Below are 72,089 nucleotides of genomic sequence, written 5' to 3' on the forward strand. Positions count from 1 at the left end.
CTTATATATACTATCATATCATCTGCAAACAGTGATATTTTGACTTCCTCTTTTCCAATTTGTATCCCTTTGATCTCCTTTTGTTGTCGAATTGCTCTGGCTAGGACTTCAAGTACAATGTTGAATAGGTATGGAGAAAGTGGACAGCCTTGTCTAGTCCCTGATTTTAGAGGGATTGCTTCAAGCTTCTCACCATTTACTTTGATGTTGGCTACTGGTTTGCTGTAGATTGCTTTTATCATGTTTAGGTATGGGCCTTGAATTCCTGATCTTTCCAAGACTTTTATCATGAATGGGTGTTGGATCTTGTCAAATGCTTTTTCCGCATCTAAGGAGATGACCATGTGGTTTTTATCTTTGAGTTTGTTTATATACTGGATTACGTTGATGGATTTCCGTATATTGAACCATCCCTGCATCCCTGGGATGAAACCTACTTGGTCAGGATGGATGATTGTTTTGATGTGTTCTTGGATTCGGTTAGCAAGAACTTTATTGAGGATTTTTGCATCAATATTCATAAGGGATATTGGTCTGAAGTTTTCTATCTTTGTTGGGTCTTTTTGTGGTTTAGGTATCAGAGTAATTGTGGCTTCATAGAATGAGTTGGGTAGAGTACCTTCTGTTTCTATTTTGTGGAATAGTTTGTGAAGAACTGGGATTAGATCTTCTTTGAAGGTCTGATAGAACTCTGCACTAAACCCATCTGGTCCTGGGCTTTTTTTAGTTGGGAGACTATTAATGACTGCTTCTATTTCTTTGGGGGATATAGGGCTGTTTAGATCATTAACCTGATCTTGATTCAACTTTGGTACCTGGTATCTGTCTAGGAACTTGTCCATTTCATCCAGGTTCTCCAGTTTTGTTGAGTATAGCCTTTGGTAGAAGGATCTGATGGTGTTTTGGATGTCTTCAGGATCTGTTGTTATGTCTCCTTTTTCATTTCTGATTTTGTTAATTAGGATGCTTTCCCTGTGCCCTCTAGTGAGTCTGGCTAAGGGTTTATCTATCTTGTTGATTTTCTCAAAGAACCAGCTCCTTGATTGGTTGATTCTTTGAATAGTTTTTCTTGTTTCCACTTGGTTGATTTCACCCCTGAGTTTGATTATTTCCTGCCGTCTACTCCTCTTGGGTGAATTTGCTTCCTTTTGTTCTAGTGCTTTTAGGTGTGTTGTCAAGCTGCTAATGTGTGCTCTCTCTAGTTTCCTTTTGGAGGCACTCAGAGCTATGAGTTTTCCTCTTAAAAATGCTTTCATTGCGTCCCATAAGTTTGGGTATGTTGTGGCTTCATTTTCATTGAACTCTAAAAAGTCCTTAATTTCTTTCTTTATTCCTTCCTTGACCAAGGTATCATTGAGAAGAGTGTTGTTCAGTTTCCACGTGAAGGTTGGCTTTCTATTATTTATTTTGTTATTGAAGATCAGCCTTAGTCCATGGTGATCTGATAGGATGCATGGGACAATTTCAATATTTTTATATCTGTTGAGGCCTGTTTTGTGACCAATTATGTGGTCAATTTTGGAGAAGGTACCATGAGGTGCTGAGAAGAAGGTATATCCTTTTGTTTTAGGATAGAATGTTCTGTAGATATCTGCCAGATCCATTTGATTCATAATTTCTCTTAGTTTCACTGTGTCCCTGTTTAGTTTCTGTTTCCATGATCTGTCCATTGGTGAAAGTGGTGTGTTGAAGTCTCCCACTATTATTGTATGAGGTGCAATGTGTGCTTTGAGATTTACTAAAGTTTCTTTAATGAATGTGGCTGCCTTTGTATTTGGAGCATAGATATTCAGGATTGATAGTTCCTCTTGGAGGATTTTACCTTTGATGAGTATGAAGTGTCCCTCCCTGTCTTTTTTAATGACTTTGGGTTGGAAGTCAATCTTATCAGATATTAGAATGGCTACTCCAGCTTGTTTCTTCATGCCATTTGCTTGGAGAATTGTTTTCCAGCCTTTCATTCTGAGGTAGTGTCTATCCTTTTCTCTGAGATGAGTTTCCTGTAAGCAGCAAAATGTTGGGTCTTGTTTGTGTAGCCAGTTTGTTAGTCTATGTCTTTTTATCGGGGAGTTGAGTCCATTGATATTAAGAGATATTAAGGAAAAGAAATTGGTGTTTCCTGTTATTTTTGATGTTAAAGTTGGCATTTTGTTCTTGTGGCTGTCTTCTTTTAGGTTTGTTGAGGGATTACCTTCTTGTTGTTTCTAGGGCGTGGTTCCTGTCCTTGTATTGGTTTTTTTCTGTTATTATCCTTTGAAGGGCTGGATTCGTGGAGAGATAATGTGTGAATTTGGTTTTGTCGTGGAATACTTTGGTTTCTCCATCTATGTTAATTGAGAGTTTGGCTGGGTATAGTAGCCTGGGCTGGAATTTGTGTTCTTTTAGTGTCTGTATAACATCTGTCCAGGATCTTCTGGCTTTCATAGTCTCTGGTGAAAAATCTGGTGTAATTCTGATAGGCTTGCCTTTATATGTTACTTGGCCTTTTTCTCTTACTGCTTTTAGTATTCTATCTTTATTTAGAGCATTTGTTGCTCTGATTATTATGTGTCGGGAGGTATTTCTTTTCTGATCCAGTCTATTTGGAGTTCTGTAGGCTTCTTGTATGTTCATGGGCATCTCTTTCTTTAGATTTGGGAAGTTTTCTTCTATAATTTTGTTGAAGATGTTTGCTGGTCCTTTGAGTTGAAAATCTTCATTCTCATCCACTCCTATTATCCGTAGGTTTGGTCTTCTCATTATGTCCTGTATTTCTTGGATGTTTTGAGTTAGGATCTTTTTGCATTTTCCATTTTCCTTGATTGTTGTGCCGATGTTCTCTATGGAATCTTCTGCACCTGAGATTCTCTCTTCCATCTCTTGTATTCTGTTGCTGATGCTTGCATCTATGGTTCCAGATTTCTTTCCTAGGGTTTCTATCTCCAGTGTTGCCTCATTTTGGGTTTTCTTTATTGTGTCTACTTCCCTTTTTAGGTCTAGTATGGTTTTGTTCATTTCCATCATCTGTTTGGATGTGTTTTCCTGTTTTTCTGTAAGGACTTCTACCTGTTTGATTATGTTATCATGTTTTTCTTTAAGGATTTGTAACTCTTTAGCAGTGTTCTCCTGCAATTCTTTAAGGGATTTTTGTGCTTCCTCTTTATTGTCTTCTTCCTTTTTAGCAGTGTTCTCCTGCATTTCTTTAAGTGTGTTATTAACGTCCTTCTTGAAGTCCTCTATCATCATCAGGAGATATGCTTTTAAATCCGTGTCTAGCTTTTCCGGTGTGTTGGGGTGCCCTGGACTGGGTGAAGTGGGGGTGCTGGGTTCTGATGATGGTGAGTGGTCTTGGTTTCTGTTAGTAAGATTATTACGTTTACCTTTCGCCATCTGGTAATCTCTGGGGTTAGTTGTTATCGTTGTCACTATTTAAAGATTGGAGCAGAAGCTGTGTTCCACTCACCAGCAGTCCCAAAATCCTGCGGCGGGGGTCGTGGGTAGCTGGCGGGTGTCAGGCAACCCTGCGCTCCCGCTACCCTGGCGCTGATCCGGCCGGGTGAGGCCTGTGGCCCTACTCAGGCTGGTTTCTGCTTCCCTAACTAATGCAGTCTCAGGTCCCGCGCAATTGGATTGGAGCAGAAGCTGTGCTCCCCTCACCAGAAGTCTTAAGATCCTGTGGCGGGTGTTGTGGGCAGTTGGCGAGTGTCAGCAGACCCTGCGCCCCAGCTGCTCAGGTGCTTTTCTGACCGGAAGAGGCTTGTGGCCCTGTGTGGGCCGGATTTCTCTCTCCCCAACCAGAGCAGTCTCAGGTCCCGCGTGATTGGACTGGAGCAGAAGCTGTGTTCCACTCACCAGCAGTCCCAAAATCCTGCGGCGGGGGTCGTGGGTAGCTGGCGGGTGTCAGGCAACCCTGCGCTCCCGCTACCCTGGCGCTGATCCGGCCGGGTGAGGCCTGTGGCCCTACTCAGGCCGGTTTCTGCTTCCCTAACTAATGCAGTCTCAGGTCCCGCGCAATTGGATTGGAGCAGAAGCTCTGTTCCACTCACCAGCAGTCCCAAAATCCTGCGGCGGGGGTCGTGGGTAGCTGGCGGGTGTCAGGCAACCCTGCGCTCCCGCTACCCCGGCGCTGATCCAGCCGGATGAGGCCTGTGGTCCTACTCAGGCTGGTTTCTGCTTCCCTAACTAATGCAGTCTCAGGTCCCGCGCAATTGGATTGGAGCAGAAGCTGTGCTCCCCTCACCAGAAGTCTTAAGATCCTGTGGCGGGTGTTGTGGGCAGTTGGCGAGTGTCAGCAGACCCTGCGCCCCAGCTGCTCAGGTGCTTTTCTGACCGGAAGAGGGTTGTGGCCCTGTGTGGGCCGGATTTCTCTCTCCCCAACCAGAGCAGTCTCAGGTCCCGCGTGATTGGACTGGAGCAGAAGCTGTGTTCCACTCACCAGCAGTCCCAAAATCCTGCGGCGGGGGTCGTGGGTAGCTGGCGGGTGTCAGGCAACCCTGCGCTCCCGCTACCCTGGCGCTGATCCGGCCGGGTGAGGCCTGTGGCCCTACTCAGGCCGGTTTCTGCTTCCCTAACTAATGCAGTCTCAGGTCCCGCGCGATTGGATTGGAGCAGAAGCTGTGCTCCCCTCACCAGAAGTCTTAAGATCCTGTCGGGTTTAAAGTTTTTAACCTCTGTTTGTCTGATATTTTGAGGAGCTGGCAAAAAAAAATCAATCAATCAATCAGAGTGCACATTTAAAATAATTAGATTGATAAATATTATGCAAACTTTTATAGGTGGTCTGCACATATATATCATAAGATGACTATGAGACTTTAGATAAAATAGGTGGCATTGTGATAGTGCTAATTGCCACATGATGGAACCTAGCACAAGTTTTGAGCAAGCCTCTGGGCATGCCTCTGGGCGATTATCCTGATTGTGTTCATTGACTTGGGAGATTTGGCCAATAGGGGATGTATCATTCCTTGATGGGAAAACAGGAAAATAAAAGATGTGAGGCAGCACACAGTTATAATTCTTTTCTCCATTAACACAGACCTATATGACCAGCTGCTTCAAATTCCTGGCAATTTGATTTTCTCTATATGAACTATGAGCTAGAATAAACCCTTCCTTTTCAACTGAATTCCTCCAGGTATTTTACCTCAGAAACAGAAAAAGAAAAAGAAATAAAGATAAAGGCCATTTCACAAAAAGAGGAGGAGGGGAACAGAAGAAGAAACTAAAGAAAAATATTAATGGAAATAATTGCAAATGAAAGGGTTCTCTTTCGTAAACAGTATTTTCTTATTTTATTGTCTTTCAGTGATATTTTGCAAAAACTTGGGAAGCTGGTAGGTATTAACATGTCATTTACTAATTTTTAATCTATTTACTGCAGTTTTAAACTATAAAACCAAGAAAGCAGGGTATACTATAACTAGAATAGTTTGTCCCATTGCTAACCTCTTTACTATAGACAATCTTGGTCACACTTCGGCTCCTTACATTTCCTTCTCTGTATATTTATAAAAGGGCATTTTATTTATAAGTATTTTTATACCATTTAAAAGTGTCATCATATACATGTTCTTGCTAGTAAACATTGTCAAATACATGGTTTGTGTATCTGCACAATGTTTCATTGTTCCTATCTCTTATTATGTAGCTTTCCTTTTTCTCCTGTTCCTCATTGTTAGCTATATTTCCCAGAAGCTTGAGATGGTTTCTGTCAGTTCAGCCTACAAATATGTCATGAAGGAAATAAGAGACAAAAACTAAAATGGTCAGATTTAACAGAAGTTCTGGATTGTGTTGCAAAGGCCAGGAAGCTGCCATGTGACTCACACATTTAACCCGCTTAAAACCCTAAAATGGTGGTATGGAGAAAATAGTTTTGAAAAGAAAGATTTTTTGACTTTTATTTTATGTGCATGGGTGTTTTCCCTGTATGTATATCAGCACGCTATGTGCACGAGGTATGCCTGGGGGTCAGAAGCGTCATGGATCCTTTAGAACTGTACTTACTGATGGTTGTGTGCTGTCTATCTGGGTCCTGGGATGCAAATGCATCCTCTGGAGAAGGAGCTAGTGATCTTAAAGGTTAAGCCATCTCTCCAGGGCTGAATGTTTGGTTTTGTTTTGTTTTGTTTTCCTCCAGAGTTTAATATAGATTGACAAACACAACACAGGAAGAACAACAAAAACAACACAAATACAAACAACGAAGAAAGCCAGCAGAAGCAGGAGTGAAAAATTGAAGAGTATGCTACTGTCCAGTCTATACAAAGCATGTTATGAGATATTAACACTGTATTATAAGATGAGCTTTGTGCAGTCATACTGTCAGCATAACAAAAAAAAAATCACGTCATACTTTTCTAAATTTAAGACTTTTGGTTGAATACTGAGGCTTGTGAAACACCTGGGATGGAGAAGGAAGCTAATCACTCTACTGAGTGTAGATGATAATTGAAGCCATTTGATGAAACAGTTTCGGGGAAATCATAGGAAATAAATATAAAATAATCAAAATGAATCTCATTCTTTTTTTTTTAAACTATAAAATAGAGTTTATCTAGAGCATGAGGAGGGGAGTTGAGGGAGTAGAGAAATAGAGAGCAGAAAGAGAGAGAAAGAGACAGAGAGAGAGACATAGAGACAGAGAGAAAAACAGAGAGAGACAGACAGACAGAGACAGAGAGGGTAAGGGGAATGGAAAGAAAGAGAAGAGGGGAATGAAGCAAGAGCAAGAGGAGAAGAGAGCAAGAGAATGAATAGCATTCTATTCTCTCTCTCTCTCTCTCTCTCTGTGTCTGTGTGTGTGCTCAAGCATGTGTGCACGTGCATGTGCGTGCACATACATGCAATCATCTGTGGAGACTACAGTTGAATGGCAGGTGTCTTGGTATAGTGTTCTCAATCTTATTCTCCTGGAGAAGGTATCACAGTGATCTCTGAGTTCATGGTTGGCCTGGCTGCCTGGCTAGTGAGCTTTGGGATACTCCTGTCCCCACTTCCTCCATAGTTCTAAGGTTACAGCTATGGGATACAGTGCCTGCTTGTTACAAAGGTGCTGGTTATCCAAACTCATCCATGCCAAGCATTTTACACTGAGCAGTATGCCCAGGCTAACAAATTTTTCTGTCCTTATTGAGGAAGTGAGAAAAAATATCCAAGAAAATAATACCAACACGGGAGACTAATTTATCAAGAAAACAAGGGTCTTGTGTCTTAGTTACAGTTCTATTGCTGTAAGGAGACACCATGACCAAGGTAACACTTACAAAGGAAAGCATTTAATGTGCTTACAGTTTTAGAGGGTTAGTGTTTGATCAGCATGACTGGAGGCAATATGGTGCTTAAGCAGTAGCTGAGAGCTTTACATTCTGATTTGCAGACTGCAGACAGAGAGACTAGACCTGGTATGGGCTTTGAAATATTAAAGTCAACTCCAAGTGACACATCTCTTCCATAAAAAGCCATACCTCCTAACCTGTTTCACACAATTTCATTATGGGGTGACTAAGTATTCACATATACAGGACTATGGGGACCATTCTCACTCAAACCATCACAACTTCTTCAAAGCATGCTTCTACGTTTTGGTAACAAAATATGAACTTCAGATTTTGAACATCACTCTTTCATAGTTTAATGTTCTTTGTTAGATTCCTATTCAAACATTTGTTTGGCTTTCTAGATCTAGATTGCATTCGGTCTTAGTTTTACACATATGAGTAAATTTTATATTTCAATAAATTCCTGATACTGTCAAATACTCCTTGAATTGGAGTTCTATCATTACAAAAAGGCAATACATAGCAATACATTTTTAACTTTGATCTGTATTGGCAGTTATACTGGTCATTTGTGGAAAATCAAAACAATATATACTATCCACCAACCAAATTATTTTCTCTAGAGACAAAACAGATACCTTAGTAATGCATGAATTTTCTAATTTAAAACGAGATGATGTCAATATAAGTGATGTCCCATGAGGCTGAAATAAGATACCATAAGGGTGGGAAATCAGGGTTGAAGCATTCATTGTCCTTGCAGGGCAAGGCACTGAGTTTGATTCTAACTCCTGATTTTTACAAATATTAATATATCACTCCATTAGTAATTTCTTATATATAAAACATTTATTAATGCCAATGAAAAGGACATGGCTGTAGAGACAGACTGAATTTTTATTACAATTCAAAACCAGAATAAAATGTAAAACAAATTGGCATAGATTATAGAGAATGCTTCAAACTCCCAAGTGTTACTAGTAATTAAAATTATAATAATTTTATTATTATAGGCATATATTTGTAGAAATGCCACATTGGGATAAACATAACCACAAATGAGGTCAAGTAAGCTGTGTCTTTAGAAACTAAGCACAATTTTCTACTGAAAACAGTAGAAAATATGGCAGAGGAATAATTACACATTTATAGAAAGGTATGACACAGGAAATAAGTTATAAATCAGGGAATTTAGGTGTGCTGCCCCCATCTTTCAGTACAGAGAATGCACATACTACAATTAACTCTCTGTTCTTCTCACCTCTTGATCTGGGTAAATTGAAATGCAGAAAGAGTTCCAAAGCCATTGACCGACCTCTAAAGCATTTACTTACAGTAGTTTCTGTAGAAACATTCGGTAGCATTTGGCTCCCCTTACCAGGATGATATTTTATCTACTTGACAGCGCACATAAAGGAAAGCATGACAAGTTTTGTAGCTCCCTGAGTTTGCTTTAAGTTATTTTTAAACTTTTCAGTAAACCATCAATACTGAGAACTTGATAATATTATTCCTAATATGATTAGGGGATAAAGTGGGATTAATAAATCATAAAGATGCCTTGAGTGCTGAAAAAGCTTGATAATATACCCTATTTATTCAGTTATTGTTTCTCTCCTGACATTTTGAAAGTCTGATAAAACAAGCAGCTTTTCCAAATAATCACATTAAAAATCCACTTTAGCATTTGAGTAGATAGAGGCACACACCAAAAAACATCATCTAATATGTCTGAAAACCTTTTATCTAATGTAAAAGATTTACACACTTCAAGAATTTAGGAGGTGTTTTGCATCCTTCTGCTCATTAAACTATTGAAATACATCACAAATCTGAATCATCTGCTCATCATAGTCTAGGAGGAAAACATTGTTATTTTCAATACAGTGTAGAAAGCATTTCATTATGGGGGTTAACCCCCATAATATAATTCTGAGATAGGAACAATATACAATTATTTTAATTTGAAATTGAAACAGAAGTTATTTATCATTTTACTCTTTTTTTCCTCAGTGGTATTCAACGATGCACATGCTAGTATACACTAATTGAAGACTAAACTTACATACTTTTCCAATATTCTCAGTCTAATGATTTCAATTAATGGGTAGCATTGCTATGCAAATTGGAAACTGAGATCAGAAACCTAGGTTAAAGTGACTGTTAAGCATTATTTTTTAACTGTAAAAGATCTCTGAGATAGAGCTACCCAATAAAGTATGTGAACACAGCCTCAATTTTTATCCATTTACCTCACCTAACTCACCTTAACCAATTTAAAGATTATTAGTATCTTAATAAGCTGAATCATTGGGTAACATGCCAGGGAAAGCATTTCAAAGCTCAGAATTTTGCCAATAGCTTAGCATTGCACACCATGGGGCTGTTTATGGCCACTGAGGCTCTGAAGACAACTTTTAAGATACAGGATATGCACGTTGTAGTAGCATACTATGCCTTCCAGCTGCATATGCTCCCACATGAAGACTTCACTCTGATCGTTTGAAGAATCTTTTAAAATCGCCCTACTCTACACAAAGTAATTATTCTACGACTGAACAGATTATAAACACACGGTGGCTTTGCTCATGCTTGGACTGGAGAGATGGCACAACATCTAAGAGCACTTAATGCTCTTTCAGGGGACTAGGGTTTTATTTCTAGAAACTATATGGCAACATACAGGTATCTATAGCACCAATTCCTGGGAATTCACTGAACTCTCCTGACTTCCTCAGGTTCTTGAATACATGCAGTGCCAATATATACACTCAAGGATGCACATGCACACATAAATAAATATTTATAAAAGCTATAGTTAACCAAAACTTTACATGTTTTGTTTAAAATGTTTGACTTCTGTCTATTCATAAAGATAAAGAAGCCCAAGAAGATATGATCATTTCTTTGTTTAATAAATTTTAATAAGATAAAATATAATTGCATTACTTCCACATTCTCATTCTGCCTTCAAATCCATACTATGTAAACTCCTATATATACAACCTTTGAGTTCATTTAGCATAAATTGATTGTGTCTATGATTTCAAAGTTGACTACTTGATATTGTTTAACCAACTGGAGAACCTTCCCTGAAGAAGACTATTTCCCCACTTCAACATTCCTTACTTGCCTGTAGCTCTTTTTCTATCATTGAGACTGTACAACATATCTTCTTCCATATTAGGGAGTCTATCAGCATTTTCCTTCTTCAAGTTCTGTTTAGGCATCCATGTTGATGGTACTTCATGGGTATAACTTCTCTAACATTTCTAGGTAGCTTGCTGTAATCAGATTCTTAAAATGCTATGCTTATTTGGATATCCTAGTGATATTTTTTTCCCTACATGACGAAAGGTAATTGTTCCAGAATTCTATCTGACTTGTTTGAGAGTGTGGTGACTTTTCTTGGGAAGGTGTGAAGAATTATCTATTTAACACAGATTGAAAAAGCATTAACTGGCAGAAGGAAGAAATCTAAGTCCAGTTTGCAGAGGAAGGGAGATGAATTGGTTGATTTATGAGAGTAGTTTCCTAACCAGCATGTCCTCTGTGCCACTAATGGACAATTACACTACTGAAAAGTTCCTCCTGCTTCACGCTCAACTCACAAAAGTTGTACTGCTGAAAAGTCCTTTGTGGGTGGTAAATGTGTACCTACACTACCAAAGTCCTGCCTTTATAAAGTATTTTCTTTATATAACTTCATGGAGAAGAGATAACTCATAGGGATCTAGAGAAGGTCTATAAAGCCCCTGAGAATGTCTCCATACAGGAGTATTACTGGGTCTGACATTATGATTCTCTGATTCGAGGTAGCAATGGTAATAACCAACCCAGAGGAAGCAACTACACAAGCTTCCCCCCTTTTCCCCCTGATTTTCTATCAGCATATAAGCTGTCATTCCACATATTCTCTTACCTCGGCATGAGTGTAATAAGGTAGATGATTTATTTCTGCTTTACCATTGGGCTTCTCTGTGATAGCAACAGTAAAGACTTCAACAGATATAATCCACATTCAGTTAGAAGTTTCTTAGAATTCATGCCACATGTTTATTAGAATTTATTACATGTTTATTTATAAATAGATACATGTTGAATTTTCTACGGCTGTGTAAATCAACAGGCATAAACCACAGTCATGAAATGACAAGTTGATAAGCACATCATATCCATTAAACAGAATAGTAGCAGTGGCCTCCTAAATGGGACCTATGATTCTCCTAACCACAGGGTTTTGCATAGACTTACATAATCAAATTCTCTGTTAGTTATTTTCTCATGACTGTGACAAAGTTCCTAATGAAACAACTTAAGAAATGGGTAAATTGAGTTACAGTTTAAAGCTATATGTATATATTTGTATGAAGGATACTCAGTTTTTAATTCAATTTAGTATAATTTAAATATAATTGCTTGACACTCCAATGATTTTTAGAGAAGATAGTTTAAAATTTTCTCAGAAGATAGAAATAATATTGAAACTACACTGTAAATATGCACAATAAATGCTTTCATAATATATAAATGAAACTTCATACTATAATATAAATCTATATTTATTTTTTCATTGGTTTTGTGTTCTAGAAACTAGTACGTGTCCTCTGTATCACAGAAGACAACTCTATAGTTATACTCTTGTTTCTAATATCCCTATAATTTTCTATCATATATGATATCATGTTTTAACATTTCATAATTCATTTTTCCAGCTATGTTAAATGGTTTTGCTATTTCAATTCAGTGTCTCATCTAATTTTAACCTATTTTTGCTTGGATAATAATTTGCATTATTAATCATTATTTCTTTGGCAAGTCGAGATAATATAATTTTTCTTCCTAAAGAAATTAAAAATCATTTGTAGATTGAAAACTTGCATTCCATTTATTTTTAAAATCATGAGAAAATGCATTTCACTCTCCTTTATTTATTTTACATAAAAATGTTATTTTATTTATTTTAACTATCTTACTTGAGCTACATGAGTTCATCTCTTACTGAATATGTCCCTCTGTTCTGCTTTGGCAAAAATCTGAGAATAATGATGATTGCATTAGCTTATAATGTTCTAATGTTCTGTTTTCAGTAAATGGAAACTTCTCTGTAAATGTTTTAATTAAGCTGTGCTTCCCATTGTTGTCGTGCAGAGCTGGCTCAAGAGAGCCAACTGCTACATTTAGATATTCTGTTTCTGCTGTTGAGTCCACCAACATCTAGAATAATTACTTAGAGTAATCGCTTTAAATCATATTATTAAAATTTGTGCATATTCATTGTTCATCATTAATTCTTAAATATGTTAAGGATATTTACTTTTGGCTCAGCCTTCTGATGTGAAATTTTGTAAGTATTGTGTAACTTTTTTTATGATGATAGTGCTACATATCACTTCTATATCAATATCCAAGTATAACAATCTGATTAGTTTTAAATTGATCACTATTGATTTTGCATCTTAAAAAATGATTGCCATTAAAATTTGGGCTTGATTCACTATATTTTTTATTGCCTAAAATTTATATCCTGGAATGTTGGGGCAAGACGTTAATCCCAGCATTTGGAAGGCAGAGGCAGGAAGATCTCTGAGTTCCAGGCACGCCTGTTCTATAGAATGAGTTCCAGGTCAGCAAGGGCTACACACTGAAAACTTGTCTCAAAAAACATAAAAACCAAAACTACCCTCCCCTAAAAAGCAAACACAGTAGAAGAAGAGGAAGAGGAAGAGGAGGAAGAAGAGGAAGAATAGGAAGTAGTAGAGAAAGTACTAATATACTTTATATTAAAATCAATGTAGTCTACATCTGTAATCACTATACAATGTTTCACATTTTAAACATGAAATACTCTACCCCACTTTGAAAGTTATTTGAAATTTACCAAAGAATTTGCTTATGTCATTGACAATCTATTCAATTCTTTACACAAGACGGCATTATTTCCTGATGTCTTAGCTGTAGGTGTGAAGGAAAAACAAAACAAAACAAAACAACAACAAAACCAAATATATTCATGGTGGATCTGCAGTTAATCACTCAATTCAGTAATTTCTTCTTAATTCATTAGTAACTACAATTATTCATAGTGTGTTTTGTGACTATAGTTTATACCAAATATAATGAAAATCTGACAATAAATTTATGGAAATTATTCATCACACTGATGTTAAACGTTAATCCAAAAGCAAGCTAAATATGTTTTTTTGTTTTTGTTTTGTTTTGTTTTGTTTTTGTTTTTGTTTTTGTTTTTGGTCCATGTCTTTGTGTGAGAAAGAGTCCACGGATAAATGTGTGTATATGAGTATGTGTATATTGGTGATCAGAGGGTCCTTTCTTAAATGTTCTCTGCTCATTTTTAAAGTTTTTCTATTATTAAAAATAGGTATTTTATAGCTTATATCCTGAGTACAATTGTCTCGCCATGCTTACCTCCAATCAGAATTGACAGCCTTTCTGTTTCTCGTTAGAAAGAAAAGAGGCAACGAAAGACAGACCTTTTAATCTAGCAACATGACTGCTCGAACAACATATCACAACCAAAGATGCGATCTGGCCAGAATGCAGACATGTCCTGGATTATGGTATGATACAGACACACGCCTTTAATCCCTAACAGTGAGGAAAAAGCTAGTTTGTAGAAGGAGCAGTCATGTTTGAAAATGACATCTCATTGAGGGACAAACAAAATGATGAATTGGAGAAAGATTTAGCAGAATGAGACACAATGTTTATGGCCATCTCTCACAAGAAGAGAAAAGAAAAAAGAATTGTTTAAAGAACACCAAGAAAGAGACATTCAATTTAATTCATTTCAATTCAGTTCAGTTCAAAACTGTTTAGTTCATGAAGTTTAGAGGCTGTTTTTCTAAGCAGAAGAACTAAGTCTGAAGTTGAGAAAAGACAGTTTGAGTTAGCTTGGAGAGGAGTTTGAGCCAGAACAGATGAGTTGAACCAGCCAGCCAGAGTCCAGAAAGAGCTAGAAAGAGTTTATTCAGCATTAAGGCTGAAATATTTTAGGCCTAGGTTTGCAGATAGATATGGTCAGGGTTTAGCCCAAACAATGTATCCACACAGCATGGGTACAGCTCTCATCTCATCACTTCATCTAAAGAAATAAGAGTGGCATTTACATTCACAGTAATAGTAAAATAAGGTAAAACAAAAATAACCAAACTGGAATAGGACAAAGCAAAACAGAAGCAAAAAGAAGAAAAAGAGCCAAAGAAAACACACAAGAAACATATAGATGCAGCAACACACATCTTAACACACACAAGAATTCCTTAAAAATAAAACACGAGAAGCTATATTATATATGCAAAGGAACCTGTAAGGTAAAAATAACAATGGAAATGAAGCAGACAAGGAAGAAAAATTAGAAGTAAAATTAAAGGAAAATTCAAAAGAATAAAAAAATGCCCTGACTAAATATTATGTGGCAAAGCAACTCCAAAGAAGTCATTCAGTTTGTTTTGTGTTAGCCTATCCTTGAGTGGTTTGTAATCCCAGTGAATATCTGCAGGAGAAAGAGAATTTTTTTTTTTATTTTGAAGTAGTTATCAACTAAAAATAACTTCAGGGTTATGGGTGGTGTTTGTGTCCACTGCTCTTCTAGTTTTAACTTTAGTTGTAAGCTGAACATTTCTTGGCAATGACCTCTTCTGACCCATTCACAAAGATCTTGTTTTTTTGTTTGTTTGTTTGTTTTTTGTTTTTTCATCTCATTCTTTCACAAAGAGCTTGTGTTTTATGGTTCTTATCAGGTATTACTGAGTGACACTATGACTTATGTGATCTTCAAGCTTTAATCTCTTATATAAGCCCGATTATTCCTCTTAAAAATAAATTTAATTCTTCAGAATATCAGTCCTTCTAAAAATTGTACATTTTCATTTTCAGACATTGAAGAATGTTAGAATATTTCTGTAAGTTCTGCTCTCATGTGTCTACTGTATAGAGGAAGAAAAGCAGTGGGGGGCTCTGCAACATTCAGAGGTTGCTGCAAAAGGATATTGTATCCACAACAGGTACACAAACCAAGATCAAGATCCTTCCTGTCTCTAAACCCCAACAGAGAAGGACTTGTAAGTCTGAGAGACTTGATCTTTCCCAGGCGTTCACTAAAAGGCAGGTATCTGGCTGGCAGCTCAGCATGTACCTCTTGCCTTCCTATTCTAAGCACTGTTCAAATTGTAAATGAGACTGGAAAATCCTTTTCTCTGAGGAGTTGTAATGTTAGGGAAATGACAACCTGAAAATCAAGAAGAAACTTTCATTCACTGATGTGTTCTGTAACAGTAAAATAAAAGAAACACAAAAAATGGGTGAAAGGAAAAAGAGGTGTACTTTGACTATGACATCAGGAAAAACAGAGAAGAATAAGAACATTTGAGCAAGATTAATGGATGAATAGTCCACGCAGATGAGGAATTTGGGGAGGAATCCTCCATGTAGTGAAATCCAAGCTAAGAACATTAATCAGAATTACATTTCAACATTATGAGAGGTAGGGAGATATTAGTGTATATAAGGGTAATAAGTGAGTAGTAAGAACTCAAGAACCCAGGAGACAACAGTCAACAATGGAGAAGTCTGGATTGTAGGAATGGAAAGAAGATTACAAGGAAGGGTTAGTGGCAAGAAAGAGACTGAGTAACACAGGGCAGTGAATGCTATAAATAAATTTGAGACATCTTACTGAAGCAATGCTTTGATTTTGTTTTGAATTAAGTCACAATCATCATTGAATTTAAGAGAATATTCTTCACACTTTACCATACAGCCTGCACCTCAAAGATAAGTGGACTTACCCATTATACCTCAGACCTTGGTTCAACAAAAGTCTAATCTCTTTTTGTGTGTTGGTTCAGAACAGCACATGAGCCTTGTGTATGATTAATAGTTTATCAAGGAAACCTTTATGAGTCTTCTACGTGGCAAAAGATATTTCTTCTATCTTAGGATTTATCATGTCTGGAACTGCTCAACACACAAGAACACTGAATGAAGTTGAGCATGATGCTGAAAGAGAATGTAAAGAACTTGTGTCTTTATGGCATCCTTAAGTCACGGAACTAATTAATTATGATCTGCGTGGCATTGGACTTCCTGCAGGATAAATGGATGCTTATGTTATTAACCACTCTGTGCCATGTTCTGTCTGTTATGGAATAGTGAATCTATCCTATTTGACCCAGGAATTCCATGTATATTAGTGACTGATGGCTGAGAGAAATGGAAACTAAGATGCTTTCCTAGAAAAAGTATGCTTGAAAAATAAAAAAAAGAATATTTGCATTTGGAGGTAGAACCATGTCCTCTGCAAAGGGAAAGACAATTGCAGTAAACTTTGTTGTTTTGAATGAAAAATATGCACTCATTATGAGGTCCCAAAACACAATATTGAGTTAGGAATGAAACAGACTTCCCAAAAGAACTGATAATAGTTTTGTAGGGAAAGAAATCTGTTTAAAGTCTTAAAAATACTTTGTAATGAAGTTTGAATAAGGAAATCGAACTGGAAACTTGAACTTAAGGCAAGTGAACAAAGTTGAGAGCCAATGAAATCTCATATTGGAAATTCCCAGCAGGTGCAAACATGACCCAAGATTCATTTACTTAAAAGTATCCAGAGAAAAGATGTGGAAAGTTAACTTTTCTTCTTGTAACATTGGAAAGTATTTTCTAGTTGGCTTAATATTTTTCAACTTACACTTTGATTATGATATGTAGTCTGTCAGTTTTGCAGACCCTTAAGTTGGCAGATAGCAAGAGGGGTAGGAACATGCCACACCTCAAATTGTTCTCCATTCTAAAGAGATAACAGTTTGTTGAAAGTTGTTTAGTGATATGACAAACAAAGGAAATAAAGAAATAAATACTCAAAAACTTATAAAAATCTTCTGAAAGAGCCATATACAAGAAGAAAGAAAATCATTCAGTAGATACCTTGTCTATGTTAAAAAATCTAAAAGTAATTCAGAGGAAACTACTAATTAAATATTTATAAATGTGGCAATTGTTATGTGCTTGCTCATTCATTTTTAGCTTTGAAATGCCAAGAAATGGATGCATGGAATAGCAGTATGAGTTCTTCAGTGGAATTTAAAGTATCTTTTTCCACTCTCTGAAATCGATGTTAAGTAGAAACTCAATATTTCAGTAAAGTAGATATGCTTCTTGTGGAAGCAATGGTAATTTCTTACAGAGGAACACCTAACATTCACACTAAATTCATTTGCTTTGCGACATCTGAAAAGTAAAATAACAAGATATTTCAGAAGTAGAATTATGAGTAATCTTATATAGAAGTGACTCCAAATAGAAGTTGAAAACCTTTTTATTTTACAGATGAGAACCCCCATTTTTTCAAATATTTGAATAATGTGTAGACATGTATGTATTAGGCATTATGTAAGTTATATATATATATATATATATATACATATATATACATATATAGTGTTATATTTAAATTTCATTATACTATTTGGTTTTTTTACATTTCATTAGATTAAAATGATATAATTTTTTCCAGTCTTTTGATTTTTTTTGATACTTTATATGTGTCTTCTATGAAGTTGTTTTCATGGGTACTCATTAGAGACAGTTGGGGAAGTGCTATTGTATTCTCAGAGCTCCTTTTATTAATTATCATGAACTGGATATGGTAAACACTCGGGTTTTTCTGTCATAATTTTGGGTAATAGAAGTCAGAATGAAAAATATCCACAGGGTTAGTTCCTCTTTGTGGATTTTTGAGGAGACTCTTCCTCATCCCTCTCCTAAATTCTGAAGAGGCAGCACTTTGGTCTTTGTCTTCCCAGGATGTCCTGCTTTGTGCATTACCAAGTTCTTTCTCTTTTCATCAGGGCCTCAGTCTTACTTAATTATTACACACTTTAGCACAGTAAGCATGACTTCATCTCATCTTGATCACACTTATAAAGACCTTTCTTGTTCCCAACACAGTTACCGTCAGAAGTACTGGGACTGAGATTTCAGCAAGTTTGTTGAACTACAATTCATCATGGAAAATGCCAATATGCCAATATTCTGATTTCTGGCAGAGTGCTCTTAATTAAATATTAATTTCTTGATACAGTTGATGGTTTCTCATTAGATCCATATGTGCTAGTTTTTTGTTCTTTTTTTTTTTTCTTGTTTACTCTGACAAAACATCTGAGCTAAAAGATAAACTAGCTGGAGACAGAAAGTATGGGAGGCTATATGCTCATTAACTTACTTCATATGTTTCTCTATTCCTCCAACCTGGTCCAGCCTCCTCATAGCAATTCAGAATGAATTCTTCAGGGGAATGATCTGTTGAAGAAGTTAGTATTCTATTCTCCAGTCTGCTTTCAATAGTACCACCAGCTGGAAGCAAACAAATAAGCAAAGAAACAAAATTAACATAGGAACTTTTTTTAGGAGGATGCATGTAGATATAACTGTTTGTGCAAATCCTGACACTGTGAAAATTAAAGATATTCTGTTTATAATGCTTGTATCTAATGCTTAGCGCTTATAATTACCCTACTGAATGTCTATCAACAATCATTGATTAATTGCCAAAATACATAACTTTCTTGTTGATTGTAATCTCTCATACTGGAAAAGTAATAGTAGATGAAGTCCAGGAGACCATTTAGAAATACTAAAATGAATATAATGTGTCTGAGATTGGCAGGAGAATAGACATAGGAAAGAAAAATCGATGTTAATATGTGTAAGAAGATAGACAGTAGGGAATGAATGACCATTGGTGGATCCCAATTGGTCTTCATATACAGAACAAGCAATGCTAAAGTGAATCCCTTGGTATATGAATGTAGATACAATGAGTCCTATGTAGATGGCAGTTAACTGTCAGGTACTCTTTGACCCTTTAGCTCTATCCTGGGATTACTAGTCTACCTTCATTCTTAGAGGTACTTTGCCACGTGTCCCTGGTCCAACTCTTTGCTCTGGGATACACGAACCTTTACACTTGGGTAAGTATCCTGGGACTTAGACCATATATGATACAAACACAACTTTCAATTTAAGGGTTTAGGTACTGTGACTTCATGCCATTTCCGCAGGGCATTTGAGGAAGGCACATATTGTTACCAAGTACTTAATTTCTGAGACTGAGTTTGCCACATTTATCCAAGCAGTTTTGTGGCAGAATGGAGAAGCAAAACTGTACCTTGAAAAGTAAATTATTTTAAATGTAATTTCAGCTATTGCTTTGCAAAATTATAGGACAAAAGTCTTTGAAAAGAAAGCTGCCAAAGAGAACTGCAAGAAAATTATGGGATTTTGTTGTTGTTGTTGTTGCTGTTTATTATTAGTTATTTATGTACCCCAGACACAAGTATTTTAAAATAAGAAGTTTTGTATTTCAGAAAAAATTTTGAGGTACATCCCCCCACAGACACAAACACACAAAGGGGCTAACTTCAAATCACAGTTTTCCTGTTGAGCTTTTGGATGTTTATTCAAGGAACTATTTTCAAAGTCACTGTGAAGAGACTTTCATCCATGGGAGCTGTAAAATTATAAGAGGACTTCAGAAGGTAAAATGATATTTAAATAGAGAAAATTAGCATCCCAGAGATATTCTAAATCTGACATGTAGTAATCTGCATTCAAATAGAGGATTAAAGTAGCCCTGCTGAGACTATCTGATGTAGACTGGATGGGCATCTGGATAAATAAAGTATATTTTGAGGCATGGTAATTTCGGTCCTTTCAGTTTGTCAGAGATTAATGACTATAGGCATTTGGTGGGAATCTTTTATTCTAACTTCTTTTATTGTGAACTCTTGACTAGAACTGCTTATATTTTAATGCTAATGAAACCTGCAATTTTTTTTTTTGCTCTATATTTGAAAACACCATAGCTCAGGAAAAATATGCACTGTTATCCATTCACGTATAATTATGGCAGTGAAATGAGAAATTTAACATGTAGTACATAAAGTATCTATACAGTGTAATATCAGCTTTAGGTATAGCAGAAAAACTTCAGGCTATGATTTTTATGGTATGTTTACTTCTGTTAATCATTATATATTGAAATATTCACTAGAATATTTTATTAATGAACTGCTTTGTTTTCATTTTCCACTTTTTATACATTTCTAGTATCTTCTGTCTTTCACAATTTATCATTTTTTTTGTTGCTGAAGTTTTAAGGCGAAGACTCTAGATTCAGTGTTATTAACAGTAAGTGATTTAGGCCACATTCTTCAATATAGACATTAAAGAGTCTGTAGGGCAGTGGCTGTGGGGGAATATAGGGAGTGGGAGAAAACCCATGTCCTGCCAGAGTTCAGGAGCTCTGGGTGGATGGATGCGGGAGCACTGCCACATGTTTCTACATGGCCCCGGGTGGGTGTCTGTCTATGGGAAGCCATGGATATCATCCCGTCAGGGGGTGGACAAGGGGCAGTCTGAGGTCTCTGGGCCTCACGAAGGCCAGTGACAACAGATTCTTAGTCTCGGGCATCCCGGACGCTGCTGGATGCTGCGGAAGAGCTGAGAACAAAATGGGGGCCCTGGGGGTGGACCAGTCATCCGCAGGGCCAAAGGGAGGAGAGGGCAGGGGGAAAGGGGGCACTGGGTGGTTCCCAAGTGGGAGAGAGTCTTTGGTCCTGTCTGTGTCTAGAGCACAGGAAGGCCTTCCAGTGGGAGGTTAGACTCAGCTCTTTAGGAGAAAGCCTATCCCATCATTCAAGTACAGTGGGCCTTGATGAGCAGAGATGGTCTGTGGATTTAGAGCATTATTGTAGAAATGCAGAGAGAAAGAGAGAAGGTAGAAAGAGAGAGGCCAGTCATGGCCACATGGAGAGAAGGGGGAGAAGGGGGGATATAAGGAGGGCTAGATGAGAATAAGAAAGGTGAGAGCTTAAAAGAGCAACGAGGGACCAAGCAACTCCTTTTATAGTGGGCTAGGCTATCTTGTTGCCAGGCAACATACCAGGCTATAGTCAAGTAACTGTTGGGGTGGAGTCTGGCCAATATGACAGGAGCTTGGGACTTTATCTGTGTGACTGATAGTCATAGAATTATGGAGTTGGGTGCTCTGTGGTGTCAGGCACCTATCTCTGGGAATGTGGCTCACTGTTCGGTCCCTTGTAGAATTTTCTATTGGGACTCTACTGGGTCTCCAGAGCAAGCCTCATTCAACCAAAACAGGCTGCCTTTCACAGCCCCACAAGAGTCTAGCAGTGGTGATAGGTTAAAACAAAACAAAGAAAGGATTTTAATCAATGTTGTCCCATTGGGAAGGCCAGTGGTTCCATGTCTGAATTCTGATCGCTGGCATGATCTCTGTGTTCAGATGTAGGAAGAATTGCACCAGGAGGGAATGCATGAGTTGCAGTCTTGGCCATTATCTCACTTTGGGTTGTCGTAGGCAGTCATCAGAAGTCTAATCTGTTCTTAGGACAATAGTGTTCCTATGAGGGGAATGCTCCTGTATCATGGCATTTGGGACAAAGCACTGAAAAACAACAACAACAACAACAAAAACCAAACCAAACCAACCAAACAAACAAACAAAAAAAAAAACACCCAAAAACCAAAAAACCAAAAAAACAACAGTTTATTTCGGGACCCATTCTGTAAGGTATAGCTAGGAAGCTTTCATGTTTACTGGGCTCTGTGACACCCAAGCTTCTTTCTTATTTTAAATTTCCCTTTTTAATTCTTATATACTGTCTTAAATTATATTGATTTCATTAATTAATTTTTTAACCTTTTCTATCTTGTTCTAAAAACTGTCAGGCCCAAAGACCTGATCTGGCCACAGACATAATTTTGGGTTGATTTTTGTATTTTGTATAACGTTAATTCACTCTATTCCTTATCCTTATCCAATGGTCACTTGCAATATGTTGTTGCACTGAATTTCTATTGGATATTTAATCTCTCTGCTACTCCATTATTTTTTTCCCTGAGAATCACTTCATTCTTAAATTATCCTCTACTTTCTAATCCCATGATAAACAAGTCAGGGAGTCCGTATAGTGGTAATTGGAAGGGAAAGGGTAAAAGAACATCTTACTCAACTGTGGATGATTCTTCCCTTACGGTGGTTCAACTTAACACAATTTTGAACACTTAAAGCAATATTTACTTAGTATAAAGCAAAGGGAAACTGAAAGTTTCTTTCCCTAAGCATGCAATATACAATGGACCTACAGCTCCATTGGCCATTTAATCATAGGGTGACCAGTAGAGATTTGACAGTATATCCTGGTACTAAGCTGTGAGTTACAGTAGGTCAGATGCATTCATTACACTTTGTACTTAATAATAATACTTATAGTAGGCTTGTACAAATTCACTGTTGAAGTGCAAGGATATTTGTATTCCCCAGAAGGGTCATTTTCATTGGGAAAAGTTGCCTTACTCTACCTAATTCCTTACTACATTTTAACCATGGTGCTTTCCAAATCCAGTTCTCATTTGACTACTAATATTAATTTCAGTTTCACATTCTTTATAGTTTTGAGTTGTATGTGGTTTTAATATTCTAGATTTGATATTAATACAGCGTCCCAGTGAGAAATCACTCTGCAGTCTCAGAGCTTAATCAAGAGGAAAAAGAAAGATATTTAATGTAGTGCGTTTCCAGTTCTAGCTACTGCACAAAGAGGAGTTAGCCATAAATAGAAGTTTTTTGTTGTTATATACACCTTAGGCTTATACATTTCATAAATACCATCATCCATACATTTCCTTCAGGTTCTGGTTCCAGGATAAACTTTGATGAATTTAAACAGATGTAGCACAAATCTTGACACTTGAGTCGATGGGGGATCTGCAAAGGTTATTCCCAGAATTATTTCATGATCACACTCAAGTTGTTCCTTTTAAGTAGTTGTTACCCAAGGTCATCTTGCCCAACTGGTAGACTTATACCTTCTCTAATAAGAGCACAGGGGACATGGAGGATGCCCCTTAGGTCCTTCCCTCCTCTAAGGGAATGGTGCTAAAGGCCTGTCTTAAGTCAGAGTCTTCTTTTGTTATGGAAATGGAGCCTAGTTGTAGATCACTCTTGGTGAACAAAAGATGGCCTACTAGGCCATCCCTGGAAAGAGAGGCCCATTGGACACACAAACTTTATATGCCCCAGTACAGGGGAATGCCAGGGCCAAAAATATGGGAATGGGTGGGTAGGGAAGTGTGTGGGGGGGAGAGTATGGGGGACTTTTGGGATAGCATTGGAAATGTAATTGAGGAAAATACGTAATAAAAATATTAAAAATTAAAAAAAACATTAACATCCTGGCATTCTAAATTTCAGTTATTTCTAACAAGCTTGGTTAGCACACTACTTATCTTTGGGTTATTTTGAGACAAGACTCTATTAGCTAAGTTCTAGCTAAATTTGTGTGATTTAATGACTCTTTAGGAAATCTTTAAAGCATCAATTCTATCGGTTTCTTTTGAATTGTTTTCTCTATCTCTATCCATTATTAGATTTCATCATGTTGAACTGTGTTACTCTCTAGTTTGTTTCTTGATTGCTCAAAATATGTGCTTTCCTGGGGTTTTTCTTTGTTATATTAACAGCTTCCGAACATTTTCATTTTTCTCAGAATTTAATGCTAGTGGTTCTGTGAATATAATCTGTTCAGAGTTCCCACCTTATCCCCTCTTACACTTACATCAACAGGTCTGTGGTGAGTGTAATACCAGTTTTTAGAAATATCACACACACACACATACACACACACACACACACACACACACACAACACACACAGAAGTACACACGTACATACTCAACAATGATATAAATGTAAACACCTGTACAAATGACGAAATACCAAGTTTGCAGTTTGCTTCTATTGTAAGCAACATCCCTGACATCTTGCTAGAGTGCAATTATTTCTGCAGCACTGTAACAGAGCTCGCATTTGTTTTGATATTTAAATCAGGCTCATTTAAAGATAGAAAAGGATAACATAACACTTGAGACAACTTAGCATTTTCCTAGGACTACGTGAGGAGTTCCATTGAAATAAACATAAAGAAAATGTGAAAATAATTTAACATTGCCAATCAAGTAAATCAAAATAAATTTCTACTCAACACCCTAGAAAGAAACTATACTCCTAGTTCATAGAAGAAATAAAAGCTTAGCTAAGAAACACAAAGACTTTCTTTTTTATTTTTTTTCGTTTTTATTAGATATTTTCTTTATTTACATTTCCTCATTTCCCCTCCGGAAATCCCCCCCCACCCCCCATTTCATCTGTGCTCTCCCTGCTCACTAACCAATCCAATCCCACTTTCCTTTTCCTTTCACCTATACTGGTGTGGGAAACCACATACGCCATTACAAGATGGCGCTGGCTACTCCTGGCCACCACCCATAAGTTTGGGTAAACAACCAATGTGCACATGTGCAGTAGAGTTTTTTGCTGAGTCACTGTCTGGCCTGAGGCATGCAAATGAGGTACTAAAAGCATAACAAATCGGGTGTAGACACGCCTCTCCTAGGCCCCAGCAGTGCCAGTTCTGGGGCTCCGGGTCTTTTCGCCTCTGAAATCAAGCTCTTCCAATAAACGTGTGCAGAAGGATCCTGTTATGGCGTCTTTCTTGCTAGCAAGTTGGGCGCTCACACACTGGGTCACAGAGTCTTCACAAGGCCTAGGGCTTCTCCTCTCATTGATGTCCCACAAGGCCATCCTCTGCTATATATGAAGCTGAAGCCTTGAGTCCCTCCTTGTGTACTCTTTGTTTGGTGATTTAGTCCCTGGGAGCTCTGGGGGTACTGGTTAGTTCATATTGTTGTTCCTCCTATGGGTCTGCAAACTCCTTCAGCTCCTTGGGTCCTTTCTTTAGCTCCTCCATTGGGGACCTTGTGCTCTGTCCAATGGATGGCTGTGAGCCTCCATTTCTGTATTTGTCAGGCAATAGTAGAGCCTCTCAGGAGACAGCTATATCAGGCTCCTGTTAACAAGCACTTGTTGGCATCCACAATAGTGTCTAGGTTTGGTAACTGTATATGGGATGGATCCCCAGGTGGGACAGTCACTGAATGACCTTTCGTCCAGTTTTTGCTCCAAACTATGCCTCTGTATCTCCTCCCATGTGTATTTTGATCCCCCTTTTAAGCGGGACCAAAGTATCAACATTGTGGTCTTCCTTCTTCTTGAGCTTCATATGGTTTGTGAATTGTATCTTGGGTATTCTGAACTTCTGGGCTAATATCCACTTATCAGTGAGTGCATACTACATGTGTTCTTTTGTGATTCTGTTATCTCAGTCAGCATGATATTTTCTAGTTCCATCAAGTTGCCTAAGAACTTCATGGAGAACCAAATAACCGTATTAAAAATGGGATACAGTTCTTAACAAAAAATTATCAACTGAGGAATATCAAATGGCTGAGAAGCACCTAAAAAAAATGTTCAACATCCTTAGTCAGCAGGAAAATGCAAATCAAAAAAAAAAAAAATCCCTAGATTCTACCTCATACCAGCCAGAATGGCTAAGATCAATAACTCAGGTGACAGAAGATGCTGGCAAGGATGTGGAGAAAGATGAACATTCCTCCATTTCTGATGGAATTTCAAGCTGATTAAACCACTCTGGAAATCAGTTTGGCAGTTCCTCAGAAAATTGGACATAGTACTGCCTGAGGACCCAGCTATACCACTCCTGGGCATATACTCAGAAGATGCTCCAACATGTCATAAGGACACATGCTCCACTATGTTCATAGCAGCCTTAATTATAATAGCCAGAAGCTGGAAAGAACCTAGATGTCCTTCAACAGAGTAATGGATTCAGAAAATGTGATACATTTATACAATGTAGTACTACTCAACTATTAAAAATGAATTTATTTTTATGAATTGATTATTCATTTAATGTATCTGAAATAAGAAAAAAATTATAAATAATAACATGATAGACATAACTGGGTTACTTAGTTTGTTCCACAGTTTAGACATAAGAAAAAACATCTAGACCTGTCTCTGTCTGTCTTTCTGTTTCTCTGTCTCTGTCTCTCTGTCTCTGTCTCTCTGTCTGTCTGTCTCTCTGTCTCTCTGTCTGTGTCTCTCTCACTCCTTGTCACTCACTCACTCTCTTCTGTCTGTCCTCTGTCTCTCTCCATGTCCCCTGGCTCCCTGTATTTTCATGCTGGTGATTAATATTTTCTCCTCTGCTTTAAGACCTGTTGCTTTTCTATCCAGTCCAGACTTTTTACATATCCCTGAAATAATGCTAAGAAGGAGCTGCAATATAACCTGAGCTTGAACAAACCAGCCTTTCCAGCAGTATCTCAAACTCTGCTGCCAATGATTATCATTTTGTTCACAGTAAATCCTTTCCATATTTTTCTCTTGTGTTCAGAGTAAACATGGCATAAGTACCTTTAAAACACCTCTAAAATCTGTCTAGATATAATAAAATAATACAAAAATCTCAACACACATTTCAATTCCCAGTGAGATTCACATGAAGTAAATTTGTCTCTGCAGCACACTGGTTTCCTTCCTGTTGCACTGGGAATTATTACCTAGGCTTGGCTGCCTATCATATCGATGCAATTTTCACACTGTAGCATAGCTGATTTACTTTTGTGCAACATTTGTCAGTGGGGCTCCCTTGATTTTCTGTTTCTATCTTGTATTCAAACTCCAGCACTAAACCCAGAAGACAACAGATGTTTTTTTTTTCTTCTGCCAATAATAGCTGATGATATATATATATATATATACACACACACACATACACATATAAACACTGACATTCTTATATTTTTATTTTACATAACTTTTTCACCTTGGATCCTTTCTACAGATGGGGAAGTCCTGTGAGACAGTTACGATCTATAACACACACAACAGAAAAGAAACAGTTTATGTATTTCATAGGATGTACAATATCTACTTCTCTGATTTTTCAAGAGCGAGGGCTTCCATACCTTTGGGGAAACAGTGTTGTTAAGTCAGTAAAGATGATTTTATAGTATTTTTATAGCAGTTTTAGGTTCAGCAAAATCAAGAGGAAGACAAATAGCCATATCTACTACTTATTGCCAACACAGGAATAACCTGTCCCATTGCTACATGGTATATTCTTAACCACTTATGTAGTCAAGGTGATGGGGCATTCTTACCTAAAATTTGTAATTCATGGTGTCTGTGGTCTGAAGCATATTTGATATTTTTGTACTGCCATTTACTGACTACTGTAGCATATAAAAATATTTTTACTTCCTTAGAATTCTCCTGTGTGCCTCACAGACACCCTTTTCTACCTTACCTGCTACAACCTCCACTGGCCCCTGCTTTCTTATTGTTTTTCTTTTGTAAGATCTCTGTCTTACTGTTTCTGTTTTTACTAGAGTGTTCTCTAATTTGAATCAGACACTGTATCACCTTTCAGATAGGCTTCTTTTACCAATTACATATTTAATTTCCTACATGCCATTTCCTTGTTTGATAACTCATTTTTCCCTCTTTTGTGAATAACATTGTGGATGCATTCAATACTGTCCATCCATCTAGACAGACCAACTTGGTTGATTGCAATTTTGAAATTGGATTAAAAATGTAAATAACCATGAATAGTAATATTTTTCTTACTTCACTTGAGTATTTGATTCCTCTTGATTCTTCAATAGTTTATTTATGCTCTAGATTGATGTGATTAATTATGTTAAAGTTGCCTTATATGCTGAGTAAGTCACACATAAGGAAGGTCACTCTTTTCTTCAACTATGTAAATGTATTTCTTTTCAGAATTTGCTTCTTGTTCTTCCTGCCTCCTGAAGAGTTTATAGAATCAATCTTTTTTTAAGGTGTTGAAAGAAGTAAATACTTTTGAAAAACTGTGTCCTAATAATTTAAAGATCATTGATACTTCTTTCTCTTATTGTAATGGCAAATCAAAATAAACATCATGTATTTCTGTGATTTTCTTCTACACACGTTTCATTGTTCTTCTGTAATATGAAAAACTCATACTTTGCCTCAACTAAAATCGCAGCTGAGGTCATCTCCTGCATCTGAACATTTTCATAGCACTTTGCTTTGTTTTGTTGAACTACCTGCAAGCTGGCACTCTGCTAGAAATGATACAACTCTCCCACGTGGGATAGAGAAATCCCATCTACATTAGGACTGCCAGACAATAGTCATGTTCAATTCCCTCTCTAATGCAGTTTCAGGATCATTGCTGTCCCATCCTCGTGTTAAAAGCATCTGTTCCTTTGGAAACTGTGCCATCTGGCTGTACCTATTCCTTCAACTCCTCAAATATATCACCATTATTTTATCAAGTTTATTAAAACTCCTCTCACTTATAGAAGAGCTCAGTACACGGAATAAATGGGTCATTTCCACTCTAAGGTCTGTCATTATTCTGGTTGACTGCCACATCCCAGTGGGCTCTCTCTAGCAGTGTACAGCACGTGATTTGTTTTCCAGCATTAAATATACCCTCAGTTCTGTCTCACAGATCGTCTCTTTTTACACTTTTCCTCACATGGTAAAACTTTATCATTTTCATACATGTAAAAAGTTACTTGTTCACAGTAGTGTTCTTATAATAGTACATGAAGGAATAAATATGAATAATCGAATGAAATGTTTTAGTTTCCAAATACTGCAAGGAATTTGCAAGAAACATGATTTAGATAAGCAGAGTTTGTAGGATGTATGCAACAGACTTTACAAGTCTATGAATAACAAGGCTTCAGAATACTGCCCTTTCAAATATGTTAAGTAAAACCAAAACCAAAATCAGCCAACCAACCAACCAACCAAACAACCAACCAAACAAACAAAAAACCTAAAACAAAAACGAAGACAAAACAAAAACCTTCTTTTTTTTGTAAATTAGTTCTTTAGCTATTTTCTAAATATATATTTCATTGTGGGAATTTCTTTCAATTTCCCCCTTTTGTTCCTTTCCACTCTATCCTACCATTCGCTACATTCATGGAATTTGTTTTGTGTTTGGTTGACTAACACTAATCACAATTGTTCTGAACCAGAACTCATAGCTAGCAGTATATTTGAATACCAAAGACATATTACTGTTGAGCCAATGACAATGTATCCAATGAAATGCAACATGGCCAGATTGACTTTGAAGGGTAGAACTAACAGTTTTGAAATTTGAAATTACTGGCTGGTATAGGTGGCTGCAACACTGATACTAGGCCATAAGCTAATTCATTTTATGCAATTCTTTTAAATTTCTGATTGGTCTCTTACCAGAATCTTTAAAAAATGTAAATAAATATCTATCATTCCTGACCTTGCGGTGTGCATTTGAAATGTCTCTTGTGAGAAAAGACTCGATTGTAAGTCATCACCTGCATTTTTGGGCATGTGTCTTGGCAACATTCATTTAGAAATGATATATTAAATCATTGTGCATGTTATTTACACCAGAATGTAATCTTCCATAGGTTTGCCTGTTCATTTTTCAATATCCAAATGTTCACGAGATATTGTTCACCTCTGTCTGACCTTGAGGGAAACTGAGAAGAACTTTGAGGTTCTCCATGGGTTTCCCAAGGTAGTTATTCAGGAAACTACAAGGCCTTTATATATGTTAAGTAACTTCCAAATATAACTACAATTATGGGGTAAAGTCTGTTCTACCATATGGGCAGTTAAAGCAAACACACAGAAAAAAAATATAAAAAGCAGTCCCAGAAAAAAAATTTAAAAATCAATTTATCTATTGTAAGATAGTAAAAATGCCCCAAATACTGTTCATTTATATTGGCAGCTCTTTTCATATATATATATATATGTGTGTGTGTGTAATTCCAATGTATAAAATGATTAAAATCCAGGATGTTTAAAATCAATGACTTTTTTCAATTAAATTAGTTTAATAGTAGGAAAGACTTATTTGTTAATCTACTTTACGTAATAAAATTCTTATAGTCATAGAAATAAGAAGTCCACAATCATTATTTCCCTAGACTTTATTTCATATTACCTAGATTTTAAATTGTGTTAATTTGATGTTTTATTTTTTCATTTTAAGTTCATATCTTAATATCTTTTTATAAATGTATCAAACTATTTGCAATGAGCACTCTTCAGCAAAGACACACTCATTTGATATTGCTTATATCTTACAGGGAACATAGCTGTCTGAAGAATAGAGAAATAAAATGTGTGGTCTATTACACATTAACGTTTTCAAGAGAGGAAAGAGCCAAAGGCAAGGAAGATGGAATGCTGGCGTTAAGCATCTGAGCTGTATACAAAGTGTTACTTTATCTACTGTATCAAGATAGACTACAGGTAGCATTAATGGGGTAATGAAGAGATAATACGCCATATGGAAAATGTAAAGGTTCTTATTCAGGATACAAGTAATAATGTTATAATGGGTAAGTTGTTATTGAATATGACACAATGCAGACTATTTTGTGTACTTTTTAAACCTAAGAAATATCAAGAGTCAGGTTTTCAGAAAGGCTTCTCCTCTCAGCATCTCATATGTTTTACTTATTAACTTTACATCTGCTCACTGCCCGCCTCCCAGTCACCCCTCCCACAGCCCTCCCCCCTCCTCTCTCCTCTTCTCCACTAGGAAGGTGGAGCCCTCCCTTGGGAATCCCTCCCCAAATTGGCACTTCAAGTCTCTGCTAGGGCAGGAGCTTCCATTCCTACTGAGGCCAGACAAGGTAGCCCAGCTAGAACATATCCCACATACAGGCAAGAGCTTTTGGGATAGTCCCTGCTCCAGTGGTTCAGAACCCATATGATGGGCAAGCTGCACATCGGCTACACATGAGTAGGGAGGCCTAGGTCCAGCCACGTGGATCAAGCATCTCAACAGAAAACACTAAAGTTCACAGAAAAAAGTAGGGAATAGTCTTGAACACATTTTTACCATTTTTAATGTAATCATTTTCCTCATAAATTTCAATAAAATCACTGTTCTAAGTGCACTTCACTAAATGGGGTTAACTAAAATTGTTTTGGGAAAAATGCTACATCTGTGTATTCACTGATATGATAGTAAAACATTGGATTCTATTGGGTAGCAGAAACAACTCTTTAGGAAAGTACAGTGAAGAGCTACCAAGCAGTTCTACTCGTGCCTTTTCAGTGTATCAGGCTACAAAAGATTACCAGGAATATGGGTTTTTAACTTCTGGGTTTTGTTTTTGTTTTTATTATTATTTTTAAGGATGTCTGTCTGTCTGTCTGTCTCTCTCTCTCTGTGTGTCTGTCTGTCTCTTTCTCTTTGTGTGTGTATGTGTGTGTGTGTGTGTGTGTGTTACATGGGCAGAGATACATCTGCCACTGTTCAAAAAACCCCCTCTCATGTAACAACGTGTAATAGGACAAATTGTCGGAGTTGATCCTCCTCCTTCCATCTTGTCCCTCGGTCTCTTCAAAAGATAATATATTATTCAGAAGCATGGCTTCTGGGGACAAACTCAGGTCCCGAGGCTTGGAAACGGAGACTTTACTTGAATTGGCTATAAGGATATCCAAGGTCTCTTCTTTGGAAATTGCAGGCAAGTTCTGTTCTGCTTTCTTTCCCTCACACAAGGGAGTGAATTGCAAGCCTCAGAGTAAGCAAAGGAAAATCATTCTGGATCCCACTTCTGTATTCTTGGAAAGAATAGAAAAGTTCAGTTGTATATACTTAATGATGACATGAGCCAAGCCATGCTTCTGAATAATATATTATCTTTTGAAGAGACCGAGGCACGTCAGCTTTCTTTTATAAATGAGATTTACCTATCATATGAAACCAGCATACAGTGTCATGCATATAGTGCTAGAACTGTCTCTTAGGAGAATAAAATTAATGGTGGCTATCAACTCCCACAGATCATGGTATTTTGTTGATCTGAGAATTGGAAGTGTTCTGCTGAGGTCTTTATGTTGTTAGTATTCAGGAGATAGAAGTCAAGGCCGTCATGTCTTCTATAAAGCCTGCTGCTATTTGAAAATTGTTTGCCTTTGAAATCTCTAAGTATCTTATCTATACAAGCATTAGTCAAAACATTGTCTAGTTAAAAACAAAACAAAACATAGTCTGGTTAAGTACTTTCTTCTGTTTGTTTATTACTTATTTATTTGTCTATTTGTTTTAGGAAGAGCTTTTAGTCTATATTCTTTTCTAGATTTGTTTTATTACTAATTGTACTTCAGGGCAATTTCAGTGTAGAAACTAGCGAAACAGGAGCCTGTCTATAAGAGACTCACTCTCTCTCTCTCTCTCTCTCTCTCTCTCTCTCTCTCTCTCTCTCTTTCTCTCTCTCTCTCTCCTCTCTCTCTCTGAGTGTGTGTGTGTGTGTGTGTGTGTGTGTGTGTGCAACTTACTTGCTTTTCAGACCTGTTGTTGGAGAAATGAGAAACTGTGGGAGAGGTGGGAAGACTGAGAACTTGAATGGATGCACATTAATCTCTCTTGTTCCAGTTTCAAAGCATGCATGCTACTTCTACCTGATGATGGACTGCTTCTGTGTTCAGCAAACTTTCTGTATTGATAGTTCAGATAGTAGCATACTTCATGAGGGGCAGCTCATAGTAACTTCCAACTCATAGCACATGGTTAGACACTATTCCTCCAAGTAGATGTCTTAATGCATACACTGTTTCTTAGAAAAAAAAATAAGTGTTTTGGAAAAGGAGTAGAAGCTTGAAATAGAATCCTGAAAGTTTCACCAAGCATCCATTTTTTTGCTACTGACACATTATTCTTCACTACTCAATCATTTCAGTTACTTGAACCAAGTGTCAGGGTATCTTAGTTGTTTAAAACTTCTTTTCCAATGTATTCTATCTATAAGTGGCAGCCTTTCAATTTACCCCTTTCATGGAAAAATGTAGTAAGTTGAAATTACAAATGCGTTTCTTCAAACTTAAGACAGGCTTTAGAGTGTTTTTATAACAGGTAGGAGAAGACAGATGCGTGCTTTGTGAATACATGTTTTGAAACAGAGTACACAGTGCTAGAAATTTCATTGTGATATATAGATATCGATATTTAATGAACCTTCCTGTCTCAGCATATAAGTACCTAAGCAAGATATCAAACACAATTATTACTTTTATGTAGTGAGGATGACCTAATAAATATAGTGGAATGTTGATATTCAGAACAATGAAGAGGCAATCATCAACAGAGCTTTGAAGTAGGATCTCAGACTTCTGTCCTTTCTCCTGATATTAATTATATATATATATATATATACATATATATATATATATATATGTATATATATATATATATGTAAGGGAAACAGTTTGTTTAGTGGCAAAGCATGCTTTTCTGTACAACAGCAAAAAACCAAGCAAGCAAACAGGAAAAAGCAACACTTGGAATATAAGTTGCAGTTGAATGCTAGACTTAGTTAATTTCTGTAGTATCATATATACAATCCTTCTGAATGTTCAAATAGGCATTATGAGGTAAATTGGAGGGATTTATCAGTTCTGTAAATGTCAAATTTCACCAAGAACTTTTAAGCATTCTCTTTAAATTTTCCACACTTGTTCTATGCCTTTGGCTTATTGCTATGAAAGGTGGAGCCAGGAATATAAGATTCCAGTTGTTTGCTTCTACAGTAATAGCCACCAATTCAAAGAACCAGAGAATTATTTACGCATTGCCAATTGCCAAGAATATGTATTCATTTTGAATTCCACAAATGATGGAGATAATCCCAGAGTAGATCCAAATACTGTTTGTTCTATCTGGAGAGAGGATGGCTATATTCCATTAATTATTTAGCCTCCTTAAATATTTTTAATTTGATCAGAAACTATCAATGCACCAATGTGTTTTATGTCTGCAGTCAAGGCCATCTCAGTACATCCTTCACTAATCATTGAATATCTAGTTGTTTTCCAGTTTTACTGCACAAATACCCATGTAAACATCCACAGGTGTTTTCATGAAAAGGTAAGTGTAAGAGTTACAACATGTATGTTGGAACATGAGCATGAAATTCCTCAAGAGTCACTGGCTTTATTTTTCTGAGTTTCGTCAAGTCTGAGATATGCAGGAAACTATGACTATTTTGATACTTCAGTTCATATTTCTGTTTTTAATAACTGATAGAGCATAGGCTATTGTATTAGCCAAGGAATTATAATTAGGAAGACAATAGATTGTATTTCTAGGTAGAGTATAAAAAGTCTTTGTTCCCCCTTCTCAGCCCCTCCTTATACCTTTCCGTTACTGTGTGTATATAACTAGGTTGAAGTCAAAGTAGGTTTATTTTCAGATGATAAGACTATATACGTAAGTGACACTATATATTCCACTGGAAAAGCCCTATAGCTGTTAAACATTTTCAGGAAAGTAGCTAAATAAAAATTAATTCATGAAAATCAATAGCTCTTCTGTATACTGTATTCGAATGACTAATGGACCAAGAAAGAATTTATGCAAACAACACATTAACAATACCTTTAAAAAACAAAAATATCATTGGATAACTCTGAGCAAGCAAGTGAAAACCTTGTGTGGTACAAACTTCAAGTTATTGAAAGAAGAAATTGGAGAAGATAACAAAAGAATGAATGGTCTCTCCCATGCTCAAGGATTAGTAGGATTAACATAGTAAAAAATGGCTATCTTCCCAAAAGTATATGGATTCAATGTAATTACCACCAAAATTCCAACAAAATTATTCACCTATCTTGTAAGAACTATTTTCAGCTTCCTATGGAACACACAAAAACTAGGCAACCCTGAATAATACAAAACCTGCTGGAGATATTATCATCTCTGATCTGGAATTGTACTATGTCTTAGTCAGGGTTTCTATTCCTGCCCAAACATGATGCCCAAGAAGCAAGATGGGGAGGAAAAGGTTTATTCAGCTTACAGATTCACATTGCTGTTCACCACCAAAGGAAGTCAGGATTGGAACTCAAGCAGGTCAGAAAGCATGAGCTGATACTAAGGAGTGGCACTGGTGACTGAACCTCTCCAGCTTGCCCTGCGAGGGATATTATGCTTTCAGCTTATTTTAAATATTTCTCAAGATAGTGCGTGTATGCAATTGTATAATCAGACTGCTGGGTGGTTGGATGGGCTTTTTAATAGTTCAACTTGAGCTAATGCTACTTGGATCAGAGGAACTTGGCCTGCGAGCATACCCAAGGGCAATGCTAGCATTCCACCCCAACCACTCTGGGCGCCATTTTGCAGAGACATAGGAGACTCTTTGCTCCATGGACTGGATGTCAATCCTGGAAGGCTGCTTGGGTGGTGAAAAAGTATTTTACCTTTTCTCCATACATCAGTACCATGCATAATTAAATGTTTGCATGTTATAATTGGACATATCAAAGCCCAGCACAGTGAGGGGTTAATAATCCTTTTAATGTATGGTTGTTATGTGGGGTAAATGGAAGCTGTACTGATTTGTCACCTCTAAGTATATTGATTGGAGAGACCAGAGGAAATGCTAGTTGTTATTGGAACGGGTCTGATTTGTTTAAAATTCTGTGAGTGTGAGTGGCTTTGAGAATCATAGTAGTGATAAATGCTTTTATAGTATGTATTGGAATGCATCTGTATTTTCCTTGGCTGTGATAACCTGTATGCCTAGATTTGTACCCTGGCCAGTGCAAGTTCCATCTGTGATGACACTGTTTAGACCTAAAAGAGATTTTGAGATTACCGCTGTCATAGTCACAGCAATATTGCACCTCAAGGAATGGGCTGGCATAGGAGGGCTGGCAATCATCTGCGTTACCACAGGAGTAATGGTCCTGTGGTGCATTTGCCGTATGCAAAAAAAGCATACCCATGTGCAGGCACTGTTGATTCAGGCTTTTGCAGCCCTAGAGCTGGGACAATCTTCTCAAGTGTGGCTTGGCATGCTAGAGAAGTAGTCAAATATGGGTAAGACTCCCTGGAGGTGTTACCAACCTAAGACAGGGACCAGACCACTGCTGTCTGTCCTCCCAATGACGGGTAAGGAGCATTATCGCAGGGGGCAACCTAAGACAGGCATTCTCTCTGCCAAAATAATAAATAAGGGGGAGATGTGAGGAGCAGGTGTGGCCACCGCCCCAAGATGGCTCCCGGGACAGCTGCCAGGTCTTATGACCTGTGCCTGACTTCCTCATTACCTCAGACTTACCCACATCCCAGCCACCTGCACTGTGCAGATGCCATGCCTCGTCATCTCACATGAGTTGTTGTCACTTGTTGTGAACCAATGGAGTGCCGTTAAGTGACTGGGGTGATTGGGAGGAGTCAGTAGGGTATTTAAGGTGAGCCCTGGAGTTGTTAGGGGGATTCCTGTTCCTGCATTGCAATGCAAAGTGTTCCTGAATAAACATGCTTGAAGAAGGACAACGTGGTGTTGTGTCTTTCCTGCTGGTCAGGGTGGACTTGACAATGGATATCTGACTTTTGATAAAGAAGCCAGAAATACACACTGAAAACAGGACAACATTTTCAACAAATGGTTAAACTGCCTGCTTGCATGTAGAAATATGCAATTAGTTTCACATTTTTCACCATACATAAAACTCACTCCAGATGGATAAAAGGCCTCAAGATTAAAACAGACACTGTATCTGACTGATGAGAAAGTTGGGGAATAATTTTGAACTCACTGGCACAGGAAAAGACTTTTTTAACAGAACACCAGTAACACAGGCACTAAGAGAAACAATTAATAACTATAACCTCATGAAACTAAAAAGTTTCTCTAAAGCAAACAAAACCATAATTCAGACAAAGCAGCAAGCTACAGAATGTGAAAAGATTTTTTTACCAGCTAAACATCCAATAGAGAAGTAACATAAAAATATATAGAGGACCCAGAAAAATTGACATTGAGACTACAAATAGCCCAATTAAAATGGGGTACATATCTAAACAGATGATTTTATAAAGAGAAAAATTGTCATGGAAATGAAAATCAAATCTACTTTGCGATTTTATATTACACCAGTTCAAATGGCAAAGATCAATAAAACAAATGATAACTCATTCTGGTGAAGATACAGGGTAAAGGGAACACTCACTAATTGCTGATGGAAGTATAAACTTCTATAGCTTCTATGGAATATAGTGCTAGTTCATTAGAAAGATGAGACTAGATCTTCCAGCAAATCCAGCTATACCAGTGTCATGCTTATACCAATGAACTCTTCACTCTACTTCAAAGACACTTGCTCAATCACATACATGGCTTATTCATAATAGCCAGAAAATGCAAACATCCTAGATATCTTTCAATGGATGAATGAATAAAGAAAATATTATATTCATACACTTGAATATTACTCTGCCACCAAGAAATTTAAATCATGAAATCCACTGGTGAATGGATAGAACTGGAAATATTCAATCATATGGAATGTATTTATCTGTATGGATGTGAGCTGTTAAATCTTCAAAATTCAAGCTACAGTCTATATAACCCCACAAGTTAATATGGACTAAAGGACTAGCCTTAGGGATGGATATCTTTACAAGGAGGTTGAATTGGAAGGCTAAAACTTGAAAGGGTAGAAGAGAGAGCTGAGGAGTTAAAAGTTAAAAGTAAACATAATTGCTAATTATTGGAGAAAGGCTCAACCTAACATCTCATCACCAAATGAAAGTTATAGCACCAGGAATACATTACATATAATCAAGTTCTTGGCCACAACGACCCCATGGGAACCTCCAAACAACTCATGCGATTTCCAAGGTTATTTGTTGCTGTCCAAAACCTAAAGACAATACCTGCACAAGTAACTGAACATGGAGAAATTAAATTGGTGCTTACCTGGAGCCTTGGCCCCTAAGAACACTAGCTTATTGTCCTGGTAGTCACTGTCTACACTAAAGCAGAAACATAAATAACAACCCAGATACAAACTCTTTCATTTACATTGATGACCTTCTTACAATATATGCTGTTAGAACAGTGACAAAAAGCTTGTGGGAGTAACTAAATAATGTCTGATTAGATTTAATATTCATTTTGTAAGATAGAATGTATCATCGGTGCCGCTCACGTGACCAAGAATCTGGAACTAGATAGACCAAAGACCTAGAGGAAGACTAAATGCTATTGTTGCGCTAAAGGGAAGTAGGATAAAATAACTCCTAATGACATTCTGGTATACTCATAGATAAATTACGTGCTCAGCCATCATCAGATAGGCTGGGAACAAATACAGAAACTTAAAGTGTTACAATGTGCAGACAAAAAATATCTGGGAACCTTGGAAGCTTTAGTCTGCATGGGATTTATTGACCCATTCTACTCCCCTTAAGGTTCAGGAAATCCTTAAGGAAAGGAGGCAGAACAAATTAAGAACCAGAGTAGATGGTTCATTAAGAAAAGAGGCCCTCTAATCACAGCAGGATTGATGCACATATGAACTGTCAGAGATTCTGAGAGCCTGCATATGGCATGTATAAGTCTGGGATAGATGGGGTCACAGCACTGAGAATAGAAGTGGTCACAAGCCTCCATCCTAACCAGATAATATCTCTGGTTGATAATCATTCTCAAGTAAAATATTTGGGATCTTTAATGGAGTCTCATTGCGGGGAGGGAGGATATAGGCCAGTCTTAAGTGAAAGCCTTATTCCCAGCAATATATCACCAACATAAAAGAAACACAATTGCATCTTTAAAGGTTCTTAGTCTCATGATGTTTTGCATGAACTTGTTAAAAAATTACAGTTCCTTTGTGCATCAATTATGGTATCCTCTTTTATGGAATCTTATGTGTATTAATGTGTGTGTGTTTTTCTGTACATATGTGATTACTGCATTTCTTGGCTATTTTTTCTGTTTGTATTGCCCTATTCCAGTTTGCTTGTTTATCTTCTTCTTCTTCTTCTTCTTCTTCTTCTTCTTCTTCTTCTTCTTCTTCTTCTTCTTCTTCTTCTTCTTCTTCTTCTTCTTCCTGTTTTTAAAAGAGATACAGTAAGGATGTGGTTTTGGAAAGGGTGTTAGGGAGGATCTTGGAGGAGTTGGATACCGGATAACTATAATCAAGATATACTGTATAAAATATTCTCTCTATTAAATATTATACAGAATTGCACAGAAAATTTCATGAATAATGAACCAACAGAAATATTTTAAATTAACACCAAAGAGAAATCCTAAATTATAGTGAGAACCAGCATCCATTTTTCTCTGCTTCCTGAGTGTGGATGCTATGTGACCAGTGGCCTTAAACTCCTGTGGCAAAGCTTTATTCATCATGATAGACTGTACATTCAAACTGTGAATCAACATAAATCTTTTTTCTTGTGCAAAACCAAGTATTAGCTTTAAAGTTGCTCCCCAAAACATGCTATTTCTGTTATAACAATAATTGTTATAAATAATAAGCAATTAATTTAGAAATATAAAAAAGTGACATAATAAGAAAGATTTGTGTTAGTTGTGAAGTGGAGACACAGGGACCTGCATCTGAGACTAAGCTATTCCTCTTAACTATGTATCACTAGAAAAGTAAGTGAACCTTTATTCAAGAAAGAATCTTATTGGTAAAAATGACATAAACGTGCTCCATTTTTTTTCATGTGATCACTATTCACTTGATTTTTTCATGTGATCACTATTGTTTCATACTGTATAGTGAGTGATGTTTCTGATTAAAACAGTGAATGTACATATATTTTGAAACTGTTTCATGAGGGGAAATATGCAAGAATGTGGGTATACAGTTAGAGAAGCCACATGCTCCTTCAATGAGAATTCAAAATTGGACTGTAGAAGAACAACATGTCAGGAGAAGGATGTACAGTTCTATGGTGTTACTAGATTTCAGGGAGGAATGAGGACTCCATTGGGAACTGAAATGAAGGTGTTCATGGTAAATTGTTCTGTCCATGTCCAGAGAACTTAAATGCTGAACTGAAAACAACTGGCATACTTGTTTGGCAGAAGTAACAAAACATCATTTCTGACTACTCATATTTAGATTTACAGTGAGGGAGAAGTCAACCAGCAGAACAGAGAGAAATTAAATAGGAAGAAAGGAGCTCAAGCAAAATCTGAAGTTTGTAACAATGTAGGTAAGTGCAAAACATCTGTATTGTTAAGGAGCTGAACACAACTGAAGCAAAACTTTTGACTTTCCGCTGGGACAATAGAAAAGGTGGTTTGATGACATGATGCCAATGAAGGAGAACTCCAATTTGTTGAAACACAAATATGTTTGGAAGGACAGGAGCTGAATGGTTAATGCTTCTTAATGTGGGCTCTACATGGACCAGGAGTTTTCTGAGGCTCAATTCCTATTGTGCATAGATGATACTACAAATGGAGCAGATGAGCCTGGCAGCAGAATTAGTCATCATATGTGTGATACTAACTTCCCAAGTGCAAAAATGTGTAGGAGTTATGGGGATAAGGAATCTCACATCAAGGTTCCAGAAAGATTTTGAGACAGGCAATGTAGAACAGAGGCTGAGCTTTGAATGTATCTGATGGGATCTCAATGAAAAATTAATAAAACAACAGAATAAAACAAGTCTTGAAGGTGGGCACTTCCTTTGGATATGTGCATGATTTCAACATAGGAGAGAATATACATGTTGAATGTTTATAGTGCTTTCACAAAGGCTAAAATCAGACTCAGCAATAGTAACTATGGTAATAGTACCATAGTTACTATTGCTGCTATGAACACAATGACCAAAAGCAACTTGAGAAATAAAGAACTTATTCAGCTTATTCTTCAACATCACTGGGCATCATCAAAGAAAGTCAGGACAAGACTGTGGGAAGCTGCAAATGCCATTACAAGATGGCGCTGGCTACCACTGGCCACCACCCATGATTATGTGTGCATGTGCGGTAGAGTGTTTTGCCGAGTCACTGCCTGGCAGGAGGCAAATTAATGAGGTACTGGTAGCATAACCAATCAAGTATGGACATGTCACTCCTAGGCCTATATAAGCAGCACCATTTCTGGGGCTTGGGGTCTTTCACCTACGCAGTCAATGCTCTCCCAATAAACATGTAGCAGAAGGATCCTGCTGTGGCGTCTTTCTTGCTGGCAAGTCGCGTCCCACACAAGACCTGAACAGGCAACAATGTACAGGCCATGAAGACATGCTGTTTACTGGGTTACTGTTGTGAACTGCACAGCCTGCTTTCTTACAGAACCAAGAGACACCATGGATGGCCCCTCACACAGTGGCTTGGGTCCATGCCAGACAGGCTTGCCTACACCCGGATCTTATGGAGATATTTTCTCAATTGAGATCCCCTCCTTTGATGACTCTAGCTTGTGTCTAGTTGACATAAAACTAGCCAATACACAAACAGAATCACTCAAAAGGGAAAAAGAGACAGTCAACTGAACACTGATGATTATGATAAATCAAGCTCTGCTCTTGGCACACATTCCCATTATGATGGAATGTACATATATGCTGGAGCTGTGAGCCAAAGTAAAGGCTTCCATTACTATCACACATCAATTTCAGTGATGGGAGAGGCAATTAAATGCATAATCTCTCTCTCTCTCTCTCTCTCTCTCTCTCTCTCTCTCTCTCTCTCTCTCTCTGTCACAGAGACACATAACCCCCCAAAAGACATTCTAATTAGTCTAATTAGTATATAATATTTGCAGAAATTAATATTTGTGTGGTGACATGTCCATGCATGCGTACACTGTGTCTGATTGTCTTCACTCCTTCTGTACCTTCTCTTATCTCTCTTCTATGTTTTCTAGAAAGAACCTGAGTTATCACCCTTATTTTGTTCCTATCTAGACCTAAGTTGTCCTTATTTTGTTTATGGTTGTACTGATAGAGCTCATTTATTCTTTATTCACAAATTTTAAAAATGGAGCATCTCTCTATGTCTCTTTGTATTTCTTTTTTTTTTTCTTTTTTGATTCTCTCTTTATGATTGTGGGGATCAAGGTAAGCACATGGCTACTTTGCTGAATAGCTGCTATTTTTTTTATTTCTTCATTCTTCTCTAATACAATAAAATCCAATTGCAGCTTCCTCTCCTTTGTTTCCTCCTCTCCCCCCAGATCTACCACTCCTCCATCTCCCTTTGGAAAAAAGCAGTTTTCCACCCATAGCCCTGACACTACAATGCCACTTGCAACTGCATCATGATGTGCAGGTAGAGGAGGACACCTAGAGGCCTGTCAGCCACATGGCCCTCCAGCATCAGAAGCTCCTACCATGTGCCATGTTTGTGGTAGGCAGATGGGAGAGAAAGTAAAGTGAACATTCTGACCATTATGAAAAGAGATACAACTGGAATTGTAAGGGTGGAGAGGAATAGTCTGTTGTGAGTGGCCAGTCCCACAACACGAGGTCACAGTTTGTGCTGCCATGGAGGGCCATGTCTGGGTATGAGGCTATGCAACAGAGGTGGCTCATATTACCATTAGAGCCCATGAAGTTTGGATAGGTCCATGGGAACACATAAGTGTCAAAGGGTAGATTTGGGTAAGCTTGGTTTCTGTTGCTTATGTTCTTGCACTTGCCTCTTGCCATCTGGTTATCTCTAGTGCTACCTGCTTTTGCTGTCTCTGACTGGAGCCTGTCACTTCTGTGATCCTGGTTGTGTCAGATCTCCTCAGGGTCCAGCTGTCTCTGTGATCCTGTGATCCTGGGCATGATAGAGCACCTGGGAATCGAGCTTCTTCTGGATGTTGTGGAACTGGGAGCAGAGCCAGCACCCAAGGTCTGCTCAAGGCACAGGCTCAGACTGGAAGGAACCCATGCCACTGGCCAGGCAAAGGTTCCTGTTTCCCTGGATCCTGGGGGTTCCAGTTACTTTTCTATTGTTAAGGTGTGTTTTGGGTGATGAACATGAAAGGAAAGTTTTATGACTTAGCAGTTTTATATTCGTTTGTTAAGGTGACAAGACGTCAATTGTGCTGGATAGTTTTATGGCAACTTAACACAAGTTTGACTCACCTGAAAGTAAGGAAACTCCATTGACAAAATGTTTCCATAATATCTGTTTCTAGTACATTTTCTTTATTAGTAATTTATTGGGAAGGCTCAGCTCATTGTGGGTGGTACTATCCCTGAGATGATGAACCTTAGTTTTATAAGAGAGCAGGGTGAGGAAGGCATGGGGAATAGCTCAGTAAACAACACTCTTCCATGCCCTCTGAATTAGCTCCTGCCTCCAGGTTTCTGCCCTGTTTGAGTTACTTCCCTAGCTTCCATCAGAGATGGACTGTTACCCAGAAGTATAAGCTGAAATAAACCCTTCAATCCTCAGGTTCCTTTGGTCATAGTGTTTCATTTTGGAAATAGTAACCCCAAGACAACTACTGAATCACACTTGGGTTAAATATGTTTCAATCCTTTTACCTCTAGTCTACTATGAGATTTTCTTATGCTTCATATTTCCAAGCTATTGAGATAATGAACTCATAAACAGATGATTGCTACATAGATATTAAATATGTTTATGTTGACTGAAACACTTTTATGAATGGCTTTGCAAGTATTTTATGAATATTTTTGCAACTATGTACATAGGGAAATTAGTCTGTAATTGTCTTTGTTGAGTCTTTATATAGGTGGTATATCAGAGTAATTGTGGATTACTAAAATGAGTTCGATCACATCTCCTCTTTTTCTGTTTTGTGGAAGAATTTGTGGAGTGTTAGCATTAAATACTCTTCTTTATAAATCTTGTAGAATTCTTCATTTAAACTACCTGGCTTTGGACTTTTTTATTTTGGTTGATGGTCTTTTATTGACTGCTTCTACATTACTAGGGTTTTTACATCTATTTAAATTGTCTAGATGATCTTTATTTAAATTTTGTAGGTAATACTTATTGAGGAAATTATCCATTTCTTTTATATTTTCCAATAAGATGCAGTACAGGTTTTTAAAGTATGTCCTTATGGTTCTTTAGACTTTTTGTGTGTCAGCTTTTATGTTCCTTCTTTTATTTCGAGTCTTTCTCTGACTTTTGGTTAGATTGGATAAGGGTTTATTTATTACATTGATTTTCACAAAGAACCACATCTTTGTTTACGTGATTGTTACATTGTTTTGTTTGTGTATTAATTGAAAAAAAAAACATTTACCTTGTTTTGAAAATTTTAAATCAAATATTTAAAATATTTCATACTTATTTACTTTATAACATACTTAAACCTATATTATATCATCATTTAAACATATGCATATGTATATGCTTATATAGCCTGTCCAATTATTTGTACATTTTTTTAGTCATGGGAATATACATTTATCTTGAAGAGAAAATCATTTCTGTTTTAATTTCAGTAATCATTAGTTCTGTATTCTTATGGTCTGTTTTAAATTTTTGAAACTTTATGTTTTTAAAAAACATTTATTTGTTTACTTATTTTGGCATGCTCATGAGTGTATGCAAGACACTCATGCTATGACACCTTTATAGGTATTTAAGGTCAACTTATAAAAGTCAATTTTCTCCTTCAACCATGTACCTCACAGGGATGTAACCCAAGACATTAGGGTTGGTACCAGATACCTTTTTCCACTGAACCTCCATGATGGCCATATTCATAGTATATCTTATGGAGGAAAAGTGTTTCCTTCAACTATAATGGGAGACTAGACTTCTGAGAAGAGATGATGTAAAATATTTCTGTCATAGAACTAAAGTCAAGGTCAAAATGGCAGGCACCCATCTTAGTAAAACATAAGGCAATGTAAGAATAAGACATGCAGAGTTGAGATAAACAGAAGAGAAGGCAAGACTTCAAAATCCAGTGAGCAGTGTTTTCTAAAAAGTAAACACTATGAGAAAAAAGGATAGATATGATTTTGAAGAAAACAGGGATTGGAACTTCAATCTTTTACTTGTGGTTTTATTTATATTGTGGTAAGAGTGGCAGAGATAATACATATCTGTCAATAGGACATTGACATTTTAAATGAAAATAAAGAAAATATCCAAGAAAGAAAAGAAAAAATGAAAAATGAAAACAGGTTGATCATACTATTGAGAACATGTCAGTAAGCAGCATTCTTCCACAGGCTGGGCATCAAGTTTCTGCCCTGACACCCTGACTTCCTTCAGTGATGAACTATGGCATGGAGATGTAAGCTAAGTAAACCTTTTCCAAAAAAAAAAAAAAAAAAAAAAGACATAGTAGGGAGACTAAGGAGCAACCTGGCATTCTTATTAGTTTTCCAATGTACCAGACACTCTGGGTTGAGTCTGTGTTATTTTTTCTAACATCAGCTGTGGTCTGTAGCACATTTCTATGCCAAATCTTAATGTATTAATATGCTTCCTCAAGCTTATAACAGTTCTATTGGGTTACTAATGTAGGTGCATTGTGTCTTCTATATTTGAAATAGAAGCTAAATTTCCTTTGTGAAAAACAGAAAAGTTTGGGATGACTGGATATTCAGAAGAAACTTATTTATCAGGACATAGTTAGCGTCAAATAATCTCCACCTGTGCTTGATGTAGTGTGCTATGAGAGTAAGGCAACATGCTCCTAACATAAAGCAATAACAAGTTGCCCCTTATCAAACAGTAATAGGAATCAGTGGTTTTGAAAGAAGCATAGCTGAACTTTTCATTATTTAATAAAGGAAATGTATGAAACTTGTATCTTCTGGATTTCCAAACAGCAAATACAATGAGAGAATGTAAATGACTTGCTTTAGTTCATACAACTTAGAATCAAGAAAAATGTTGTATAATTTCAACTTTTCTTTCTTCCTTTACATTAATTCTAAATTGGGGATATGGGATATGAGATTTATTTGAAGATAACTAGCCATTTTTACATATTAAACTTTTTAATCAAGTTTTCATAATAGGTTCATTGAGAACTAAAAATCTGTAATAGGTAGTTTAGGAATTTAATTTGTATCAGTATAAAATATTCACAGATTTAGATATCTAAAGTAATCATAGAAATTCACCTAGTTTTTCAATATATTAACATATACAGAGAGGATTTTGGGGACTCAAGAACAACATTACATACAATTATTAATTCCCCATTATTTTCATCATCACTTCAAAATACTTAGGCATAATTAACTTGTCCTTAATACAGGTCAAGTGAAATCTTCCTGCTACTATCATACACAGATATAAAGAGTCAACAAGATGAGGACATCCATAGTGTTTGTTTACTTTGCAAATATAGATGTTCAAAATTCATTTTAATGTGATGATCATCTTCAACAAAACTATCTAATTAAAAAGGTAACTTAGTTAACAGATGTTTATTGTATGCTCAGTAACCCAACCTTGGGCTAGGAGTAAAAGAAGAACTTATATGACATCATTCCACAACTGTGATTCTTTGTAAGTGTACTTCTGATACTTCACGTAAAACTTCAACAGAAAGTGCCCTCATGATGTTACCACCAGTGTATTTCCAACCTTAGGTATGTCTTGATTATTCACTATGATTTTACTGACAAGATATAGACATTCTTTCACCTTTCTTGTTATTTAGTAGGGGGAAATGCTTAACTGGAATATATTATAGACCGTGAAACTATGAAGGAGAAAACTAATATTCATTACTTTATATTCATTGAAAAACCTTAACCTTTAGGAATCATTAGTTTCCAGGATAGTCTATAAAGTTAAACCGACCAGCACAAGGGCAGATGGGGACGATCAGGGTGGAAAGAAGATCATAAACACACTACCGATTCACATTTTTGAATCGCATTCTTGTAATCTCTACACTCAACCCAAGCAACAAAATATTTTCTGAACTGAATCTTTTTAAATAATCTAGAAGAGGGAGGTGTAATTTGATTTTGATTTTTAATGAAATACTAAACAGTAAGGCTCATAGAGAACATGTTTTATAGCTGTGGATGAATACTAAACTCTTACTGCTTGCTACACACTACAGATGATGGTGGTTAATGAGAAATCAACTTCTCAAACACCTTAACATTCTGACTTTTATTGGAGATAAAGAGTATTTTCAAATATTTTTATACCTGTGAAGTGTGAGCTTCTCTCTCTCTCTCTCTCTCTCTCTCTCTCTCTCTCTCTCTCTCTCTCTCTCTCTGTGTGTGTGTGTGTGTGTGTGTGTGTGTGAATCCTCCTGGGATGCTAAAAGGAATTTCAATAAACCTACCGATAGATTAACCACAGACATTTACTTCCCACAGTTCTGGAAACATCCAATATCAAGGCCCTGATGCATTCTGTGTCTTGCTACGTGCACCTGCTCACTTAGGTTGCTCATCATTTTTGTGTGAAATCAAATGACATGCGGATAAGAAATTTCTATTGAAAGTCTTAGAATGCTAATTCTAGAATTAACAGATTCGTATTCTTGGCCTAGGTACCATTAAAATGTGAGAGTTTCACACATGTTGCCATGGAGTGAAAGTTTAACATGAAAATATTCAAATATTCATATCACAACCGTGTATGCATGTGGTCAATCTTGTTTGTAAATGTGATAAAATTTAGATTCATCACGTAAACAAATCTGTGAGTAAGTCTGAGAGTGACTAATAGATTTGATTAATTGAGATGAGAAAACACCTGTAGGTGGTGACATTTGTTGGCTGACACTGTTTTTTCTAAGTATATGCAGACAAGCATTACTTATTCCAGACAGAAAACTTCATAATAGATCAAAGTAATAATCAAGTGCAGACTGGGGAACCAGTGGCGTTTTGTGGGTTAATCACAGGACTAGGGGTTACTTACAGAAAAATAGATAACATAGGGGCAGCCTGCATCACCTAACATACTCATGAGTTGCAACTCAGAATCAAGAATCCTGGAGCTCTCTGTATCACTTGCAGACTGCTTGAAAGGTAGGAGCATCCCCTGAGTCATCTTGGTAGGGTGCCAGCAGTACTTATTCCTGATATAATGCTGGAAGAGTTTGGCCTTGAATACCTGGTCAATTTCAGGAAGTTAGTGAAATTTATTCCTTTATGTTATTGTGCATATATATTTTTTTAAATTTTCTTAATGCTTGAGTATTAACATGCATCCCTGCTTCTTTTTTTTTTCTTTTCTTTTCTTTTTTTTTTTGTTTTGTTTTGTTTTGTTTTGTTTTTCGAGACAGGGTTTCTCTGTATAGCCCTGGCTGTCCTGGAACTCAGTTTATAGACCATTCTGGCCTCGAACTTAGAAATCCACCTGCCTCTGCCTCCTGAGTGCTGGGATTAAAGGCGTGTGAGACCACGCCCAGCTCATTCCTGCTTCTTAAAGCATGTCTATTCAATATAAAATATTTCACAAAATGGAAATTGATATACAATAACCTTCCATTGCCTGGGGTGTCCTAAGATGACTAAAAAGGAGAAGGTGAGCTATTCTGTCACTATTTCTTACGGTGGGAACCATGTGGTCAGATGACTTTTGCTCCTGCCACCATGTATTTCCCACTAAAATTAAACATATTTCTTGAGATTCTAAGCCAAAGTAATTGCTTCTGTGTGTACATTCCTTCTGTCAGATATTTTTTTCACAATAAAGAAAAAACTAATTTAATATGTGATTCCATAACACATCAAATAAACTACTCCAATATTCATTATCTTAAAAGAGCAAAGTGTTGTAACTGTATGAGTAGAAAGTAAAGTAATATGAGCTTGGCTGAGATGCTTCCTGGTCTTGGAAAGTACCAGTTGTCTTCACATACCATTTGTATATATCTCCTACATTAAAATTTCATCTTATGTCAATGATAGCATTGCAAGGGGAGAAGATGGGACACTGAAAAGGGAAGCACACATTTTTGTGAGTGTATCACATTTTCGGACATACCAATTCCCAAAGTATGTGTGCTTATAACATCCCAGGAGCTTCACAGAAGAACAGTTTGTACACATCAATTGTTCTGAGAGTTAGAAACAAATTATCTACATCAGTTCATAACAGATGATTAAAGAGGAGACATTGATCTAATAATTCCAAAAATAATACTGATAGGCTCTTAGAATCCCTAATATATGATACTGTTCCTAAATCTAGAGAAAGAAAGAAAATTCACTTAATGTGTTTCAGATAAAATATCACTGATAATTAGCACCTAATCCCAGAAAAAGAGAATATAGACTTGATCTTGTGGCACACACCTTAAGCTCAACACTTCTGAAAAGACATATATGTGTTTCTATAAGTTTGAGGTCAACATCAAGCACATAAAGATATGTAGGCCAGCAAGGCCTGCAGAGTGAGACCCTGTCTCCAAAATTGAGGAAGCTGGAGAGATGACTCTTTGAATAAGAAAACTTGATGCTCTTGCCAAGGACCTGGATGTGGTTCCCATTACCCACGTTATGCTAACAACCACTTGTAAATTCATTTATGGGAAATCTTACGTTAATCACACAAGAACTTATTCCTTCTAACTTACTTAGTTTAGTTTACATGACACTAAATTTTCCTTATATTTTTCAGATATTAATTGCAGATACATCTCATATTTCCCTAGAAAGATTTTTTTTAATCTTACATTGTTTTATATATGAGTTTGCTTTTATTGTTGAGGACATTAAATTTTAGCAACATAATGTCGTTGTTAGTGGATGTCTAAATGTGTTAATTCAACAAAAATAAGTATCTATTCTGGTAAAATAGCTTGCAGTTATCTGTTACTCAAATAATAGAAAATGATGAATTTTAGACAACATTTGGAATTAAAGTGTGTTCTTGTAATAGAATCATTCTTGACTGGTTATGCTCATGATGGACCTTTAACATGCTCAGAAAGGAAACAATATCAAGCACATGCATAACTATATTTCAAAATAAGATGACATATATAGTATAAAACCAATTCATTACATTTTCAAGATAGCCTTTTAATTCTTTGTTCTACAAAATACTATTGGTACTAGGTAATAAAGGGCAAAAACCATGCAGCCAATACAATTTGACTTACTCATCTTTAAGTTCAGCTCTCTACATTCTTAGAGAAGTCCAGTTCTTGATATGGGATTGACAACTTGCTCTCCTCTCCACTGCAGGTCACTTTTCATGGCATTGTAGGGGAATTATGTTTCAGTTACTGTTGGATTGCTGTGGTGAAGCACCATGATCAACACAACTTAATAGAATGAAGCATTGAATCGGGAGCTTGCTTGCATTTTGAGAGGGTTAATGATTATGAAGGAAGGGTACATGGCAGTAGACAAGCAGGCATGGAGTTAGAGCTTTAGCTGAGAGCGTACCTAATTTCTGATCTACAGGCAGGAGCAGAGAGAGAGAATGATACTAATCCTGGTGTGGGTTTTTGAAACCTCATAACCCACACCTCAAGTAGCGCAACTCCTCCAGCAAAGACTCACCTCCTAATCCTTTATAAACTGTCCACTAACTGCGAATCAAACCCAAATATGTGGGCCTGTTGTTATCTCATTCAGATCACCACATGCTAATGTCCATATACAAAACAGATGCATTAATTTTGCTTGATGCAGACTAAGAGTTTCGGGATTCCCCTGAGCACATGACACTTTTTGAAGATGTAAAGTCCTTTTAAAGGATACTTTTTCCTTTTCCCATTTATAAAGCCTATCTCTGAATCCCAACTGTGGTTTGCTGTAGCAGCATCTGTCTAATGGCACATGACTATAAAGGGGCAGAAGGTGAAATAAAATAATGGAAAATTGTAAGCCAAAACATAAAAGTATTCAGGAATAGGCATGGAAAGAAAGAAAATGGGAATGTAACAGGTTTTCTTAGAAAGGTTATGAATAAGCAAAAATAAAATGGAAGACAAACTTTCTCCTAGTCACTAGCTGATGTCTTCTGTACTTTTCTGTGTTTCCATTCCTTTAAGTTAAATTCAACATATATAAATAATCAGAAGATAGCAGTGGTTTCTTCAGACTACACAAAGCACAAGGACTGATAGTTTGCCAGCAAAACACTGAGTGGACAGATATACTGGCAGCTATACTACCATCCTTCAAATCTGTGGTACTGGGGTTTACCGTTTGCAACTATACTTAAGAACTGGAGCACTTTGTTGCACAGAAATTTTGATTTGAATGTCAGAGCTAATATCTAGAATTATAGACAGATATGCAGTTCTTTATTAAATTATTTAAAGTTCTAAAGGGATGTGAATTTATTGAAATAAGGCTAACCTAGCCAGCCTTAGTCAGAAGGAAACTATCAAGCAGAATTTTAACAATACTGTCTGCTAGGTATTCTATGGTTATTTGCTTTGTAACATGGGAGTAGCAGTAATAAAATCTATAAAAAGTTAATAAAGCTCTTTTTAAACAATTAATTTTTGAAAATACTTTTACGGTACTGTCATAAAAATGGTAGTAAACTTCAATATTTAGAAAAATCTCATGAGTTTTTTTAAATTTATGAGATTCAGTATTAAATTTTGCTTTATCTTTGACAAATAATATTCAAAATTATTTTGCCAATTTTTTCTTTGGAATATCAAATAGTACAGATTAAGGGTAACATCAGACACAGAATAGATAGATGAGACACATTTAGTATTAAACTGTTCATAAATGTATTTTAAAAATACTTTTCTGAGAGGAAAGAGTACATTGGGATGACTGGACAAGGACATATTATTCTAATTGACAATAGAAAAAATTCTACCTAGACAAAACATGTTATGGAATGCTATAATATGGTATGTATGGTGTGGTGGGTATGGGCAAGGGAGAGATAAGATGACAGGTGAGGAAGATGAGAATGTTAAGGACATAGAGAAAAGAGATGAAAGTTCCTGAAAAACAGAATGGTAAAAGACATAAAGAAATTAAAAAAAGATACATGAATATTTAAAGTGGGATATATCTAAAATGTGAAGGACAAGACTCCTGTTTCATCAATAATTTGTATACTTCTATGCTATGAAATGTGATATTTTAAAATATATCCAGGAATGGAATGATTAAATCAAGCCGAATAAAATAAACTTTTTATATTTAGTATGTATTTTGGGGAAAATATTTGGAATCTATTCTCAAAAAAACAAAAAACAAAAAAAAATTATGAATCATAGTCATCCTGTACGGTAAGACTCCTCAGGCTTTTTCTGCTACTGAATTTTATGTATTTTTAAAATTTCCTGTGGGTTGTTAGTGTATCTTTCCAATGTTAGGCAAATTTTTTTGTAGTGTTCAAGAAAAGAGAAACAGTGCTTTAATGTAATGAAATACTCAGGAATAAAATATTTTCCACAAGACTCTTTCATAGATATAGCTTGTATATGCTGCTTTTTTGCTCTCTTTATTTATAATGAATGTGAAAATGTCTAATCAATTACTAATCAATATCTGAATTTTTTGAGGATTGTATTTGTTTTATAGTTAATAATGTAGAAACAAGTTTTTTGCTTTAATTTTTGTGTTGAAATTATAACTGCTTTGTTTTTTTTTCATACATTGATTCATTGCATTCATTGCATATACCCCTGTAGTGTATGATTTTTATTTTAAATACTCTGAAACTTTTAAATTTCACTGATTATATATGTATATATTCATACATACATTTTTGTTATGATATGTAATTTTATATTTTTGTGTTAATTTATATAAGTGAATACTTTGATAAGTTAATATTATCAAGTAACCATTTGTCATTGTTCTTGAAAATGAATAAATTATATGTAACAATTTGATGAAGCTATTCTCTGACTACTCCTAATTTTGACTTTCAATTTAAAAATTTAGCAAATTTATGTGTATACTTATTGTAACTTATGTATTACTTTTTTGTGCATCAGCTATTTTAGGTTCTATTCTCAGATACTTAACACATGACAACTACAAAATAATTATATGCTATCATTAAAAGCTAGTAAATGTGCTACAATTTTGGATTATTTACTAGGTAACAATAAGTGGGTAAAAACAATTGTCAAAGTATTAAGAAAAACATCTTTGGAATTTGACTTTGGTCATGGATTTGTTGTGCAGCTAAACTCATTTTATGACTTTCTGATGTGAAGATATACATCATTATTTCCCTTTGTATACATAGTGCTCCTTTATTTTCCTGAACAAACTTCACAAGTAGGAACAATTGCTTTGAGGGCTTTTAGTGGAAGGAGGTTACCTAATGTTAATACTATAGGCTCTGCTCAATTCTGCACTGGGGGAAAATGTGGTCCTTTCTTTTGCATTTAAGATCTTGAATTTACATACACTCTGGAGTTATTTCCCATTTACTTTGCTACCTGATCATTAAAGCTAACTATATGGGCCTCACCAAGAGCAATTTGAAAACTCTCTGTACTTAGTTCATGTAAGTCAGAGATCTGGGCGACAGATCACAGAATGGATGGATATGAGGCTTATGACTTCCCTTCCTCTGTTGTCTTAACCTATTCTAGTGTATTAGTTTGACTAACCAGAGCTATAAATTTCCTGTTTTATTACAATACCATGCTGTCTCTATCACACATATTGCCATGATTTATGTAGTATTTCCAGCTATAATAATAATGCAGGCCTTGCAGTGACCCTCTTATTCTTACAAGAAACACAGGGACAGGTATGGCTTTATTCTGCATATGAGTGCTATCCCTTAGGGACCTACATGCAATCAAAAATAGGATTTCTGAATTCACCACGGAAAAAAAGAAACCAAAATGATCTAGTATGAAGCAGAGTTGGAAATATATTAACAGGGATTGTAAGCACAAGAGATATTACTACAAGGGGCAGAAGACAGGGGAAGTGTAAGCCCATCTGACATCCAAATTGGTCTTCTTTAGGGAAAGCAATGATTAAATTTCCTTAGAGTCAGTATACAAAGGATTCTCTTAACTCTCATGACAGCTAATGGTGACAATCACGATACCCTGATGATAGCTAAGCAACCTATTTCTTTTTTACCATTGCTCAAAATGCTGCTTATAACAAGGTTAGGAAGTAGTGCAGATTCTCTTCTGTAGACAAGTTGTAAGGGAATTCATGAGAGCTAGTGCTTAGATTGAGGTAAAGAGAAAAGTGTTAGAAATTCTAGACTTACATTATTTCAGTCCTAAGTAAGCACAGTTCAATTAATATCCCAAACAGGGTGTACTGAAGAAACACATATTGTCATGTTAGGTATGATGGCTCATGCCTTTAATCCCAGTATTCAAGCAGAATATCTGTGAGTTCAAGGTCACCCTGGTCAATCACAATGAGCTCTAGCCAACCATGGCTACACAGCAAGACCAGATCTTAAAAGTGGGCTTAATCAGTAATGCTTTAAGTTATGACTATGTGATCAAAATAGGTAAGTCATTCTTTCTTGTCCTTTCCTGTACATGTCCACATCCATTCCCATTTCTCTATTTCCTTCATTAAAACCTCTTTTGAGAAATATTACTTTTGCATAAAACTTTCCCCTTAATCATTGATTTTGAGTAGTATTTCCCTTTCTTGTGATTTTCATTAATATATCTTATTAAACTGACCAAGCTGAGATCCATGTCCACCCCTGACACCATAAATTCTGCTACACATGCAGACAGCATATTAGCATAACCATCATCAGAGAGGTTTCATCCAGCAATAGACGGAATCAGATGCAAAGATCAGGAGCCAAAGATTAAGTGGAAATTGGGGAATCCAGTGGAAGATGAGGAGGAAAGATCAATAGAACCAGAGGTGTCAAGTAAACCACAAGAAAATATATACAGAATCAACTAACCTGGTCCCACTGGGGCTCATAGAGCTTGAGCTGCCAACCATAGAGCATGAGCAGGATGGACCTAGGTCCTCTACCTGTTCTCCTCTCCTTTTGTGAGGAGAAGGGGAGGAAAAATAGATGAAGAGGAAGTGGAAATAAGAGAGATGAACTGGGAGGAGAAGAGGGAGCAGAAACTGCTATCAGGATGTAAAGTACATAAATAAATTGATTTTTAAAAACACCGGAATCAGGGTAAGGGAAGTCCACTTTCAGAAAATAAGTCATGATGAGAAAATAAAGAAAAAGAACCAAAACTGCACACTGTTTCATATTCTAATAGCATCCTGGCCAATAGTGTATGTAGCACAGGATAGAAAAAAAAGATGAGAGAAATTTGAATCTTGAGTGTGGTTCTACAGCACGCACACTTAAGAAATAAGAAGGATGCTTGCCAGTTTTTTAGTGCTAGACCGTCTCTTCAAATCTTATATTGTCCCAGATCACCTTTCCAGAGAGTGTCCCACCAATAGTTAAGATTGTTCCTCTTATACTGGTTAATATATTTGAGATAATTAAAATATCTGGAGACCCATCTTTTTTAGGACTATACATTATTTTAAATGTTAATCAGTAAAAGTCATCACAACATCAAAACAATAAAAGGAAAGCAAGAAAAATAATGTAATAAATTGCTTATTGCATATTACAATTCTGTTTATCTACTATTATCTTCCATTTATAAAAAAAGTGTACTGGGCTTCAACAGGAAGCAACTGTAGGAAACTTGCACATATTATCCTATCATTTTACATATATTCAATACTGCTTCAATAATCTCTTCAATAGTCTATTAACGTTTTTGGAAGACTTTGTAGGTACTGTGATCTTCTGGCTTTTAAAGTTTTTTTGTCATGTTGCATGATTTTTTCTTGAGCCTTTGATATATGGGTTGTATTGCAGATATGTCAACTCAGAATGGAAAATATATTTACTAACCCCAACAATATGGTTGCCTAAATAATACCAGGATAATGACAATGCAAACTTGGATGGAAGAAATTTCCAGGCAAGATGATCTACAGGTAGCCAATGACTGTTTGCAGCAGGGAAATACAGTGTCCTCCAGGAATAAGCAACACCAGGCTTTCTAAGTCAAAATGTTCATCTCTTGACACATGCACAAAGTTGGCTCGAACTGCATTGATTTGTGAGCATGTATGTGCATGTGTCCATGTGTGTGTGTATGTATTTAAAACAATGATAATTAGAGTAGAAGAGATCACACAATTGAGAGGGGCATGAAGCAAGTTCGGATTGAAGGTGCATGAGAGTTGTAAATTCAGTGTTCATGTATGGAATTCGCAAAGAAAAATAAAATAAATCTATTAACCTATTATCTAGATTACATCTGAATTCCTTATATTGTCTTAAATCTCTGTTAAAGCACAAATTGAGGCAAAGATTTCATTATCAATAATTGCGTAAGATGTTAGATCAGTAAACGTTTGTTTGCACTGATCCTAGAAAAGAAATGTAGCTGCCATTGTGTCTAGCTCAGGAAAATGCAGGGAAATGCCTTGGGCTTATTCAAACTCAGCACAAATGTATCAGGATTTATATAACTATTCCCTTGGGCAATTAATTAGCAAGTCTGCTGGATTTGCAATATTCTAGGTTGAGTTCTAATGATGAGAAAATTCTCAGGCTAAAGGGTGGGGAAACCAAATGTGGTATCAGCCTGAAGCAGTCAGTCCAAACCTGTTGCTTTTACGTGTGTGTGTGTGTATGTGTGTGTGTGTGTGTGTGTGTGCAAAACAGCCAGATTTCTAAAATCAAAGAAGCCTTTACTTTACTTTAGGAGTTTGAGTTTCAACATGAGCAGTGTCAACACTTTGAAATACCTAAGTCAACAATCTGCAGAATTGACTTTACAATTTGACAAGAAGCATGATAGTGGTGGTTAAAACTTTGAATATAAAGAGAGCATAAAATCTTTATAATCTCTGTGCTTGCCCATCACTTTAAATACATTATCTGAAGGAAGATCTTAGCGTTCTTTCTCTTTAATTACATGTCTCCAATATATGATGTGATACTGCATATAACCTTAAATGTACATTGTAAAAGTGGTCACATAAGATAAACGTATTCATAGTATGTAACTGTGTTATAAAATATGTGCTGTGGCATTAACTTGACATTTTAGATCATTTGAATGTATAGAATGATAAAAACATAGTGAATAACATTTAACATGCATACATAAGCATGTTGAAATAAACATTTTATTTAAATTGCTATAAGTAAGAAACAAAGCTATAGCTTATTGCCATGCTAAACAAAGAAAGTTCTGAACACCTGAGTAGATACCATAAAAAACTACTGCTAGTTGAGTTACTATCTAGAATTTAGACAGCTAGTATTCCTGAGTATGATGTTACATGTGCAAACCAGGGACTCTACTTCTGTTATTTATTCAACTATAAATTTAATTAGGTCCATATTGAAAATAAGTTTAAAACTTAAGCGCCTCTATTGAATATATTATGAAATATATATTTTCATTTCATTGTTCCATGACTCATTCCAAATTCATTCCATTGTTGTTGTAGAAGATATGACATAACACTATTTAAATAGCATCTATACTGAATTATTTATTTCAAATAATCTAATGGTGATTTATAACATACATGGAATTGTGTGACAAAATGTTTCCTGGGAGATGCAAGACATATATCTACTTACCCCGACAAGGAACTCATGACAGACCAAAGTAAAGAGTCCACCAAAGTTGGTTTGCTTTGTTGAACTAGTGAGTTTTATTAGGATCACTTAAAGAATATGGGTAAAGAATTACTTAAAGGAGAGAAAACAATTAAAAACAGCTGCATCACCAAAGCCCACTCCTGCATAGGTATAGGTGACAGCTCACAAGCTAAGAACCGGTAGGATAACTTAAAATTCTTCAAGCTGGTCAGTTGGAGAGTGCCTCTTTCGTGTGCCTTATTTGGTCCAAGTCTCTCACAAGTGGCTTGGCTGGTTTCTCCTTCCTTCCTTCAGGCAGCTGTTCTAGTCTCAGATTCTTCTTTGCAGCATTTCTCATCTGAGGCTTCCTTGCACCTCAGCTTCCTTTCTCAGAAGGATTATTAATTTTTATTGCTTACTCTGACAGGGAGGTTCCTAGTGAATCAGGGACTTTGTGAAGCTATCTTTATTTCTTTATCTTTCTGCAGAAAGACAGTTCTATAGATGGAATGTTTGTGAATAAAATCTAATGGTATTTAATATGGAAGACTTTAGCATCCTCAGCTTTTGATGGACAAATGAGTCTTAGAATAAGTTCCCTGTGACTACTGAATATACATGTATGTGCAGATGTGTGTTTTGTTTGGATTTATTATTGTATATATTATTTGAGTAAAAAATATTTATATATATATTGCCCAACCCAAGTTATAATTACTCTTGTAGCAAGGAAATACTGTGAAAACGGTGTACTTTATTATCGAGATGCATGTGGAAATAAAGAGATGAATGTTTCGACTGTGTGCTGGAGCGTGTAGAATAACCTAGTTTGACAATAATGAGGACTGGCTATATTAGACATTATTATCAATGAACAATGTATCTAATATTTTATGTGTAAAATGAATTTTCAATGATTTCATAGTTTCACAGATTTTAAAATTAGGTGAGATACTTCACATAAAATAGTTCAATGATATGATGAAAGTCAGAATTTACTACATGAATAGGAGGAAAAGAAAATCCTAGGGATTGCACATGTGTATTTTATAGGTAATGGTTCAAAATCTAATACCAATCCAAAGGTAATACCCCAATTTTGTTATAATTATACAAAGCATGCAGATAGGTTATTAACACATTTTATATTTCTTTTCATTTTGAGCTGTTACTAAATGGTTCATTTTAATAGAAACAGTTACTGTGCAAAAACATAATTATCATGCAACATAATTATCAGCAACAACACTAGATTATTTCCTCAATTACTTTCACTTGTCTATAACAAGATGAGAGTTACAAAAGAAAAATTTTTCTAGACTCATTTTTAAAATGAGTTGAAATTAGTTTTTAAGTGTTTATAAATTGTTTTCTGATTCAATTGTACATGCTGTTTTACATATGGTTTTAATTTCTCTGTAAAGTGGAAAGACTTACATAATATTCTACTCAATTCTGATAACAGTTAAAATTCAGCTAAGTAAAATATTGTTGGCAGGTGAGTCAATGATACATTACCTTCACAATCAAAGGTGCCAATATGCAGAAATCTGGAGCCCATTCAGTTAAGCAATCAACTCTCCCTGCTACATTTCATTCAGTTTATTTATAGACATATATTCATAAGTGGAAATTCTGTGCAGATATTAGCTTTTACCAGTTTTACTCATATCATTTAAAAGATGATATCCTCCATGTATCACAGCAATTACTTAAAATTAGATACAATTTTATAAAGAATCATAAAAAAAGGAATTATTTGTGTGAGAAAGAACCCAGAGCAAAACCAAGTATAAGAATGATTTTATTTGAAGCTCAAATGTATGTGCTCCAATGATCATATCATCCTGTTGTTCTGTTTCACGGTTACTTATCCTCATAATCTGTTTTGAATTTTTATTAGTATGGAACAATTAACCTGCTCTCAATACATCCTCAGAACATTACTGCAGAAAATGTATGTAGAATCCTTTACTATTGATATGTACTGGACAAAATAAATAGAACTGTAAAAGAATTTAAGTTTAGGAGCAAGGACTTTTAATTCAGTAATAAGTAATCGTTATATCAGCATAATAGAATTATTTTTTATTTTTAATTAAAATTATTTGTACACAGAATAATTTGGCCATAGTTTCTCCCAACTCCTCCCAGATTCTCCTCTACATCCTCTCATCCTTCATGCTCTTTTTCTCTTCATAAAAGACAAAACAAAAAACAAATGCAAAGCAAAATCAAAATCAAAACATATACCCAACCCATGCAAAAGGCCCACAAAAAACCATGTGGAGTTCATTTTGTGTTGGCCAACTTCTCCTGGGCATGGGGCCTATGCTGCAGTGTGGTTGATATATCCAGAGATATTCCACTGTAGAATGTGGATTATCCCTATACAGCATGTATCAATGGAAAATAATAAATGGGATGACTTAATCCAAGCCCCTATCTTAAGCCTCTGGGATCAATGTGGAAAAGGATGTGGAAAGATTTAATAGCCAGAGGTGATACATGATTCAAAAGAAACAGTGTCTTCCAGATATAACAGGACATATGCTAATAGAACACCATAAAAATGTGGCAGCATGCACAAGAGATGCACAGATTGAAGCTAATTTTTAATTAAATAAGAATAATCAGGAATTTAAGGCAGACAGAGCATAATACCTTCATTCATTATCAATTTTATTCATCATGGAAAATTTTATTCATCATGAATAATTCATTCATCTATGATTTAAATAGAAGTCAGTAAAAAATGATTCTGCCACAAACATATCAAAGGTAAAGACACTGATCTCAAGAAAGTTTAACAGCATAGAAAAGAAACATTACATTCAATATTAAGACTCTTCTGTGCTGGGATTTCAACTAAAAGTTTAAGACAAGATTAAGATGGGGCTAGACTCATGCATCCAGTCAGGAAAATGGAATGGAATAAAGAAAATATATCAGTGAACATTCTGGGCAAGACTATATATGTTATAGTAAAAATATTCCCAGTTTAACAAGTGAAGTTGTGGGAGTCTTGAAAGAAATGATGGATAAATCCTCAAAATGCTGGCTTCTAAGTGAAAATAGTACTTTCAAATTCAATGCCAACCCTTCATTTGAGATTTACTCTATAGTAAAAATAGTCAAGCATAGAAAGAATAATATTATTTGAGCCAAAAACAACAACAAAAACACCAGGGAAATGCAGTTAGGTGTGCTTGTCTGATTATCGTTTAGCTTCCTGCTTGCTACTTATAATACAAAACTCAACAAGGTTAGTAGATGATACAGAATACCTTCACTCTTAAAATAATCATCTCTGTTAAGAATTTAACTACATTAACTATATTGGTGTTTCAGTCTCTCAGAGATTATATCGCCACTCCTGAACTGGGTTTTGGAAAATTGGAAATCACACAATATGGCTTAATATGTTTGCGATGACTGAATTTAATGAAGGCTGCTTTCTTCACAAACGTGAAGGGGGACAGAACAGAAAGAAGTCAACATTATTTTCCCCTTATTTTCGGTGTGTAGAAATGTGTTGGCTATTCCTGATGGCAAGGGATCAGAGTGTCTAGGGATGACAGCACTTAGGCCTCATATGGCATTGATTTTAAAAAGAAGGCATAAAACATTTCTTTTAAAAATACATATCATGAAAATTATGTGATTTTTTCTGAGAAATATGTATTATAATTTTTTCCTTTATTACAGCAATATGGAATGCTATTTTTTTTTCATTCACATACTGGATCTTATCCAATGTGGATCAGCTGTGTGAATGACAAACATTCAAAGTAAGTGAAAATCTCATATTTTTTTCTAAAATGATTTCAATATTGGATCATTCCTAAATTGTAATACTGTGCTTTCTGTCTGCTAGCTGAGAGAATGATTTATAAACCCAGGCTCTTTTGAATAACTTTAGAAACTATAGCCATACATAGATGTAGGTGCAAAATTTATTTTTGGATTCCAAAGATTAGAACTGTTTCAAGTACAGTTTGTTACTAGGGTGAGTAACTGTTTCTCTTTCTCCATTTCTCTTGTAATTGATGACTTTGCTATCATATGTACACTGCTTTCTATTTAGTACAATCTGTAAATATAATGAAAATATCTTCCTTTGTCACCTAAAATAATAGGATGGTTTTACAAACTTTATACACAAAAACATACATGACTATATTCCTGAATACATGCATGAATCATTTCCACTTCTCCCGTCCAACTACACCCTTGTTTTCATCCATGCTGATAAATTTATAATTTTGTTTGGGTTCCAAAGATTAGAACTGTTTCAAATACAGTTTGTTACGAGGGTGAGTAACTGTTTCTCTTTCTCCATTTCTCTTGTAATTGATGACTTTGCTTTCTTACACAATTATTATCATTACATACAAAAACCATCATCATCATTATCATCATCGTGATCATCATCAATAATAGTGAATATTATTACTTAGTATTTTTTTCTGTACATTTGTTTACGGATGAGCACTTTGGATCCGATAACCTATCTATGGAGATGTTACTAGAGAAGACTCAATTTTCCTCTCACAGTAGTGATTGTTGGTCGTCAGGTCTTCATCAATGGCTAGATATTTGTGAAATGACCACTTCCTTGCATACATGTCAATTACCACTCTCATTATTAAGCAGTTGCGTAGCCAGCCTTACTGAGGAGATTTCATGGGAGCAGCATCCCTTTCACATGGAGATGGTGCTATCTAGCAGTAGATACAATGAAAACTTTACACCTGTTAGGTAGCACTCATGTCTTTTAATTAATGAGAACAACAACAACAATAATAAAAGAATAGGCTTTTTATTTTTCCTTTTTTTTTTTTTTGTAGTAGGAGTATAGGGAAAATGTGATTGTTCCAATAGAAGCAAACTGACATCTATTATCTGAGTATGTTTAACAGATGAAATCTTTTCTTTTCTTATTTGAATATTATTTCATCTTTTTTTATAGTCCAGATTTCTTCCTCCTCCCGGTCCACCCTCTGACTGTTCTAAATCATATACCTCTTTCCCATGTCTCCATGAAATGCCCCCCCCCCCATCCCCACACACTGCACCAGACCTCCACACTCCCTGGGGCCTCCAGTCTCTTGAGGGTTAGGTGCATCTTCTCTGACTGAGTCTAGATCTGGTAGTCCTCTGCTGTAAATGGAACTGGGTTTCATATCAGCTAGTGTATGCTGCATGGTTTGTGGCCCAGTATCTGAGAGAACTTAGGGGTCCAGGTTAATTGAGACTGGTCCTCCTACAGGGTTGCCCTCCTCATCAGCTTCTTTCAGCTTTTCCCTAACTCAACCACAGGAATCAGCAGCTTCTGTTCATTGCTTGGGTGCAAATATCTGCATCTGACTCTTTTAGATGCTTATTGGGTCTTTTAGAGGGCAGTCCTGATAGGCCCCTTTTTGTGAGTGCTCTAATAGCCTCAGTAATATTGTCAGGCTTTTGGAGCCTCCCCTTGAGCTGGATCCTACTTTGGGCCGGTTGCTGGACCACATTTTCCTAAGAGTCTTCTCCATTTTTGTCCCTGCAGTTCTTTCAGATAAGAACAATTATGGGTCAGAGTTTTTGACTGTGGGATGTCAACCACATCTCTCACTTGATGCCCTGTCTTTCTGTTGGAGTTCAGCTCTACAAGTTCCCTCTCCCCACTATAGAACATTTCATCTAAAGTCTCTCTCTCCAAGTCTTGAGTGTCTCGTACCTCCCACATCTCTGGTACATTCTGGAGGGTCCTTCTACCTCCTACCTCCTGAGATTACCTGTTTCCATTCTTTCTGCTGGCCCTCAAGGCTTCAGTCATGTTTCCCCTACCCAATACCTGATCACATCCCCCTCTTCCCATCCCTGTCTCCTTTCCCACTCATATCTCTGCCTCCCTCACCTTTCCTGTGATTACTTTCTCCAAAATATATAAAGAACTCAAGAAGCTAACCACAATAAAACAAACAACCCAATCAGAAAAAGGGGTTATAGAACTAAAAGGAGAATTCACAACAAAATTTATTTTAAATGCAGAGAAGCATTTAAAGAAATGTTAAAAGTCCTTAGTGATCAGAGAAATGCAAATCAAAACGACCTTGAGATTCTACCTTACACCAATCAGAATGGCTAAGATCAAAACCTCAGTTGACAGCACATGTTGGCAAGGATGTATAGAAAGAGGAGCATTCCGCCATTGCATGTGGTATAGCAAACTTGTTCAACTACTCTGGAAATAGATCTGGAGTTTCCTCAGAAAATTGGAAATAGATCTACCTGAAGATCCAGGTATATCACTCTTGGCCATATACCCAAAGATGCCCCATGCACAGGGACATGAGTTCCACTATGTTAATAGAGGCCTGGTTTGTGACAGCCCGAAGCTGGAAACAATGCAGATGTTCCACAATAGAAAAGTAGATACAGAACATGTGGTACATTTATACAATGGAGTACTACTCATCTATTAAAAACAATGACTTCATGAAATTCACCAGCAATATATGGAACTTGAAAATATAATCCTGAGTGAGGTATCCCAGTCACTGATGTACTCACTGATAAGTAGATATGAGCCAAAAAGAAGCTCAGGATACCTATGATACAAGTCACATACCATATAAACCCTAAGAAGAAAGAAGATTGCACCAAACTGTGGACACTACATTCCTATTCAGAAAGGGGAAGAGAATAATCTCTGGGAAGTAGAGGGAGAGAGTGATCTGGGAGGGAGTGAGGAGGGGGAGGAAAAAGGGGGGGGGGGCAGTCCGGATATGGGAGGAGATAGGGGAGAAGTACAAAGGGTCAGGAATTTAAAAGTGGGTGTGTAACAGTGGGGGATGGGGAACTGGGAGTAGCCACTAAATGTGAGGGACCCAAGAGATTCCCAGGACCCAACATGGGGACACTAGTCAAAATACCCAAAAAAGGGGAGGGAGAACCTGTAGAGAGATCATATCCAGTGGAATGGCACTGTTCCCAATTGAGGAATGGGAACACCCACCCACCTCAAAACTATTAATGCCGAGTTCCTCCTGTTGAAAGGAAATGTAGGGACAAAGAGTGGAACAGAGACTGATGGAAAGACCATCCAGAGACTTCCCCACCTAGGAATCAATCCCATCTGCGGACACAAAACCCAGACACTGTTAGCGATGCCTAGTGCTTACTGATAGGAGCCTGGTATAGCTGTTCTGAGAGGTTCTGCCAGAGCCTGACCAGTACAGATGAATATGTATGCAAACATCAGACTGAGCACAGGGACCCCAATGGAGAAGTTAAGGCAAAGACTGTAGGAGCTGATGGGTTTTGCATCTGCATTGCAAGAACAACATCAACCAACCAGATCCCCCAAAGCTCCCAGGTAATAAACCATCAACCAAAGAGTTCACATGGGGGGACTCATGACTCCAACTGGATATGTAGCAGAGGATTTCCTTAGTTGGCATCACTTAGAGGGGAGCCCCTTGGTCCTGTAGAGGCTCAATGACCCATGGTAGGGGAATGCTAGAACGCTGAGGCCAGAGTTGGGTGGGTGGATGAGGGAGCACCCTCATAGACGGAGGAAAAGTGGGGAAAGGACAGGGAGGGGAAACTAGGAAGGGGAATGACATTTGAAATGTAAATAAATAAAATAACTAACAATTTTTTTAAAGTGGTTCATTTACGTAAGGAAACACAACTCAGCTATTAAGAACAAGGACACTCTCAGTTTTGCAGGCAAATGGGTGGAACAAGAAACTATTCTGAATGAGGTAACTCAGACTCAAAAGGACATGCATGGTATGTACTCACTAATAAGCAGATATTAGTAAAAAATATACACAATACCCAGAACTCAAAAAGGTTAACAAGCTGAAGAGCCCAAATGAGGATGCCTCAATTCCACTTGGGAGGTATAAAGATGAAATCTTATTTTAGGTCACATCTGAGTCTAATGACTACCTGGTAAGTTTAGAAGATCAATTGTAGATGAGAAATGAAAAATGTTGATGTGTGTGGGGAAATCATTTCCAGATCAAAAAAAAAAAAAAAAAAAAAAAAAAAGATCCATACTTTAGAGAACTCACAGCTTCACACAGAATATTATTTGGCTGTTAAGAAACATAAATTTATGAAAATTTCAGGTACATGGATGGAAACAAAAACACCTGAGTGAGACAACACTTAAAGACAATATTCTCATGTATATTTTTTAATGTTGTGTGTTTAGACTATCCTGAGGTTTTATAGTGGGGGACCAAGAGAGAGTGATCTTCTAACAAGGACAGACAGAGTAGCATGCAATGATGGGATAAAGGGTGAATCAGAATAACAGTAGTAAATGGAGAGGCCGATATGAAATAAAGGCAGAGGAGGGAATATGGGAAAGAATACTAACACCAAGGATCTTTTGAGAAGCCATGTGGCCATCTACTACCTCAGAAGCTTGCTAAAGTAATCACATATAAAAGTAGTTTAAGTGAATTAGCATGAAATGGGACAGACCGTGTCCATAACAGAAATCATAAGCAATCAATAAGCTGCTCACCAGTTTCAACAGTGAGATTACATAGACCCTTTAAAATGACAGACCATTGTCAATGGCATTGGTTCCTCTATGTTACCCGATGGTAAGACTCTCCTGCTGAAGATGTCACCTCTTCATGTCATCAAAAGTAGAGAAGCAGAAATAAAACTTTTCCCTTTAATTTGAAAAACAATTCTCATCATTATGCTTTCTAACCATATAGGAGGTAATAAAACTATGTTTGGTGCATATTGATGGCGTGTAAAAGATTCTTAAATGAGATGAATATACAATAGATTATATAGATTTCACTGTAAAATATGATAATTATACCCTCCCTTTAGTTTCTGAGAGCTGTGTGATATTGATCTAGCACATTGCCTGTATGGTACTTATGTGGTGAAGGGAGAGAATAACAAATATCACATGAAGTTGTTTCCAAGACTGAGCTGATATATGTGAATCATGTTTGTAAAATAGTATAGCTGCACAATGAATACAAGCGCTGAATCTGCTTTTTCTTTCTAAAAGGAAACCTTCTTCTTCCCAATAAAATATCATTCTGATTGTTCTGATGAATGTTTGTTCAGTACAGATCTAAATATTTGCTATTTTGGAGCTGGGGAGGTGACTCAAAAGTAAAGAGCAGCACTCCTGTCCTTCCGGAGGACAAGTTGAGTTCCCACTAGTACTGGGCAACTCCCATGTCCATTAACCACATCTTCAGCACTCTGAAGCCATCTTCTGGCCTTGGAAAGCATTGTACTCATTTACATACCGCCCTACACACACACACACACACACGCACGCACGCACGCACGCACGCACGCACGCACGCACGCACGCACGCACATACACTCCATAATATAATAAGATATTTAAACACCTGTCAGAACAATGATACTTTTAAAATGATTCTGAAACTGAGTGAAAACTAACTAAAAAATAAAAGCTATTAAAAGCCAACCATCTTTTTTAGTATTTTAGGATGCTTCATTTTAAATCATCATATATATGGTCCTGTGAAAATAAGTGAAACAAGTCAACTTTACATGTACAAATTACATAAATATTTTATTGTATGCTATAAGGCAATTTATCAAGATTTCTTGAAAAGTAAGCTCATAAAAATATATATCATAGCATGGTCAAACATAAAAGTGATTGAGAGATTATTTATTGGAACATAAAATGTCTGAATAGAATGTACTATATTCTCATTTAGCCAAAAAAATGAGCTTAGAGATTGCACTGAATGGGAATATAAACATGTTTTATGGTTGCTGTAGTGGGTAAGAAACCTGTTCTCATCTAGTAGTTATTACATGAAAGTTTTAGTACTCTGATGAATTAATTGTCTATAGGTTGTTACCTGAGGAAGCAAAATATCAGAAATTATCATAGTTGAGTATGTCTATTTTAATTTTGAATGACAGAATTTTCATGAGTAGTATTTCCTGGCAAGAATTATTTCAATTATGTTTCTTCACTTCATAATATTCAATATTTAGATACCTTAGGCTACACAGTGAGGGCTTTATAAAAAAAACAGTTTAAATTGTAGCAGATTGTACAAAATGACTTAAAGATCTCAGCACTGTCTAAAAGGAGAGATAGCATGTTTTTGCTTTCTTTGTTATTCATATGATAAGAATATAAGTATCTACACTGGACACAGGATATGAATTTGAGTATGTTCAGTCTTTTTTGAGGGTAAATAAATGTCTTTAAATGTCATAAAAAACAAACGTGTTTGTTCTTCTTTCATTTTTCTTCATACTCTTTTATTGTTTCCTCCTGAGAAAACTTCTGTACTACAAGTAGTTTTGGGAATATATTTACTTAAACATACCACACTGTGAAATATTTCTTTCTGTTACAATAAATGCATTCGTTTTGGGACTATCATAATTTATGGAAGCTTTTAATGTGATGATCAACTAAATGTATCATTATGGGTTTAGGTATATCATAAACATGCTTATTAATTTTTATATGGTGAAACCTCTGCATTTTGCTTCATTTTAAAAACATATTATGAACAAGTTTCTGGCAAAAAAATGAATGTGTTTCTTTTTAATTTAACACAATGATATATATTCATATTGTTCTGTAATAGTTTGTCGTGTATGTGTGCTGTATTTCTTAATATATCTAACAGGTGTTCACAAAGAATGATAACTACACATCATGTTGATTGAGGAATCAATTTCATAAATTATTTGCTCTATGATTTTCAGTCATTATTCTCTATGCATGTGTTTTCCTATCTCAAAATTGAAGTGCTAATAAGCTATATTGAGAAACAAATCCTGGAAGCCATATGTGCCCCTCTGAATAGTGGTGCTAAAACAAAAACTAGCTTGTGATTTTTTTTTTCAAACATCCAACCTACATTCTAAATCTTTTACACAAAGTTAATTTAGTGTATTGTTGGAGTTTCAATGATTGATTTTACTTAAATCTCATTGTCTTCTCTTCTAAATTTCCAAAACAAAGTAGATTAAAAGGAACAATTATTTTTCCTTTACTAGGCTAAAGAACATTCTAGAATCTTCTCTGGTATTATGTACTTAACTCACAAAATTAATTGATTAGTATTTATATTCATTACAAAGTAAGAAAAAGGGAAAAAATTCAGGAAAACTAATAACAGAACTTGGTTTTTTTTTTTTTTTTTTTTTTTTTTTTTTTTTTTTTTTTTTGAGACAGGGTTTCTCTGGGTAGCCCTGGCTGTCCTGGAACTCACTTTGTAGACCAGGCTGGCCTCGAACTCAGAAATCCACCTGCCTCTGCCTCCCAAGTGCTGGGATTAAAGGCGTGAGCCACCACGCCTGGCTCAGAACTTGTTTTTTTATTCTCAGTCTAAATAAGTACAAAGAGCATAAATGGTTGAAGTTAATATTTCGAAACATTGTTACTATAGAGAGCTTTAGTAGTTGCATTTCATCAAATGATGACGTATGTTCCATAATTACACTATTGTAGTAAGAAGTAGTCAGGTGTGGTACTGAACACCCACAATTTTATTAACAATGGGCAAGACTTCTATGCACACTTATCTGGGTCATCAGCTGCTCAGATATCTGGATGACTATTATTTCTTGGTGTGCCCATGGGATATTTCAGAAGACTAAGGTTTGAATTGGTATACTAAATAAGAATTTTTGCATCCCCAGTACAGAGGGACATTAACAAACCTCTTGGTAATGTGAAAGAAAAAAAAAAAACCAGCTTCTAATAATTGCATACACAAACATGCCCAATTTATCAGTTGTAGTTTTTAAATAAGCCTTAACTTCGGATTTTAGAAATCTAAAATAGTTTCTAAGGTATACGACTTAAGAGCCAATTTTATTGATTTTTTTAATTTAAAAAATTGAATGGGACTGGAGAGATGGTTCAGCAGTTAAGAGCACAGACTATTCTTCCAGAGGTCCTGAGTTCAATTCCCAGCAAACACCTGGTGGCTCACAACCATCTGTAATTGGATCTGATGTCCTCTTCTGGTGTATCTGAAGACAGCTACAGTGAACCCCATGAATGACTTACAGTGTGTTTATGAGTATTCTGAAAGAAACCAGATTCCCTTGTTTCTAACACTTCTGAAGTCAAATACAGAATCCCATGCTGCAATTTTCTGAATTAAAGTGGGATTCAGGGGATTCCAAGGCATGTCCTGTGAAATGGGAGGATTATGAAAGAGATCTTGTCAATTGGGATGGACATGTCCTGGAAGACATTTATGTAATTACTGCCAGTGGGCTTCTACTTTTTTGATGTGACTTATTCTGCCACTGAAAGTAGTATAGATTATACAGGTCATAGACATAAGGTATTCAGTGTCTATTTTATGTACTTATTCAGGAACAATTGAAATATAGTCACATCTTGAGATGGCTACTTGTGATACAAGTCTGAACACATAGGACTAAATTTATAGTGATAAACATATTCATCTTAATCCAGCTTTTCAGTGTTGAGAGAGAAACTTACTTGAACCGTTTGGTGTATCATACTAATCTTTAAACTGTCCATTCCATCTACTTGCTGAAAGGGACACTAAGGTCAAAGCTGATGCTTCTCAGTTTATATCCACTAGGAATAAAAGCTTGGAGTCTTAGGCTTTTGTGAGGTTGGTTTTTCTTTTATTTTTAGCAGAACATAAGCATTAACTAAGTAGACAAAATGAACAAGATTGATATGGTAAATAATAAAGGCAATACCTGAATACAAAAAGCCAACAATTTTTTTTCATATACTTCAATTTCCATGTTTTTGTAGTGATGAATACCTATCTTCCATTGTTTATTATGTATTCTCTGGCTTTAACTTACAAATTCTCATGAGTATGGAGGAATAGCATTAGAGATCATTCACTGTATTTTTTTTCCAATAAGTCCTATTTGGTTCTATCCTAGATCTCTTCTTGGCCATACAGGAAGTGTAGGATATGGCATTCCTCTTGTGGAGCCTGCATGGGTCTGTACCAGGTCCTCTGCTTATATGTTATGGCTGCTAGCTTAGCTGTTTTCTGGGACTACTAACAGTAAAAACAGAGTGTCTCTGACTACTATGGACTCTTGAGCCTTTTTACTTTTATTGGACTGCCTGGTCCATCCTTAATATGAGGGCTTTCATGATCATTGAACTTCTATTTGTTGTATCTGCTAGATCACTTTTTTATCTGTTATTTTTTTAATCAGGTATTTATCTAGATCACTCATAAATTCTTTGGGGGACATTTAGGGATTTGAGGGCTTATCTCTACTCTTTTTAGTCTGTCATTCATAATATAGACTTGTTGCTGCTGTTTGCTTTTCAAAGGCTTGGTGCTTGCATATCTAATTGTTCTTCAGCTGCAGTCAATAAAGGAAGAAGAATCTTATTTGAAGTGAAGAGTGAGGTGCCAGGACTATTTTTATATATTTTAAAGTATTAAATCCTTTCAGTTATTTTCTGGTTTCCATAAAACTAAATATCCACTGTGACGATCAATTTTATTCAGAACAAATTATTCCACTAACCTGTTGGAAACTTCATAGTCAAGGGATGCAAAGTCATCCCATAAAATCAGAGGTATAAATGAAATCTAAATGGTTTCTCACTTCAACTCACAAAAGAGGAAAAAATAAAAACATGAACTTGAGTCAAAAGTGCAAGCAGAGTGAGTTTAGTGTGTTTGCTTTTCTTCTGACCAGGAGATTTGTTTATTTTAGAAGAAAGTAAAGGGAACACCAAATCGACTGCTTTTCAATGAACAAGTCACCAAGATTCTCAGATAGTGATTCATAACCTCTTTGTCAAATATTCCTAAGAACTGCTTCATATCTTAGAATTGTCATCTACGTTTACTTCTTCCAAATTTAATACACAGTGTATTGTCAAACATGAATAATCAAGAGACTTTTGTGGACAGTATAATTTTGACATGGATCAGATGAAATGCCCAGTTCAGAGGGATTTTAAATCTAAACAGAAATTAATCTCTGTTAACTGTAAATGACTATACACATTGATAGTCACAAGGAAGATAGTATACCTATTAAAGGCACATTTGTGCACAATCATGTTTTAATACAGATTTTTCTCAGTTAATGGTCATAAGACCATTAAAATGAATGTTATTTTAATGTTCATTTTCCATATAGATTTGAAGAGCAAGAAGAGGGTTGAACTATTAGAATAACTGATACAACTCAGAATGCACAGAAAGAGGGGGAGGGGGAGATGAATTTGTTCTGTCTACAGACTTGACTGCAGTATTCCTGAGATAGAAGCAGATGATTCAGAAGTTCAAGGCCATCTGTGCTAGCAATTATGTCTCAATTTGACAAAAGCTAGAATCAGCTGAGAGGAGGGAACCTCAACTGATAAAATGTCTCCATAAGATCTGGCCATATGGCATTTTCTTAGTGATTGGTTGGGGATGATCCAATCCATTATAGTACCAAATTTGCTCATATGATTCCACCAATAACATGCAAAAATGTAGCCAGTTAAACATTATGCAT

The sequence above is a fragment of the Mus caroli genome, unplaced genomic scaffold, assembly GCF_978045245.1.
Source record: "Mus caroli unplaced genomic scaffold, Mus_caroli_1 scaffold_4, whole genome shotgun sequence".
Classification (NCBI taxonomy): Eukaryota; Metazoa; Chordata; class Mammalia; order Rodentia; family Muridae; genus Mus; species Mus caroli.